Source organism: Coregonus clupeaformis, chromosome 18 (genome assembly GCF_020615455.1).
Source record: "Coregonus clupeaformis isolate EN_2021a chromosome 18, ASM2061545v1, whole genome shotgun sequence".
In the NCBI taxonomy this organism is placed as follows: domain Eukaryota; kingdom Metazoa; phylum Chordata; class Actinopteri; order Salmoniformes; family Salmonidae; genus Coregonus; species Coregonus clupeaformis.
In genome coordinates this window covers 54,222,495-54,293,578 of record NC_059209.1, presented here as the reverse complement: position 1 = coordinate 54,293,578, position 71,084 = coordinate 54,222,495, and the positions used below count along the sequence as shown (strand labels likewise).

The 71,084-nt window shown below is 44.9% G+C and overlaps 4 protein-coding genes across 4 annotated transcripts; 1 reads left to right on the top strand and 3 right to left on the bottom strand.

The window, feature by feature from the left end:
- Window positions 1-3,558: 3,558 nt before the first annotated feature.
- On the bottom strand, window positions 3,559-15,499 carry LOC123493110 (LETM1 domain-containing protein LETM2, mitochondrial-like). Its single transcript, XM_045227031.1, has 3 exons — window positions 15,267-15,499; window positions 4,637-4,705; window positions 3,559-4,343 (listed from the first exon to the last, which is right to left on the bottom strand). The coding sequence occupies exons 2-3, from the start codon at window positions 4,681-4,683 to the stop codon at window positions 3,848-3,850; spliced, it is 543 nt and encodes a 180-aa protein (XP_045082966.1). The 5' UTR covers window positions 4,684-4,705; window positions 15,267-15,499; the 3' UTR covers window positions 3,559-3,847.
- Window positions 15,500-19,076: 3,577 nt separating this feature from the next.
- On the top strand, window positions 19,077-45,950 carry LOC121562471 (histone-lysine N-methyltransferase NSD3-like). The gene is made up of 25 exons (XM_045226960.1): window positions 19,077-19,419; window positions 21,729-22,101; window positions 22,381-22,840; window positions 23,078-23,237; window positions 25,992-26,146; window positions 30,555-31,196; window positions 31,309-31,453; window positions 31,635-31,735; window positions 31,880-31,925; window positions 32,053-32,183; window positions 32,264-32,389; window positions 32,531-32,657; window positions 33,551-33,754; window positions 33,888-34,067; window positions 34,915-35,061; window positions 38,210-38,366; window positions 38,691-38,893; window positions 39,075-39,187; window positions 39,517-39,663; window positions 39,779-39,901; window positions 40,229-40,345; window positions 40,568-40,709; window positions 40,836-40,942; window positions 41,186-41,390; window positions 41,477-45,950. The coding sequence occupies exons 2-25, from the start codon at window positions 21,773-21,775 to the stop codon at window positions 41,749-41,751; spliced, it is 4,542 nt and encodes a 1,513-aa protein (XP_045082895.1). The 5' UTR covers window positions 19,077-19,419; window positions 21,729-21,772; the 3' UTR covers window positions 41,752-45,950.
- Window positions 45,951-50,100: 4,150 nt separating this feature from the next.
- dhx37 (DEAH (Asp-Glu-Ala-His) box polypeptide 37) lies at window positions 50,101-60,297 on the bottom strand. Its single transcript, XM_041885096.2, is given in 27 exon segments — window positions 50,101-50,586; window positions 50,688-50,785; window positions 50,870-50,943; window positions 51,112-51,206; window positions 51,438-51,575; window positions 51,669-51,783; window positions 52,084-52,256; window positions 52,331-52,447; window positions 52,545-52,669; window positions 52,887-53,075; window positions 53,259-53,365; window positions 53,830-53,941; window positions 54,058-54,290; window positions 54,442-54,515; window positions 56,502-56,631; window positions 56,732-56,805; window positions 56,883-57,198; window positions 57,437-57,550; window positions 57,845-57,941; window positions 58,041-58,133; window positions 58,286-58,434; window positions 58,589-58,778; window positions 58,781-58,933; window positions 59,096-59,208; window positions 59,352-59,524; window positions 59,768-59,902; window positions 60,121-60,297. Coding segments are annotated over 26 exon segments (3,438 nt in total). The 5' UTR covers window positions 59,877-59,902; window positions 60,121-60,297; the 3' UTR covers window positions 50,101-50,509.
- Window positions 60,298-64,717: 4,420 nt separating this feature from the next.
- gp1bb (glycoprotein Ib platelet subunit beta) lies at window positions 64,718-70,778 on the bottom strand. Its single transcript, XM_041885107.1, has 2 exons — window positions 70,600-70,778; window positions 64,718-65,675 (listed from the first exon to the last, which is right to left on the bottom strand). The coding sequence occupies exon 2, from the start codon at window positions 65,662-65,664 to the stop codon at window positions 65,041-65,043; it is 624 nt and encodes a 207-aa protein (XP_041741041.1). The 5' UTR covers window positions 65,665-65,675; window positions 70,600-70,778; the 3' UTR covers window positions 64,718-65,040.
- Window positions 70,779-71,084: the final 306 nt, after the last annotated feature.

The window sequence follows — 71,084 nt, the reverse complement described above, 5'->3', positions numbered from 1 at the left end:
GAGAGAGGAGCGCGAGAGAGAGAGGAGAGTGAGAGAGAGAGAGGAGAGCGACAGAGAGGAGAGCGAGAGAGAGAGGAGAGCGACAGAGAGAGGAGAGCGACAGAGAGAGGAGAGCGACAGAGAGAGGAGAGCAACAGAGAGAGAGAGCGACAGAGAGAGGAGAGCGACAGAGAGAGGAGAGCGAGAGAAGAGCGAGAGGAGAGCGAGAGGAGAGAGAGAAGAGAGACAGAGAGAGGAGAGCGAGAGGAGAGCGAGAGGGAGAGCAATAGAGAGCGAGAGAGCGATAGCGAGCGAGAGAGAGGAGAGCGAGAGGAGAGCGACAGAGAGAGAGGAGAGTGAGATAGAGAGGAGAGCGAGAGAGAGAGAGCGAGGAGAGCGAGAGAGCGAGGAGAGAGAGGAGAGCGACAGAGCGAGGAGAGAGAGGAGAGCGACAGAGCGAGGAGAGCGACAGAGAGGAGAGCGACAGAGAGGAGAGCGACAGAGAGGAGAGCGACAGAGAGGAGAGAGAGAGAGAGAGAGAGAGAGAGAGAGAGAGAGAGAGCGAGAGAAGAGCGAGAGAGAGAGAGAGAGAGAGAGAGAGAGAGAGAGAGAGAGAGAGAGAGAAGAGCGCGAGAGAATAACAGGGGTTAGAAGCCAAACATTGCCATATGGTTTATTGGCATTATAGGAGATAAAGTGATGCAATGTCCGTTTTGCAGTGCACAACACCTATGTACAGAGTGGATGCCAAACATTTAGAAATGTGACCGACAAAAACATTTTGAAATGTGACTGACAAAACGTTTTTCTTTGACCTCCCAAGTCACCAAAACGAATGTCTGTGGCCACGTCTTAAGCCATGAGACAAGAAGGAATCCCCTTGACCCAACATGGGCAACACTATGTTAGGATTCTGTCCCTCAGTCTCTGGCAAACTACCAGGACTGCCAGACCCTTGCTAAAATAGACCCGGTGCCGAGTAAAGCTCTACCATGGCATTCACACAGCATGGGTCACACGGCGGGCTGTTTGGATGTGTGTGTTTGTGTGCCTATCCTGTATCATTGAGGCAATAGGCTCAATGCATCCTTTTAAAATCAGCCTTACTGATAAACCTGGAGGCTGAAGTCAGAGGACTTGCGTGTGTATCTATATGCAGGGGGTTTTCTTCATAGAAAAGTATTGGGCGGGCCACCTATGTCCAAACAGTAAAAAAAAAAAAAAGATACATTTTCAGTTTAAACTTAAAGGTAGAAAATGGACCTAAATATATATTGTTATAAGATCCTCTTTGAGAACGAACAATCACCAAATATAAAAGCTAGACAGTCAGGGAGAATCTAAAATTCCAAAGATGATGCATTCAAGAGTATTTGTGTCATAGCATGGGGTCCCCATTGATTTTGTTATAATGTTGGAGTCACTCAGATAGCATAAGCCATGGCAAAATGTGTAGAAATGCAGGAAAGGAGCTTTTGTCACTCTGGTCAACAGGAGAGCCTCTAAAATTGGCTGGGTGTTCAACTAGAATACCTCACGACATGTGGTGGACTCCTTTGGTTGCGTTCAATAGGCACAATGAGAGAAAACAACATGTTCAAACTGAAAGCAAAAATGAGCAGCAGTGTTACTGGTTTAACAAGTTAAAAAAGGTAGCACCTTGCCCTGTTATGTGCCAGACTGCTGAACACCTCCCAGAGATTGAGGCGATCAGCTGATCATTGTATCGTGATTCTCCGGTTCCTGGTACTCCTAAATTACTACACATCAGAGTACATTCCTGTAAATCCTGCCCTCCAATTAACTGAAAGGCACATGCTACATAAGACAGATCTATGAGAATCACATGAGACTACAGTATGCAGAAGCAATTCTGCTTTCTTTGGTAACAGTAGGGCGTACAGTACAGTAAGACCAAGGGTGTGTTCGGAAATTCTGAGTGTTTCGCTCTCTGAGCGTTCAGAGCGCACACTGGACGCTCTGGCCGAGGAGTAGGGTTGATCCGAGTGTTCTGACCTCACAATGGCAGTCAAGCACCCAAGCTAACTGGCTAACGTTGGCTAGCTTGCTAGCTACTTCCAAACACAAATGAGCGAACACCTCACTCTGACCATTTTACTCGCCCTAGCAGAGCTGGTTAGGCTGTTTTTATGTTATCCAGAGCGTTGGTGACTAACTGTGCTGCTGGCAACAATTTAATTACGCTTTTTTAACTACGTTTACTGACACCTGCCATATTCAACGGGTGTTGAGCGTTCGTAAATTCCTCAGTTATTCTGAGCTCTGGCACACTCAGACGAGAGTGCTCTGAAATCGGAGGAGATGGCCAGAGCGAATTTACGAACACACCCCAATTCAGAGCCATAGATTTAGAATTCTAACGGGCATTCTAATTTTGCCACTAAAAGTTTGATAGCTAGAATACAAATCAGGATGTTATTGTCATGGAGCATTGAGCGTCAACATGGAGGGTAGTAGTTAGCAGAGAGAGTGCTGCTCGTCTAGACCGTGAACCCTTCAACCAACTGCAGTCACTGTTTGAAACAACACCCTCTTAATTGGATTCCCCAAGATGGAGCTGTGTCACCACATTAGACGTATCAAATCCGCATCCCAAATGGGACCCAATTCCCTATATAGTGCACTACTTTTCAACAGAGGTCTAGGAGGCCCCAGTCAAAAGTAGTGCACTATATAGGGAATAGGGTGCCATTTGGGACGCAACCAAGATTCTCTCACCCTGCTCTCAGCCATAAAATTATGATTCACCCTGTTATTTACTAGGGTTTGGCGGTATCCCGATTTTCATACCGTCTCTGTACCATACCGTGGGTATATGGTATTACCAGAAGCGCACACAAGGGCCGCAATTTTTTATATTTTTTTTGGGGGGGGATGCACAAAACAATTTAGGCAAAAGGAATCTTGAGCCAGGAGGGGATTGAATGTCTCTTCTGTAACCAAGAAGCTTGATCTTGACATCTAGCCACTTAGCTAGCAAGTTAGTAAACCAAACGCATAGCTGGAGCACTGAGCTGGATATAACTTATTTGACATATCTTAGATTTCTTATAGTTATACGCAGTGGTGTAGCACTCACCCCCAGACCCCGAAAAAACGAACAAAACTCTAAATATACCGTATATCGGGGTATCGCCCAAGCCTTTTATTTACTCCTTCAGGACCATGTTAAACATAGAGCGAGCTCAGCCTACACTTCCTGCATGGTCACATCAATAGTCACAACAATGACAGTCTGACCTACTATGCACGTGCTGGCTGCCGTGAGGGCAATATGCAGGAGACAGTTTAGAGTCAATACAAAACATAGTCACATACAGGTCAAATACAGCTCAGCACTTTCAATCAATTTTTACATGCTGATCATCATCACTAAGTCTAACCATGCTCTAGTCTCATCCAGTGCTGGTCAGAAGGTCGGTGGAAGCCATAGATGGCTTGGTTGTTTAGCAACAAAACCGAAGTGTGCGCAACTATGGGGCAAAACAGATAAAGTTGCACAATGAGTACTCTCAAATACAACATTACAGGTGTTGGTTAGCTAGCTAGCAAATTTGAGCCATATTAGCATAGATGTGACATCAGTCAAAATACCTCAAAACAAGACATGGTATCTAGAACAAGATCAAACGAGCCACTTATGATTCACCACATGGCAGGTTCTTGTCATTGTTGCTAGCTATCTGGTCACCCAGAACCACAACACCACATAGCCTTCTGCCCCTCTGAGGCACACGCATCGTTTTCGTGATATTGTCAGCTAAGCTGTCCATTGGTGGGACGTTATAGGCCATGGTGGCTAACATCTGGGATGGAGCAGCTAGATGAAACATTGGTTTATTGTGTATCACTCCCCCGGCCTTACCCGTCTCCTCTCCCTGCGTGAGAGCAGTTGTCCATGCAGCAGTCTCCACACCATCCTCCCTGCGATCTTGGTATCGATCCCCAACAGCCTGAAACCATTGTAGTAGTGTTTCAGCTCATCCACTACCCTCTGGCCAATAGACTTCCTCACTACCTGGACCGTAGGGGCAGCAGCTGCAGCCGCTACAGAGGGGCCATTCTTGGGGGTCTCTGGGGGGTCATCCTGGGCAGGGGTGGCGGGGGCTTTGGTGTCCTGCTTGGTGTCCTGCAGCCAGACACAGGAGCTGTGCAGAGATCTGGCCAGCAGGGTGGTGCTGTGTGGTCTGGCACCATGGAGCCGAACGCACTGAGGGTAGCCAGACCTAGAGTGCCTGAGGGAGGGTAGGGGCGACAGGCAGCTGGGGGGGTCCAGGTGGTGGTGGACGTAGGTGGAGGGGAGGGGGCAGCAGCTGTGCCTTTTAGACAGCAGGTAGGATCCCCTGGAGACAGAACACAGATACACCTGTATGTCAGTGACTGCCTGGTCATATGTGATGTATCCTTACTTTCACTGCAGCAGTCAGTCATACACACTGCTGTAAAGTAAACAAGACCAATGTATTTACAGTTAGCTTGTTTACATATTCAACTCTTCCAAAAGACTTCCTGAGTGTTAATCAACTGATTTAGCTACTAGGGATCTTGTGGACACAGACAGTGGCCCCACTGTGTGGTAGAGGTTAGTGCAGGTCTAAATGGTTTATAATGTAGAGCAGGTGACCTGGTCTCCTACCTTGATCTTGTTACTGCCAGAAGCACCTGTGGACTGAACACTGCCATTGCACTAGCAGATCGAGGTCTCCTGAAAGGGTGAACAACAAGATCAGTGAAATGGATAAATACTGTTACTTTACCATTTTCTAGTACTGATGGATGTATAGTGTCAAGCTATTCAATTTCCAACCCCATGGCTTTGTAATGAATTTAGTAGGGGTGTGACGTTTAAACGACATTGGGATCGTTAACATTTTGAAAAGATCCCTAACCGAAAAATGTAAAATCACAGCACAGTTATCACAAAACATTATTTATTTGACGTGTTATAGCCTAACTAGACGATAGGCTATAAAAAGGCCTTGGGAAAGTTGTGTAATTTAAATAAAACCAGGGAGAAAGAGGCAAACTTTAAGCTACTTTGATGAAAATGCGAGATACAGATTACCAAGACATATGCGGATGGTTCTTTCTGCCTGCCCCCTCCTCACTCTCCATTGCGCTGGCTCGTCTGATCTTTCTCTTTGTTAATGTGAATGTGTACACAGTCTGTTGTGTGTAGAATATCCTAGCCTATTCATTGATGATAGGCCCTGCTTTACTGAAGTTGCGAGACACATCCAATCCAATAAATTGCAAGATACAGCATTCCATTGCAAGATACAGCTTTTGATTACCGATAGATAGGCCTAGTGAACGGTTCTGACTGTCTGTCTGGTGGAAAACCTGCCTATACTGTGCCCCTCCCCTCTCACTTCCTCGCTATGAAATATGCAAGTATTTGTGTTCTCTGAAGTACTGCAACTAATCAGTCTCCTCTGTTCCAAAAATACTGATTCTTAGGAGTTGATTCCTAGCTGAATCAAATATTGACACTCAGAAGTGGGAGTTGACACCGGGAGTCGACGTGTGTAAGGAGTCGAGGACTCTCTACCACTATGTCCCTTTCCAAATCTGAAAGGGACGCACAGCAAGATCCGGGGATGGAGGGACGGAGTAGCCATGACTGCGGTAGATGGAACTGCATTGCCCCCAAGTGGTTATACGCAGGACCCTTTTGCCTTGTGAATTCACATGCAATTTTAAGATGTGTTTCTTATCGATTAAACTGAAGGAAAAAAATGACTGTTTAAACTTTAAGAAACATTTTCCATTTGTCACATCCATAGGATTTGGCATTATAAGCATATACGTGCTGAAAGGCCGATGACTCAAAGACTGTGTGTAGGCTAGCTAGCAGATTGTAACGGGCTAATGTGATAAGGGTTGGGCAATATTTGGAGAGTCCTCTTCTACGATATGCTACTCGAAATATTGTGATATCCGATATAATCGTTTTGTGCCGATAATGACTAGATCATTCCAATCTGTGCAATTTTTGTGCTTATTTACGATATTCTAGTCACATTCTCATTAAATAATCTTAGTATGTCTAAAAAAAATTTATAAGGCTTAGTTAATTCATTTAGACTTCACTTTCAACATATTGATACAGCCTAACTGATAAAACTGCAGTTGATTTGTAAAGTTCAAATAGAGTATAGTTTTGAACATCACAATATATCTTCTTACACTTCACAATATATCGTCAATGTCAAATATCACGATATTCGATTTATACATATAAATCGGCACAACCCTAAATGTCTTGGCGTAGCACAGAGAATTTGACCAACTTTAACTTGGCAATACTTCAATTCCTGACTTGCAAAACAACCAATGCCTTCTAAACATCCATGTCTAGTTGATGGGGGTTCGTTTGAATTTAGAAAATGCTCCGTTATTAAATTAAAATGTTTTGCTCCATTAAGTAATCCAACATTGTGTATGCCGCCATCTTGTCTATTTCAAATCTTCTCTCATTGATCGAGACAGGTGAGTGTCATCATGACATGCGGCAAGATGGTGGCGTACACATCATTGAATTACTTAATTGAGCAAAACATTTATTTTATTTAATGATGGAGTATTTTCTAAATTCAAAGAAGAATTTGAATTTTAAATCATCTTTAGAGAAGAGAAAAAGTAAAAGCTGTAGTCATTCTGTGGACTAATTATCCATTTGTTCCACATCCCGAAATTGACATCACTTGCTGGCGCCAAGTTTTATTTGAGTGCATGTAGGCCTATGCTGGTACCTGCTGGTAAGTGTGTCAATGGAAACTCCGCCCCTGTATGCTATCCTCTGGATCTTTAACTTCACGACAAGCTATAGAGTACCACAGTATAAGGCAGCCCCCGCACCTCTCTGATTCATAGGGGTTGGGTTAAATGCGGAAGACACATTTCAGTTAAATGCATTCAGTTGTACAACTGACTAGGTATCCCCTTTTCCCTTTCCCTTTACCCATAAAACCTAGCGGTCAAACAAGGAAATGATTTCAATTGTTTTTCCACCATTCATTTTTCCCATAGGGGATTTTAGAAACACTTAAAATAAGGGCTGTGTTTTGTGTAGGCTTATCCAGGCGTGACGATAACCGTGTAAATCTCTCTAGGACAAGGTGACGTTTATCAATATATTCACCTGTATTTACCCCCCAAAAATGAAATCCTAATTAGCTGCTAATGTGGCTATCATAAAGAACTACAAATGCCATGATGACGAGATTGACGAATCTAGGCAAAGGAAAAATCTCTGAACTAATATATGTTAGCTCAATTTAGTAATGAATAAATTGGCTACATTTCATTAAATTGACAATTCTGTGAACTGTCTTGTGCAAGTTTTAAATTTACACAATACCTGTTAGCAAAGGTGTCAGCTAGAAATGACATGCAGGAGCTTGCAGGGATTTGTAGTCATGCATGATGTCTACTTTCATGCTAATTAGCATTTTAGAATCTGAGAGTAAATGGAGCTGAATATATTGATAAAAGTCACCTTGTCTGAGAGAGATTTACATGGTTATCAAAACGTCACGCCAGGGTAAGCCTACAAGAAACACAGCCCTTATTTTATTATTATTATTATTTTAAGTGTTTCTAAAATTCCCTGTGGGAAAAATGAATGGTGAAAAAACGATTGGAACCATTTCCCTGTTTGACCGCTAGGTTTTATGGGTATTATGACACCTCCACTGTGGGGCTCTGAGGGAGAGTATTCAACTGCTCCTATGCAAGAAAAGGCAGCGAACTGAAAACAAGTATGCCATGACAATGAAATGTGTATATTCTGAATTAGGGGAGGATGGAGAACAATCAACATTTTTTATTCGGATTTCAATCTGCCCAAAAAAATCTAATATTAAAATAAAACAAGTGTGGATGGTTCTCCATCCTCCCCTGATTTAGAATATCCAATTTTTATGGCATGTTTTAATTTTAATTTTTAACCCTTATTTAAATAGGCAATTCTTATTTACAATGACGGCCTACACCGGCCAAACCCAGACGACGCTGGGACAATTGTGCGCCGCCCTATGGGACTCCCAATCACGAGAGCGGAGGACAGTTGGTGGAGTTGGTGGTGAAACAGCCGGGCCAATGACGTCGGAAAAAAGAGATGTCCGGAGTATCCATAGTCCTGTGGAGGAAAAACGATGTCTGACAGACAGCTGTGGGATAAGGAGACATATACTTGGATGACGGAGGAGGAATGGAAGGAAAAAGAGAGGCAGAGAAGGTCTAAGAGAGAGAGGGAGGAAGATTGTGAGATTGAGTCTGGAAAAAATGGCGGGAAAAAGGGAGAAGGTTTGGTAAAGAAGAATGGTAGGAAATGTAAGCAAAGTGAGCTGAAGACACTAGGAGAAATGGAAGTGAATGAAGGTGAAGTATCGGAGGTGGTAGGTGTGGTGAAGTACTCGGAGCCAGAGGCTTGCACAGAGGGTCAGGATAAAGATGAGTTGTTTGTGTTTCTGTTGGGCAGAGGGAGAACGCGCTCAGAGTTAAACAAATGGGGTAAAGAATTGTCAATTGTTTCGCTCTCAAGAAAAGGGCGCCATTGAAAGGAGTGATTACTGGGGTAGCAGTAAATGTAAAAGTGGACCAACTGAAGGGGAAGATTCCTGGTGTTTGTGATGTTCGTCGTTTGCAAACAGGGTGGCGAGAGTGGGGAAACAGAAGAGTCATTGTCTGTTCTTTTGAGTTTTGAAGTTGAGTCTTTGCCTGACAAAGTGAAGTTAGGAAATAGAAGTTATCCTGTACGAGCTTATGTGCCGAATACATTACGATGTTACAGGTGTCAAACTTATGGGCATGTGGCAGCAGTATGTAGGAGGGAGGTTCCGAGGTGTGAGAAGTGGGGGGCCAGTATGATATATATATATATATTTTATTATAATAATGTATGCACTCACTAACTGTAAGTCGCTCTGGATAAGAGTGTCTGCTAAATGACTAAATGTAAATGTAAGTGTGCAGAAGGGCATGAGACAACGGAATGTGTAGCATTGGGGAAAGTAGTGGTATGTGCTAATTGTAGGGGTGGCCATGGGGCTGGGGATCAGAAATGTCCCGTGCGAGAGAAGCAGGTTGAGGTTTCCAGGGTAAGAGTAGTGCAGAAGTTGTCATATGCTGAGGCAGTGAAGAAAGTAGAGGAAGATGGGTCAAGGGGGAGGAGTGGTGAGAGTAGTAGATCTGTACCAGTACAGAGGGATAGGCCAACAAGTGATATATGTTTCAGTAAGATTGGATTTTTAGCGTTTATAGCAATGGTTATTAATTGTACTGCTGGGATGGAACGTAAATCGAAGAAAATTGAGATTGTGGTGGCAGCTGCAGAGAGGTATTTGGGTGTGTGGTACTTGACATCAGAAGAGTTACAGGGAGTGTTAAGTGGTGATGTCCCATCATTTCAGGTTGAGGGCATGAGGTAGGAATGAATATATTTAAATAGTGGAGAAGGGTGGTGTTAATTATTAATAATAATTTTGAATTAGTGAGTTAGATGGTAGGGTGTTTTGTCAACGTCGGGAGAGGTCGTGTTTTTCTCTAGCTGGAGGTAAGCAGGAGGTAAGCTTCTCATATGGTGTTGAGTAAAGCTTAACCATGTATTAGATCGTAGGTAGGTAGTTAGCTGTAGTTAGGTATTGTATTTATCATAGGTTAGTATTGTTGTTATTGTAGGTTTCCGTAGGTAATTGTAGGTTAGTATCGAAGCACGAGGCTAGCTAGCTAGCGGGTAGCTACTGGTAGCGATTAGCAACGCTGGAGAGCTGGTTCCAATGTTAATGTAGTGCTAGCCAACGTTTAATTTTTGCTTAACCATGTATTAGATCGTAGGTAGGTAGTTTAGCCGTAGTTAGGTATTGTATTTATTATAGGTTAGTATTGTTGTTATTGTAGGTTTCCGTAGGTAATTGTAGGTTAGTATCGAAGCACGAGGCTAGCTAGCTAAGCGGGTTGCTACTGGTAACGATTAGCAACGCTAGAGAGCTGGTTCCAATGTTAATGTAGTGCTAGCCAACGTTTAATTTTTGCTTAACCATGCATTAGATCGTAGGTAGGTAGTTGGCCGTAAGTTAGGTATTGTATTTATTATAGGTTAGTATTGTTGTTATTGTAGGTTTCCGTAGGTAATTGTAGGTTAGTATCGAAGCACGAGGCTAGCTAGCTAGCGGGTAGCTACTGGTAACGATTAGCAACGCTGGAGAGCTGGTTCCAATGTTAATGTAGTGCTAGCCAACGTTAATTTTTTTGCTGCGTTATGCGTTATGAAAGGAACTAGACACGGACTTGAATTATCTGTTTAGTGTGCTAACACACTCTTGGCAGTTTGTTGTAACCAAGTATTGATGCTAAATTGTGTGTTAATGGATGCTAGCTTGCAAGTTAGCTACGGCGTCATAGCTAGGCATCGTGGGTTGTTGTGTGTAGTTACTGTGTCTTGGCAGTGCCGGCTGTAGCACGGGCTGAGCTACCTAGCGCTTTTCAACAGAGTCAGAGTCAACACAATAGCCATTGTGTGCCGGGTGTAGCACGAAGCTAGCTAGCTAGCCGTTCTTCAAACAAAGTCAACACAGTGGCCATTGCTAACTACCCAACACGACCAGCTAACTGTACGGTAGTAGCTAAATACAATATCTTGTCCTAACTAGCCAACGTCTAATCATTGCTGCGTCATGAAAGGAACTTGACACAGACACAAATGATCTGTTTAGTGTGTTATCACACTATTGGTGGTTTGTTGTGACCAAGTGTTGGTGCTAAACGGTGTGTTATTGTTATTGGATGCTAGCTTGCTAGTTAGCTATGGTGTCATAGTTGGCTAGCTGAATAAAGTGGGTTGAGTCTATTCCTTTAAACATTGAACCGCTGTGGTTCACAACAATTCTGATTTCTAAAGGCGGAAGTTGGGAGAGTTTTTGTTCGGGTGGTTCAGTGAAACAATTTTTAGTTTCTGAGGTAGACGTTTTTGGTGAGGGAGGCCCTGCTCTCTCCGCTCCCAGATGCTTAGCTCATTTCATTCCGATCTCCTCTGCATTTTTGTAGCCATTTGCTACAGCCTGTCAACTATGCCTCTGCCTATCCCTGTTCTCTCCTCTCTGCACAGGCTACACAAACGCACCACACCGCGTGGCTGCTGCCTCTCTAACCTGGTGGTCCCTGCACGCACCACCCACGTGGAGTTCCAGGTCGCAGGCAGCCTCTGGAACTGCCGTTCTGCTGCCAACAAAGCTGACTTCATCCCAGCCTATGCCAACCTCCAGTCCCTCGACTTCCTGGCGCTGACGGAAACATGGATCACCACTGAAAACACTGCTACTCCTACTGCTCTCTCCTCGTCTGACCATGTGTTCTCGCATACCCCGAGAGCATCTGGTCAGAGGGGTGGTGGTACAGGAATCCTCATCTCTCCCAAGTGGACATTCTCAATTTTTCCCCTAACCCATCTGTCTATCTCCTCATTTGAATTCCATGCTGTCACAGTCACTAGCCCATTTAAGCTTAATATCCTTGTCATCTATCGCCCTCCAGGTTCCCTTGGAGAGTTCATCAATGAGCTTGACGCCTTGATAAGTTCCTTCCCTGAGGATGGCTCACCCCTCACAGTTTTGGGGGGATTTCAACCTCCCTATGTCCACATTTGACTCATTTCTCTCTGCCTCCTTCTTTCCACTCCTCTCCTCTTTGACCTCACCCTCTCACCGTCCCCCCCTACTCACAAGGCAGGCAATACGCTTGACCTCATCTTCACTAGATGCTGCTCCTCTACTAATCTCACTGCAACTCCCCTCCATGTCTCCGACCACTACTTTGTTTCCTTTCTCTCTCGCTCTCCTCCCACACTACTCACTCTGCCCCTACACAGATGGTAATGCGCCGCCGCAACCTTCGCTCTCTCTCTCCCACTACTCTCTCCTCTTCCATCCTATCATCTCTTCCCTCTGCTCAATCCCTTCTCCCTCCAATCTCCTGATTCTGCCTCCTCAACCCTCCTCTCCTCCCTTTCTGCATCCTTTGACTCTCTGTGTCCCCTATCCTCCCGGCCGGCTCGGTCCTCCCCTCCAGCTCCGTGGCTTGATGACTCATTGCGAGCTCACAGAACAGAGCTCCGGGCAGCGGAGCGGAAATGGAAGAAAACTAAACTCCCTGCCGACCTGGCATCTTTTCCTCCCTCCTCTCTACATTTTCTTCATCTGTTTCTGCTGCTAAGGCCACCTTCTACCACTCTAAATTCCAAGCATCTGCCTCTAACCCTAGGAAGCTCTTTGCCACATTTTCCTCCCTCCTGAATCCTCCCCCCTTCTCTCTCTGTGGATGACTTCGTCAACCACTTTGAAAAGAAGGTTGACGACATCCGATCCTCGTTTGTTAAGTCTAACGACACTGCTGGTCCTGCTCACACTGCCCTACCCTATGCTTTGACTTCTTTCTCCTCTCTCTCCAGATAAAATCCTGCGACTTGTGACTGCAGGCCGCCCAACAACCTGCCCGCTTGACCCCATCCCCTCCTCCCTTCTCCAGACCATCTCCGGTGACCTTCTCCCCTACCTCACCTCGCTGATCAACTCATCCTTGACCGCTGGCCATGTCCCTTCCGTCTTCAAGAGAGCGAGAGTTGCTCCCCTTCTCAAAACCAACACTCGACCCCACTGATGTCAACAATTACAGACCAGTATCCCTTCTTTCTTTTCTTTCCAAAACTATTGAGCGTGCCGTCTTTAGCCAACTCTCTTGCTATCTCTCTCAGAATGACCTTCTTGATCCAAACCAATCAGGTTTCAGGACTGGTCATTCAACTGAGACTGCTCTTCTCTGTGTCACGGAGACTCTCCGCCACTGCTAAAGCTAACTCTCTCTCCTCTGCTCTTGTCCTTCTAGACCTGTCTGCTGCCTTTGATACTGTGAACCATCAGATCCTCCTCTCCACCCTCTCCGAGCTGGGCATCTCCGGCGCGGCTCACTCCTGGATTGCGTCCTACCTGACCGGTCGCTCCTACCAAGTGGCGTGGCGAGAAGCTGTCTCCGCACCACGTGCTCTCACCACTGGTGTCCCCCAGGGCTCAGTTCTAGGCCCTCTCCTTTTCTCCCTATACACCAAGTCACTTGGCTCTGTCATATCCTCACATGGCCTTTCCTATCATTGCTACGCTGACGATACACAACTAATCTTCTCCTTTCCCCTTCTGATAACCAGGTGGCGAATCGCATCTCTGCATGTCTGGCAGACATATCAGTATGGATGACGGATCACCACCTCAAGCTGAACCCTGGCAAGACGGAGCTGCTCTTCCTCCCGGGGAAGGACTGCCCGTTCCATGATCTCGCCATCACGGTTGACAACTCCGCTGTGTCCTCCTCCAAAGTGCGAAGAGCCTAGGCGTGACCCTGGACAACACCCTGTCGTTCTCCGCCAACATCAAGGCGGTGACCCGCTCCTGCAGGTTCATGCTCTACAACATTCGGAGAGTACGACCCTGCCTTACACAGGAAGCGGCACGGGGTCCTAATCCAGGCACTTGTCATCTCCCCGTCTGGACTACTGCAACTCGCTGTTGGCTGGCCTCCCTGCCTGTGCCATTAAACCCCTACAACTCATCCAGAATGCCGCAGCCCGTCTGGTGTTCAACCTTCCCAAGTTCTCTCACGTCACCCTCCTCCTCGCACACTCCACTGGCTTCCAGTTGAAGCTCGCATCCGCTACAAGACCATGGTGCTTGCCTATGGAGCAGTGAGGGGAACGGCACCTCTGTACCTTCAGGCTCTGATCAGTCCCTACACCCAAACGAGGGCATTGCGTTCATCCACCTCTGGCCTGCTGGCTCCTTCCTCTGCGGAAGCATAGCTCCCGCTCAGCCCAGTCAAAACTGTTCGCTGCTCTGGCACCCCAATGGTGGAACAAGCTCCCTCACGACGCCAGGACAGCGGAGTCACTCACCACCTTCCGGAGACATTTGAAACCCCACCTCTTTAAGGAATACCTGGGATAGGATAAAGTGTTCCTTCTAACCCCCCAAATTGTAAAGTGGTTATCCCACTGGCTATAGGGTGAACGCACCAATTTGTGAGTCGCTCTGGCTAAGAGCGTCTGCTAAATGACGTTAATGTGCCCTTGAGCAAGGCACTTAACCCTAATTGCTCCTGTAAGTCGCTCTGGATAAGAGCGTCTGCTAAATGACTAAAATGTAAATGTAAATGTATTTATTTATTTTATTTTTCAAGCAAAATATAAGGGAGTTGTACTCCAGTCTAGTAGGTGGCGGTAATGCAACAAATTGGATGCCAACCGCCGTTAAACCTCATTCAAGAAGAAGAAGATGAAGACTCCCAATCACGGCCGGTTGTGATACAGCCTGGAATCGACCCAGGGTGTCTGTAGTGACACCTCTAGCACTTAGATGCAGTGCCTTAGACTGCTGCGCCACTCGGTTGCTATTGGCGAGAGAGTACAGAATATCCAAAATAAAATACATTTTACGTTGGTGCAGAACTGAACCATATACCTACCGGCTTTCTAAAAAGTAGGGTAAACAATGCTTTCCTGTAGATATTTTGTCTCAAATTTCGAGCAGCTGAAGGACAAACCGCACAGACAACCTTACAGCCTGATTAATCAACAAAAACTCACCAGAAGCGGGCGTGCGAAGCAAGCAGAGCGAGGCGGGTGGAAAGGACCGGGCAGGCAGAGCAGGACTGTATGCTAGCAGAATATCTTTGCTGATAGCTATGTTGTGTTTCCATAAGTGGATTAATTGGTCTAATAATACAAACATGTTATAACTTGTAATGGTCTGACTAGGCGATATTTTTTTTATAGCTATGAGTAGACCTATGACTATGTCACATGGAGAACGTAAACAGACCATGTCATAGGAACAATTGAGTCTGTCGAGACAAAATAATCATTAGGTACTGCCTGGTAACTTGACTAGCTAAAGGTACAGAGAGTTCTCTATGCCATCGACCAGCTACTCTCGAAAGATGCTTGAACGGGGCAATTTACTAAACTATCAATCTGGCCACAACGCAACCAGTGTCAAGCTCACGCGATAGCTAGCTAGTTAACAACAACATGCTATTGTGGCAAGCTATCTAGTATGTGCAGATTGGCTGAAGACCGTTAATCTAGCTAGCTAAATAGCTAACGTCTGCAGTCTTTTCACAGTTTGACAACGGAACATCTAAAATATCGGATGACCTTAGCAAACATAATAAAAGCTGAAAATATAAGTCAATTGACGATGAGCTTTGCTCGCTTAACTTACCTCGAATGTCAAATGTCCTGCTATGGCTGCCGACTGGGCGTCGTAAAGCTGATCTAAAAGAACAAAATAGTACAATCCATTCACAGTAGTCGGCTGATTGAAGATGTGCGACGAAAATAACGATTGATGTGATAATAAACACATTTACTATGGGTTTATTACTAGTATTCCTCCGAGAAAGGTCCTGTACCCTTTTGGTCAACTTCGCCAATTTTTTGCTGCTGCTCTGAAAAGGTTATTGCAATTCACACAAGCATGATTGTTGTTGACGTACTAGATCAGGCGAGGATGGGCTTGTTTGACCGGGCTGAGAACCAATAGATTAAGTTATTTTTTCCCAGTGGGAACCAATCCACTTAAAGGGCAAACCCACTCATATCTGGGTTTTATTAACGGCATTTGATTGAAAAGAAGCTTACCTTCAAACTTAAATTGCACCATTAATAAAGTAATAATAACTAATAATGTATAATTTCACATTCTAATCTGCATCATAGAGCGGTACCGGAGCGCCAAGTCTAGGTCCAAAAGGCTTCTTAACAGCTTCTAGCCCCAAGCCATAAGACTGCTGAACAGTTAATCAAATGGCTACCCCATACTATTTCGTTGACACCCCCCCACCCTTTTTTTTAATGTCCCTGCTACTCGCTGTTTATTATCTATGTGTAGTCACTTTACCCCTACCTACATACATATTACCTCCGACTAACCTGTACCCCCGCACATTGACTCGGTACCGGTACCCCCTGTATATAGCCTCGTTATTGTTATTTTATTGTTGGTCTTTTATTTTTTACTTTAGTTAATTTATTACATATTTTTCTTAACTCTTGTTTTTCTTAACTGCATTGTTGGTTAAGGGCTTGTAAGTAAGTGTGCCTGTTGTATCTGGCGCATGTGACAAATACATTTTGATTTGATTTGAATAAATGCTATAACTTGACATACAGTGCCTTGCAAAAGTATTCATCCCCCTTGGCGTTTTTCCTATTTTGTTGCATTACAACCTGTAATTTAAATGGATTTTTATTTCGATTTCATGTTATGGACATACACAAAATAGTCCAAATTGGTGAAGTGAAATGAAAAAAACAACTTGTTTCAAAAAATTCAAAACAATAAATAATGGAAAAGTGGTGCGTGCATATGTATTCACCCCCATTGCTATGAAGCCCCTAAATAAGATCTGGTGCAACCAATTACCTTCAGAAGTCACATAATTCGTTTTAAAAAGTCCACCTGTGTGCAATCTAACTGTCACATGATCTGTCACATGATCTCAGTATATATACACCTGTTCTGAAAGCCCCCAGAGTCTGCAAAACCACTAAGCAAGGGGCACCATGAAGACCAAGGAGCTCTCCAAACAGGTCATGTCACGCCCTGGCTCTGGGGACTCTTAAATGTTGAGCCAGGGTGTGGATTTTCTATGTTTTGTTTTTCTATGTTGTTGTTCTAGATCGTTTTGATCTATGTTGGCCAGGGTGGTTCCCAATCAGAGACAGCTGTAGCTCGTTGTCTCTGATTGGGGCCATACTTAGGCAGCCTGTTTTGCACTAGTCTTTGTGGGATCTTGATCCGTAAGGTTTGTTGTTTAACCTAGGACTTCACGTATCGTTTTGGTTCGTGTTGTACATTTAATAAAGTATGTACGCCTATCACGCTGCGCCTTGGTCCGCTTCATCTAACGACGATCGTGACAGGTCAGGGACAAAGTTGTGGAGAAGTACAGATCAGGGTTGGGTTATAAAAAAATATCAGAAACTTTGAACATCCCACGGAGCACCATTAAATCCATTATAAAAAAATGGAAAGAATATGTCACCACAACAAACCTGCCAAGAGAGGGCCGCCCACCAAAACTCACAGACCAGGCCAGGAGGGCATTAATCAGAGAGGCAACAAAGAGACCAAAGATAATCCTGAAGGAGCTGCAAAGCTTCACAGCGGAGATTGGAGTATCTGTCCATAGGACCACTTTAAGCCGTATACTCCACAGAGCTGGGCTTTACGGAAGAGTGGCCTAAAAAAAGCCATTGCTTGAAGAAAAAAAATAAGTGTTCACCAAAAGGCATGTGGAAGAAGGTACTCTGGTCAGATGAGACTAAAATTGAGCTTTTTGGCCATCAAGGAAAACGCTATGTCTGGCGCAAACCCAACACCTCTCATCACCCCGAGAACACCATCCCCACAGTGAAGCATGGTGGTGGCAGCATCATGCTGTGGGGATGTTTTTCATCGGCAGGGACTGGGAAACTGGTCAGAACTGAAGGAATGATGGATGGCACTAAATACAGGGAAATTCTTGAGGGAAACCTGTTTCAGTCTTCCAGAGATTTGAGACTGGGATGGAGGTTCACCTTCCAGCAGGACAATGACCCTAAGCATACTGCTAAAGCAACATTTGAGTGGTTTAAGGGGAAACATTTAAATGTCTTGGAATGGCCTAGTCAAAGCCCAGACCTCAATCCAATTGAGAATCTGGGTATGACTTAAAGATTGCTGTACACCAGTGGAACCCATCCAACTTGAAGGAGCTGGAGCAGTTTTGCCTTGAAGAATGGGCAAAATCCCAGTGGCTAGATGTGCCAAGCTTATAGAGACATACCCCAAGAGACTTGCAGCTGTAATTGCTGCAAAAGATGGCTCTACAAAGTATTGACTTTGGGGGGGGAGAGAAGGGTGAATAGTTATGCACGTTCAAGTTTTCTGTTTTTTTGTCTTATTTCTTGTTTGTTTCACAAAAAAAAATATTTTGCATCTTCGTATGTCGTGTAAATCAAATGATACAAACCCCCAAAAAATCTATTTTAATTCCAGGTTGTAAGGCAATAAAATAGTAAAAATGTCAAGGGGGGTGAATACTTTCGCAAGCCACTGTATGGTCAAACCAAAGTACATAGACATTGAACTCACTGTATGCCTCTCAATTTTCACACAGGCTAGTAGGTTATTATAGTAAGTGTTATATAATACAAGACTAGAAATATATAGCCTGCACACTAGTGCTTTTCTCACATTTCTATGTTGAGGTACAGTAGCCTATGTTTTATTGTCAGGTTTACTAAATCCGCAGAGTGCAGTCAAGGCCTCCTTGGGACATTTTGTCCTCTTATCCTTTCATGCCATAACACATGGCCTGGGCTATCTATCATATCATTTACATTTTAGTCATTTAGCAGACGCTCTTATCCAGAGCGACTTACAGTGTGAATACATTTTTTTTTTTATACTGGCCCCCCGTGGGAATCGAACCCACAACCCTGGCGTTGCAAACGCCATGCTCTATCAACTGAGCTACATCCCTGCCGGCCATTCCCTCCCCTACCCTGGACGACGCTGGGCCAATTGTGCGCCGCCCATGAGTCTCCCGGTCGCGGCCGGCGGCGACAGAGCCTGGATTCGAACCAGGATCTCTAGTGGCACAGTTAGCACTGCGATGCAGTGCCTTAGACCACTGCGCCACTCAGGAGTACTATAATAGTTCCACATTGATTATTTCAGAGAATATCTTATTTCATTTAAGAAAATATCTAAACAGGAATTTATATTTTAACCATCTATTTAGGACATGATGTTTGACATTAGGCCATATGAGTTGGCCCAATTTGTTTCTCTTTACATAGCTTATACCAACGTTATGTAGGCCTAACCTATGCATTCAATATTTATAGCTTTATTTAGCTGTATTTTCTTTTTCATTATTTTCTTCATAGGCCTACATGTATTTTTATTCTGCTGCTGAGATGTTCTTTCAACGATTGGAACTACACATCCCGGTTTGCGCCTGGTTGTGTTACCCCCGCCAATCGGGAGCTTGTGATTTGGCGCTGAGCGAGACAGACAAGGCCCAAAGCAGGGTGCTTTTGTTACAGCTGAAGGAAGAGCGAGCCAGTAAAATGAAAATACATAAGGGGGCGAGATCATTCCCACCAAGATTCCGCAAAATACTAGGCCTTAGGTTCTACAGCAAATAGACAAGACATGGGGACCGAGCAGTGACCGTAAATTGCACCTATTAATGAATTGCGTTAGAAACGGAGAGGCCTGCACTCTAATATTTTCCCAAGATTTTTCATTTTATCACTTTTTGTAAATTGCACAAGGAAGCGCAGATATCTGGTGTATGTGTTTAGAATGGGACACGCTGAAGGTATTGACATTTTATTTTAATACATCTCGCGACTCTCACAGCATCTTTCGTTCTCCGTTCTCTATATATTTCTCATTGATAAACAGCTTGCAGACATTATCTTAACGGTGCATTTAGCAAAGGATTTCGCCGTGTAGATTTAGGTTAATATTTCCAAATTTTCATCAAACGAGTGATGGAGGTGTTATCACGATAGACAATTTGATTTAAAGGGGCAAAGGCAGCCATATTGGCAACAATGTATAGCTTCCTTTGCCATCTTGTTTCTAGTCTTCCGCATCGTATTGAAATGGAAACATACATGTGTAAACATTGCGGACGTGTCAGAATGCAAGAACATCGTCTCGGCTTTAAATACGTGTTTTTATATTGACACGATATTTCATTTGCCAGTGTTCATGAGCGCTAACTACGCTAGCTAGATAAAAACATCGCAGCAGAATAGTGGACAGCACGGCTACTAATGATGCAGTTCAATCACTCAGTACAATGTAACAATATTTCAGTCTGTGTGCGCATCGTTTTCTTCAATAAAATGACCCTGGTGTTACAGTGTATCAACTCGTGTATGCAAAGCTGGACTGCGTGATCTACATTACTTTATATTCTCATCCAGCAGCAGTAGCTGTTATACATATTAATGAGAATACATTTCCCCTTATATCACCTTGTGAATGGCAATAAAGGCTGCTTAATCTCAATCAAATCAAGGTTTAGTCTACACCAAAAAAGGACACCTTGATTCAAGGTTATTTTGTGCATGTAACAACGTTATGCCACTTTATTTAACTGTTCAATTCGGAATCAATGTATTATTACTGTAATTATCACTGTAGTATCCCTGTACTTCTGTCTCACCCAGGTCATGGGGACATGGCCATCTAGGCTACTCTTTCACATCTAGAGCCGTTTGACTGAGTGAAATGTGTAGGGCCTGCCTACACAGTAGTAGTACATTGCATTTATTAATGATGGTTTGAGATCAAACAATAGGACTTCTTTAGAAGTTAAGTGAATGATTTCCCATATTTTGGCAGAGGCAAAAACAAAGGCATTTATTAGGTCCACACAGTCTATTTATACTGCTTGAACTGACCAGGAAAAACTCTGTGCCCTAAACTGTAGGCTATCACTCTGACTGTATAGACAATCATAAGAGGGTTTTTCCTGATCAGGTCAGAAGGTCAGAAAAACTACCGTAACTACAACAGCGGTTAACTTAAATAACCACACATTGCCTACTACTGTGCAATCATTATGAGTCGTTCAGAACTGCTAATTGTGCCTATGCTGTTTGAATGATGAGTTGGATTCTTTGGCACTCAGATGTTGGATCTGATGGCTCCACTACTGGCAGGGATCTCTCATATTAGACAGACATTACACAGAGTTACTGCTGCCCCTGAGATGTCTATGGCAGCCTAGCTCACTCAGTCAGTGTTTCCCAAAACTGCGGCCTCCCCGAGGGGTAAACATGCTAGTTCCATAGGGGTTCTGAAAGATTTTGTAGGCTTGTATGGCTCATGTCGTGTTTATATTAAGGCATTTTTATCTCATAGCGGGAGGATCTTGATCTACATTTGGATCATTTTGGTCATCTATCTGTATGTGAACATTTACCAGTTGAGTATCAGGACACTAATAGTGTTTAGGATTAGGACACTAATAACAACTTTATAACATTAACATTAATGAGAGATGGCCAGCTTTTAAAATGATGGGGGAAAGCGAAGCATTCAGCAGACATATTTTAGTAAATTCAGTGCACACTGTGCAGGGAGCTCTTTGGTCTTATTATGGAAAAGAGATTTCAAGCATGAAAGAATTGAGATCAGTTTTATTATTTGATGCATCAAGAGAATATCGCACTAGTTCTCCTCAGAACATCTACATTTTAGACATTTAGCAGACGCTCTTATCCAGAGCGACTTACAGGAGCAATTAGGGTTAAGTGCCTTGCTCAAGGGCACATCGACAGATTTTTCACCTAGTCGGCTCGGGGATTAGAACCAGCAACCTTTCGGTTACTGGCACTACGCTCTTAACCACTAAGCTACCTGCCGCCCCAGAACAGTCTGTGCCTTTCCTTTCCAGTAGGATTAGATATATAGACAGTTCTGTTGTCGCTTTATAATGTAAGTCACTTTGTTTATCTTACTGTGATGATTGATAAACATTTCTTACCTTTGATTAAAAAAGATAGATGCACAGTTGTAGATCTGATTGTTCTTTCAGTCACATCCTCTCCAACATCATATCAACCCATATCAATATATCAAGCCCTCTCCTATGTGTCTGTCCTCTTCCAGGTCCAGCCAGAGAAAAGGACAGTTAAGGATGCAGGAGCACAACAATGGATTTCTCCTTTTCTTTCATGCAAGGGATCATGGGAAATACAATTCAGCAACCCCCTCAGCTCATTGACTCAGCCAACATCCGTCAGGAGGGCGCCTACGACACCGGTAGCGATGAGGGCGGAGGCCCCTCCTACGACACTGCCCTGGAAGCAGAGTTCTCCTACCCGCCCTCGGCCTCCGAGGACATGCCCCCAGTCTCCAACGGTTACCCTCCTGGGCTGGGGCTGTACGAGCCCCAGGCCAAGTTCTCCATGTACCCCCAGTTTCCCAACGGCTCGGCCAATGGCTACGGGGCCATCCGGGGCTACGGAGAGCACTGCCTCATGCCTGGGGAGGGAACGGTCCTGAGGGCCCCTGTCCTCCAAGAGAGACCCTGCTCCCCTCTGTCTCCTCCTCTACCTTCACACCACCCACACCCCCACCTCCACCTCCATCACCCTCATTACCACCATCCTCATCACTACCACCCTCAACCTCACACACACCCCTACCCTCACCCTCACAGCCCTCTGCCCCTGCCCTCCCAACACCACCTCCCCCCACCACCTCACCTCATGTCCCACGTGCTCCCCCCTCCTCCCCCATTACTCCTGCCCTCCACCAGTCCTCCCCCCTCCCTGTTGGACAGCACCTCCTCCTCACACCCACCTCACACCCCCCCTGCTTCCTCCAGCGGGATCCTGAAGAAGACCAGCTCTCCAGAGATCAAACTAAAGATCATAAAGACGTACCAGAACGGGAGAGAGCTGTTTGAGTCTGCGCTGTGTGGAGACCTGCTGCAGGAGTCCCAGGCCAGCGAGGACTCCCAGACCCACAGCAGACATGAGAGGAAGAAGGAGAAGAGGAAAAATACAGCCAGGCTGCAGGAGCAAGAAGAAGGGCAGGAGCAAGACCAGGAGCAGCCACAGAGGGAAACTATAGGGCAGGCCAGGGACATCCAGACCCAGCCACAGCTCCAGACCTACACCCAGGCCCAGGCCCAGACCCAGCCACGGGAGCTGCCTGTGGGGCAGACTGAGAAGCCACAGAAGACTCCCATCAAAGCGGAGCCCAAGGCACCTAAGGCAAGTGTTGGTTTGCACCTTCTCTGTTGGTTGAGGTCATCCAGTGCGATTAAGTCACTATTCAGTACTCGAAGAGTAACTGTTTCAATAGTTTCAGACATCTGAAAGTAAGGGATTAGTGTACGATTGCTTACACCCATCTGATTCTTTTAAATCTACAGAAAGTGTCTTGGGGGTAGGGCATGACTCCCTGACGTTAATTGAGTGTGTGTGTTTTCTCTCCCTCCTGTACTGTAGGTCCAGAAGCAGTACCCTACAGTGATAACAGGTACAGGTTGCTGTAAGAACCACGAGGTGGGGGACCTGGTGTGGGCCAAAGTGGGTACCTACCCCTGGTGGCCCTGCATGGTCTCCTGTGACCCCCAGATGAACGTCCACACACGCATCAACACCCGAGGTAAACACACACACACTGCTGTCATGGAGCATGTCATGGAGCATACAATGTGTATACATTATTTATTTTTTATTACTCAGCACTTATAGACATAACTGTTTCAAATCAAATCAAATGTTATTTGTCACATGCGCCGAATGCAATGCAAATAGTCCGGGTAGTCATTTGATTAGCTGTTCAGGAGTCTTATGGCCTGGGGGTAGAAGCTGTTAAGAAGCCTTCTGGACCTAGACTTGATGCAGTCTATGACTACAGTCTATGACTAGGGTGGCTGGAGTCTTTGACAATTTTTAGGGCCTTCCTCTGACACCGCCTGGTATAGAGGTCCTGGATGGCAGGAAGCTTGGCCCCAGTGATGTACTGGGCCGTACGCACTACCCTCTGTAGTGCCTTGCGGTCGGAGGCCGAGCAGTTGCCATACCAGACAGTGATGCAACCAGTCAGGATGCTCTCGATGGTGCAGCTGTATAACTTTTTGAGGATCTGAGGACCCATGCCAAATCTTGAGGGGGAATAGGCTTTGTCGTGCCCTCTTCACAACTGTCTTAGTGTGTTTGGACCATGATAGTTTGTTGGTGATATAGACACCAAGGAAATTGAAGCTCTCAAACTGCTCCACTACAGCCCCGTCGATGAGAATGGGGGCGTGCTCGGTCCACTTTTTCCTGTAGTCCACAATCATCTCCTTTGTCTTGATCATGTTGAAGGAGAGGTTGTTATCCTGGCACCACACGGCCAGGTCTCTGACCTCCTCCCTATAGGCTGTCTCATCGTTGTCGATGATCAGGCCTACCACTATTGTGTCGTCGGCAAACTTAATGATGGTGTTGGAGTCATGCCTGGTCATGCAGTCATGGGGGAACAGGGAGTACAGGAGGGGACTGAGCACGCACCCGAGGGGCCCCCGTGTTGAGGATCAGCGTGGCAGATGTGTTGTTACCTACCCTTACCACCCGTCAGGAAGTCCAGGATCCAGTTGCAGAGGGAGGTGTTTAGTCCCAGGGTCCTTAGCTTAGTGATGAGCTTTGAGGGCACTATGGTGTTGAACACTGAGCTGTAGTCAATGAATTGCATTCTCACGTAGGTGTTCCTTTTGTCCAGGTGGGAAAGGGCAGTGTGGAGCGCAATGGAGATTGCATAATCTGTGGATCTGTTGGGGTGGTATGCAAATTTAAGTGGGTCTAGGGTTTCTGGGATAATGTTGTTGATATGAGCCATGACCAGCCTTTCAAAGCACTTCATGGCTACAGACGTGAGTGCTACGGGTCGGTAGTCATTTAGGCAGGTTACCTTAGTGTTCTTGGGCACAGGGACTATGGTGGTCTACTTGAAACATGTTGGTATTACAGACTCAGTCAGGGACAGGTTGAAAATGTCAGCTTGGTCAGCCCATGCTCGGAGTACACGTCCTGGTAATCCGTCTGGCCCTGTGGCCTTGTGAATGTTGACCTGTTTAATGGTCTTACTCACATCGACTACGGAGTGTGTGATCACACAGTCATCCGGAACAGCTGATGCTCTCATGCATGCTTCAGTGTCGCTTGCCTCGAATTGAGCATAGAAGTAATTTAGCTCGTCTGGTAGGCTCGTGTCACTGGGCAGCTCGCGGCTGTGCTTCCCTTTGTAGTCTGTAATAGTTTGCAAGCCCTGCCACATCCGACGAGCGTCGGAGCCAGTGTAGTACGATTCAATCTTAGTCCTGTATTGACGCTTTGCCTGTTTGATGGTTCGTCGGAGGGCATAGCGGGATTTCTTATAAGCGTCTGGGTTAGAGTCCCGCTCCTTGAAAGCGGCAGCTCTACCCTTTAGCTCAGTGCGGATGTTGCACATTTAACATGCTGGTAGAAATTATGTAAAACGGATTTAAGTTTCCCTACGTCAAAGTCCCCAGCCACTAGGAGTGCCGCCTCTGGATGAGCTTTTTTCTGTTTGCTTATGGCCTTATACAGCTCATTGAGTGTGGTCTTAGTGCCAGCATCGGTTTGTGCTGGTAAATAAACAGCTACGAATAATATAGATTAAAACTCTCTTGGTAAATAGTGTGGTCTACAGCTTATCATGAGATACTCTACCTCAGGCGAGCAAAACCTAGAGACTTCCTTAATATTAGATTTCGTGCACCAGCTGCACCAGCTGTTGTTTCAAATATACACAGACCGCCACTCCTTGTCTTACCGGAGGCAGCTGTTCTATCTTGCCGATGCAGCGTATATCCCGCCATCTGTATGTTATCCATGTCGTCGTTCAGCCACGACTCGGTGAAACATAAGATATTACCGTTTTTAATGTCCCGTTGGTAGGATATCCGTGATTGTAGTTTGTCTATTTTGTTATCCAATGATTGTACGTTGGCTAATAGGACTGATGGTTGAGGCAGATTACCCACTCGCCGTCAGATCCTTACAAGGCACCCCGACCTACATCCCCGATATCTCAGTCTCTTTCTCATGCGAATGACAGGGATTTGGGCCTTGTCGGGTGTCTGAAGAAAATCCTTCGCGTCCGTCTCATTAAATAAATAATATTCGTCCATTACGAGGTGTGTAATCACGGTCCTGCTATCCAGAAGCTCTTTTCGGTCATAAGAGACGGTGGCAGAAACATTATGTTCAAAATCATTTACAAATAATGCGAAAAAACACACACAATAGCACAATTGGTTAGGAGCCCGTAAAACGTCAGCCATCTCCTCCGGCGCCATTCAATTTAAAAGCCTCTAACTGCTCTCTACCTGTGTCCCTCCTGGCCCTCCAGGTCACAGAGAGTACCATGTGCAGTTCTTTGGCAGCGTGGCAGAGCGGGCCTGGGTCCATGAGAAGAGAGTGGTCATGTACCAGGGAGAACACCAGTTTGATGAGCTGCAGGCTGAGACTCTACGCAAGACCACCAAGACAGCAGAGAGACACAAGGTAGAGACACAGCACTGCATGGCCTGACAAGTATACCCTCCTCACACTCTGGACACTGGTTTAAAGAGTAACTTTCATGAAGAAAAAATATATATTCGAAAACCAGATGTTTTAGACTTAGTTATAATTAAACACGTCAAATCTGGTCTTCATTTTGACAGTTAGTTGCAAAAGTGATATTTTGGTATTTTAGTAGTAAATCTAGCTCTTTTTGCTCCTAGCGGTTCAACTCTACCATTGGAATCATGACGTAGAGGCACCTTGAGAAGGTGCCTCTACGTCAGGGATCATCAACTAGATTCAGCCATGGGCCAATCTTTTCTTGAGCGGATAAAACATAATAATTTCAAACCTTGCTTGCATTTGTACAAGATCACATACAGTTGAAGTCGGAAGATTACATATACCTTAGCCAAATACATTTAAACTCAGTTTTTCACAATTCCTGACATTTAATCCTTGTAAAAATTCCCTGTTTTAGGTCAGTTAGGATCATCACTTTATTTTAAGAATGTGAAATGTCAGAATAATAGTAGAGAGAATTATTTATTTAAGCTTTTATTTATTTAATCACATTCCCAGTGGGTCAGAAGTTTACATACACTCAATTAGTATTTGGTAGCATTGCCTTTAAATTGTTTAACTTGGGTCAAACATTTCGGGTAGCCTTCCACAAGCTTCCCACAATAAGTTGGGTGAATTTTGTACCTGTTTCCTCCGGCATCTTCACAAGGTCCTTTGCTGTTGTTCTGGGATTTATTTGCACTTTTAGCACCAAAGTACGTTCGTCTCTAGGAGACAGAACGCGTCTCCTTCCTGAGCGGTATGACGGCTGCGTGGTCCCATGGTGTTATACTTGCGTACTATTGTTTGTACAGATGAGTGTGGTACCTTCAGGCGTTTGGAAATTGCTCCCAAGGATGAACCAGACTTGTGGAGGTCTACAATGATTTTTATGAGGTCTTGGCTAATTTCTTTTGATTTTCCCATGATGTCAAGCAAAGAGGCACTGAGTTTGAAGGTAGGCCATGAAATACATCCACAGGTGCACCTCCAATTGACTAACATGATGTCAATTAGCCTATCAGAAGCTTCTAAAGCCATGACATCATTTTCTGGAATTTTCCAAGCTGTTTAAAGGCACAGTCAACTTAGTGTATGTAAACTTCTGACCCACTGGAATTGTGATACAGTGAATTATAAGTGAAATAATCTGTCTGTAAACAATTGTTGGAAAGATTACTTGTGTCATGCACAAAGTAGATGTCCTATCCGACTTGCCAAAACTATAGTTTGTTAACAAGAAATTTGTGGAGTGTTTGAAAAACGAGTTTGAATGACTCCAACCTAAGTGTATGTAAACTTCCGACTTCAACTGTATATCTCTATGCGTGGGAATACTTTGGAACAGATTTCCAAAATTAAAATCACTTGGAGCTGATTTGCTGGTGTTTTTACAGTATTTTGTGTCCGGCAATAAAAATTTTTACAAAGCAGGTGACAAGACATCTTATTTGGCCATGGTCTTGTTAAGTGGAGTGTGCCAATATACAGTACATTCAGAAAGTATTCAGATCCTTGACTTTTTCCACATTTTGTTACGTTACGGTCTTATTTTAACATGGGTTGAATAAATGTTTTTCCTCATCAATCTTCACAAAATACCCCATAATGATGAAGCGAAAACAGGTTTTTAGAAATGTTTGTAAATGTATAAAAAACAACAGAAGTACCTTATTTACATAAGTATTCAGACCCTTTGCTATGAGGCTCGAAATTGAGCTCATGTACATCCTGTTTCCATTGATCATCCTTGAGATGTTTGTACAACTTGATTGGAGTCCACCTGTGGTAAATTCAATTGATTGGACATGATTTGGAAAGGCACACACCTGTCTATATAAGGTCCCACAGTTGACAGTGCATGTCAGAGCAAAAACCAAGCCATGAGGTGGATGGAATTGTCCGTAGAGCTCCGAGACAGGATTGTGTTGAGGTACAGATCTGGGGAAGGGTACCAAAACAATTCTGCAGCACTGACGGTCCCCTAGAACACAGTGGCCTCCGTCATTCTTAAACAGAAGAAGTTTGGAATCACCAAGACTCTTCCTAGACCTGTCCGCCTGGCAAAACTGAGCAATCGGGGGAGAAGGGCCTTGGTCAGGGAGGTGACCAAGAACCCGATGGTCACTCTGACAGAGATCCAGAGTTCCTCTGTGCAGATGGAAGAACCTTCTAGAAGGACAACCATCTCTGCAGCACTCCACCAATCAGGCCTTTATGGTAGAGTGGTCAGACAGAAGCCACTCCTCAGTAAAAGGCACATGACAGCCCGCTTGGAGTTTGCCAAAAGGCACCTAAAGGACTCAGACCATGAGAAACAAGATTCTCTGGTCTGATGAAACCAAGATTGAACTCTTTGGCCTGAATGCCAAGCATCACGTCTGGAGGAAACCTGGCACCATCCCTATGTTGAAGCATGGTGGTGGCAGCATCATGCTGTGGGGATGTTTTCAGCGGCAGGGACTGGGAGACTAGTCAGGATCGAGGGAAAGATGAATGGAGCAAAGTACAGAGAGATCCTTGATGAAAACCTGCTCCAGAGCGCTCAGGACCTCAGACTGGGGCGAAGGTTCACCTTCCAACAGGACAATGACCCTAAACACACAGCCAAGACAACGCAGGAGTGGCTTCGGGACAAGTCTCTGAATGTCCTTGAGTGGGCCAGCCAGAGCCCGGACTTGAACCCGATCGAACATCTCTGGATAGACCTGAAAATAGCTGGGCAGCGACACTCCCCATCCAACCTGACAGAGCTTGAGAGGATCTGCAGATAAGAATGGGAGAAACTCCCAAAATACAGGTGTGCCAAGCTTGTAGCGTCATACCCAAGAAGACTTGAGGCTGTAACCGCTGCCAAAGGTGCTTCAACAACGTACTGAGTGAAGGGTCTGAATACTTCAGTTTTTAATTTTTAATACATTTGCAGAAATGTCTAAAAACCTGTTTTTGCTTTGACATTATGGGGTATTGTGTGTAGATTGATGAGGGAAAAAAACTATTTAATACATTTTTGAATAAGGCTGTAATGTAACAAAATGTGGAAAAAGTGAAGGGGTCTGAATACCTTCCGAATGCACTGTAAATGTAAATCTCCATAGACAAACATTGGCAGTAGAATGACCTTACTGAAGAGCTGAGTGACTTTCAATGTGGCACCGTCATAGGATGTCACCTTTCCAACAAGTCAGTTTGTCAAATTTCTGCTCTGCTAGAGCTGCCCTGGTCAACTGTAGGTGCTGTTATTGTGAAGTGGAAACATCTAGAAGCATCAACGGCTCAGCCGCGAAGTGGTAGGCCACACAAGCTCACAGAACGGGACCGCCGAGTGCTGAAGCGCGTAAAAATGGTCTGTCCTCGGTTGCAACACTCACTACCGAGTTCCAAACTGCCTCTGGAAGAAACGTCAACACAATAACTGTTCGTCGGGAGCTTCATGAAATGGGTTTCCATAGCTGAGCAGCTGCAACCAAGCCTAAGATCACCATGCGCAATGTCAAGCGTCAGCTGGAGTGGTGAAAAGCTCGCCACCATTGAACTCTGAAGCAGTAGAAACGCTTTCTCAGGAGTGATGAATCACGCTTCACCGTCTGGCAGTCCAACGGACGACCTGGGTTTGGCGGATGCCAGGAGAACGCTACCTTCCCGAATGCATCGTGCCAACTGTTAAGTTTGGTGGAGAACAAATAATGTTCTGGGGCTGTTTTTCATGTTTCGGGCTAGGCCCCTTAGTTCCAGTGAAGGGAAATCTTATACGCTACAGCACACAATTACATTCTAGACGATTCTGTGCTTCCAACTTTGTGGCAACAGTTTGGGGAAGGCCCTTTCCTGTTTCAGCATGACAATGCCCCGTGCACAAAGCGAGGTCCATACAGAAATGGTTTGTCGAGATCGGTGTGGAAGAGCTTGACTGGCCTGCATTGACCCCTGTCCTCAACTCCATCGAACACCTTTGGTATGAATTGGAAACCCTGACTGCGAGCCAGGCCTAATCGCCCAACATCAGTGCCCAACCTCACTAATGCTCTTGTGACTGAATGGAAGCAAGTCCCCGCAGCAATGTTCCAACATCTAGTGGAACGCCTTCAGAAGAGTGCAGGCTGTTATAGCAGAAAAGGGGGGACCAACTCCATATTAATGCCCATGATTTTGGAATGAGATGTTCGACGAGAAGGTGTCCATATACTTTTGGTCTTGTAGTGTATTTCGAAGAAGAGTCTACTTGCAATAACTGTGATATATGGTTGTTTTTTCCTACAAAACTTAGTTGAATGCACTGACTGGATAAGAGTGTCTTCCAAATGATTAAAATGTAATGTAAATTGTATGTGTGTGTGTGTGTCAGCTGATGAAGCCCTTCCCTCAGAGAGAGCGTGCTCAGTGGGAGGTGGGCGTCGGCCATGCAGAGGACGCCTTCCTGATGACGCAGCAGGAACGCATCGACAACTATACCTTCATCTACGTCGACCCCGACCCCAACGCCCCCCCGCCCACCAAGAAGACCCCTGCCAGGGCCGCCAACCGCACCCAAAGCTCCTCCAGCTCAACCAGTAAGAAAGAAGAAGGAGCAGTGACATCACCGGACCGGGTGGAGCCAGCCAGAAGACAGCCTCGTAGGCAGTGTAGTGTTCCTAATGCAGACATCCCAGCCGACCCCCAAACCTCGGAGGGAGAAAAGGACCAGAGCGGGGACCCTGTACAGCCCAGCCCCCCAGCCCGGAAGACCCTGTCTGAAGCAGGGGGAACCCAGGAGTCCCCTGCCCCGGTACGGGCCTGGAAGACAGCCGCTGCCAGGAAGCTGCTGCCTCTCTCCATCACCATGAAGAAACTGAATGTAAAGATCACCAAATGTGACCAAATGTGCCCTCTGCTGCAGAGGAAGGCCCTGCCCTCACCACAGAGAGAGAGAGAGGTGGAGAGAGAGGTGGAGGTGGAGAGGGAGGAGGGAGAGGGCCGGCAGGCCGACCTGGGATATTTTTCACCTGAGGTGGGTGCTCTCGATTTGTCTAGATATCCTAGTTGACAATGGTGATAAATGTTGTTGTTGCTCTAAACTGAATTGAAGCATTTATTTCTAAGTGGAGGTTTTTTTTCTCCAGCAGGGCTGTGGAGTTAAACCAGAACCCAGTCCAGAGGAAGAGGGTGATGGGGGAGAGGAGAGAAAGGAGAAGGAGGAGAGGGGAAGTGACCAGGAAGCAGCACAGCACACCTCCTCTCCTGGGTCTCAGCACACCACCCCACCAGGTACAAAACACTTCTACAGAAGTGTTTGTGTGTGTGTGTGTGTATGCACGTGTGTTTGGACGTTTTCTGGGTCCTCTGGTGATGGCTGTTGGAATATGTAAATATTGTGTTGGTGTGAATATGTTCCCCACAGATCAGACCTTTTTAACCAGGTGTTTAACCAGGTGTCTCCTTCCTGTAGGTTCTCAGGAGCGTAAGCAGCAGCGCAGGTCAGTGAGGAGTAGATCAGAGTCAGAGAAAGGCTGTGAGGCCATTCCCAAGAAGAAAACCAAAAAGGAACAGGTACAAACCTGCTACTACCACCTACTGTTCTGTTCCCCTCTGTAGTGTAGCATGTTGTTCTTTCACTCTGTTCTCTAGTGGAGGATTACAATACAACATAAAGATCTGAAACATCCCTCTCTCGCTTTCTCTGTCTCCCTGCAGGCTGAGATGGCTCCTGAGACCACTCTGAGAACAGGCTCACAGAAAGGTAGACACTCCAGCTCTGTCCTATGACTCTCTCTTTCCCATCCTGCTCTAAGCATACTGGCTTTGTTTAAGGTGTTGGGGGAAGCAGTGTTGTGGAGGTGTGTGTTAACGTGTGGTGTGGTGTGTAGGAGCCAGTGAGATCTCAGATGCCTGTAAGCCTCTGAAGAAACGCAGCAGAGCCTCCACAGACGTAGAGATGGCCTCCTCTCAATACAGAGACACATCCGACTCTGACTCTAGAGGCTTCAACGACCCCCAGGTAAACAGACACACACAAACACACACACACACACACACACTCACTCACTCACTCACTCACTCATTCTCTCTCCTATGTAGAGTCTGTTTGGGAAGAGTTTGGACAGCCCAGCAGCAGTAGATGCCGACGCGTCAGACAGCCAGTCAGTGGACTCTAGTCTGTCCAGACTAGGAAGCAGCACAGCCAAGAGAGACACTGTCTGCCAGGTAGGCTCCTTTCCCATCCCCTTGTCCTATCTTCTGTCTTTTTTCCTACTTTTCTCTCTCTGATCTCTGTGTCTTTTTAAATAGCTGATACAAAAAAATGGTTTTATACCCCATTGGTGATAACTCTTCCTCTGTGTGTAGATCTGTGAGGTGTATGGAGAGGGTCTGGTGTCGTGTGAGGGGGACTGCTGTCGGCTGTTCCATCTGGAGTGCCTGGGCCTCACCTCCCTACCTGAAGGCAAATTTACCTGTCTGGAATGTAGAAACGGTGAGACATGGCACGATGTCACAACGCATACACTATGCATTTACATCCTAATCATTACTTGACCTGCACAACCATTAGACAAGTTCTCTTTGATGGTTCCTTTGATCTTTACAGTATCATTTTGGCTGAAATGGCTGAAAGAATTATTCAAGTTATTCAAAGACACATCCTTCTACTTTGTGAATGCTAATGAAGCTATGAGTGTGAACAGAGAAAATACTACTCAAGCCCTGATTATGCAAATGACCTTACAGACAAATATCTCTGTGTGATTTCAACCCAGCAGCCTAATGCAGACATTGAGAGATTTCTCTGATGGAGGAATGAAAAGTCGACTGGCACTCACCTCTATCTCACCCCTTTGTCTCTGACACACACTCCCTCCCTCTCTCTCTGCCCCCTCCCTCCCTCTCTCTCTGCCCCCTCCCTCCTTCTCTCTCTCTGCCCCCTCCCTCCTTCTCTCTCTCTGCCCCCTCCCTCCCTCTCTCTCTCTGCCCCCTCCCTCCCTCTCTCTCTCTGCCCCCTCCCTCCTTCTCTCTCTCTGCCCCCCTCCCTCCCTCTCTCTCTCTGCCCCCCTCCCTCCTTCTCTCTCTCTGCCCCCTCCCTCCTTCTCTCTCTCTGCCCCCTCCCTCCTTCTCTCTCTCTGCCCCCTCCCTCCCTCTCTCTCTCTGCCCCCTCCCTCCCTCTCTCTCTCTGCCCCCTCCCTCCCTCTCTCTCTCTGCCCCCTCCCTCCTTCTCTCTCTCTGCCCCCTCCCTCCTTCTCTCTCTCTGCCCCCTCCCTCCTTCTCTCTCTCTGCCCCCTCCCTCCCTCTCTCTCTCTGCCCCCTCCCTCCTTCTCTCTCTCTGCCCCCTCCCTCCCTCTCTCTCTCTGCCCCCTCCCTCCTTCTCTCTAGGCTCTCACTCGTGTTTCAGCTGTAAGGCGGGGGGAGGGGAGGTGTTACGCTGCTCGGTGGTTGGATGCGGGCAGTATTACCATGACGACTGCGTGCACAAACTCCCTGGCACTGTGGGGGGTGGTACGGGCGGGGGGTTCCGCTGCCCCCAGCATACCTGCTCTACCTGCTGCCTGGAGAGAGACCTTCACCAAGCTGCCAAAGGTAGGGGGCAGAACACTAGTCTAGATGAAGGAGAGGAAGGGAAGCCACTTTAGGCTTTTAAAATGCTCCCTCAAATACTGTAGGTGTTAAAGTCTCTCTCCTCTCTCTCCCTCCCTTCCTCCCCCCTCCCCAGGACGTATGATGCGTTGTCTGCGCTGCCCGGTGGCGTACCACACAGGGGACAGCTGCGTGGCAGCGGGCAGTGTGGTCCTCACCCACCACATCATGATCTGCAGCAGCCATGGCATCACCAAGAGGAATGGCCTCCTCTCCTCACCCGTCAACGTGACCTGGTGCTTCCTCTGTGCCCGAGGTAAGATCTATCTCCCACTTTAGACCTCCTGTAGGGACCCACCCTGACTCACTCACCCTTTCTGTGTCCCAAATGGCACCCTATTCGCTATATAGTCCACTACTATTGACTAAGGCCCCTGACCCACTGTCTCCTTAAGGGAAGCTTCCAGATTCAGCCCCGTGGCTTCGCAGTGCTTGGCTCTGGAGGACAGCAGGGGAGAGGGAGGTTGCTTTGTCTGGCCCCTGAGGCAAGTGTTTGAGTGAATAGAGCCATAGCTACAACTTAACCAACTCCTTCTGTTCCTCTCAGGGTTAGCCAGAGCTTCCATTCATGTTGGTTCCTGTGACCATGGCTTGCCAATTGTGACCCCCTCTCTCTCTTTCTGACTCTGATCCCCTCTAATCCAGTCTTCTCTAAACATTCAACTCCATTACACTTTATTTATCCCCATAGAGATAATTGCTGTGTGATGCTCTTGCTGAGACCACAGAGGCTTAGCTGAGCTCAGATATCATAGCAGCAGCAGCAGGAGAAGGATGAGACTACTGGTTCACTGAGCTCTGTCTGTGTTTGGAAAAAATGCCATTGAGCCTTCACTTATTATGCATTTGCCTGTTTGTGAATGTATTTGTGACATTTGTCCCCATGGTTACTAAAAGCAGTTGATTCTCAATTTCGTAAAAAGCGAAGTGCACTGTATATCTACAGTATTCTGTTGGGACGACTCTTTCATTTGACTTTTTACTCAGTTTTTCTCTCTCGTTTATGTGTTCTAACAGCGTATGTGTTCTTTCTCTCCTGTGGAATCATGGGTACTGTAGTCTGATTGCGGCTCACCCCATCTCTTCCTGTGTGTCTTGTGTAGGACTGTTAGTGCAGGACCTTACTGACATCATATTAAGTTCATATGCCTATAAGTCCCACTACCTTCTGACTGAGTCAAATCGTGCTGAGTTGAAATTACCTATGATTCCCTCTTCTTGGACAGCTACCAAAAAGAATATTGGGAAAGGTAACAGAACTGTTTTACTCTCTCTCCCTTTTCCTACTGGTGCGTGTGTATGTATGTTAGTATGTGTGTTTGAATGTGTCTAGACTTCCCACATTTGATTTGTTCCTCTTTATTGCTTGGTTCTGCCTCTAACGTGTGAACAGACAATCTGCTTCTATTAATGCTACAGCAGGGCCTAAAATAACCTGTCAGGGACCTTGACATGCACAGGTTCAACCAGGAACCACGTTAACAAAGTGTTACAGAAGTTTAATAATGAGCAAAGTTCATCTCTGTGAAATGGTGGAATGGGACACTTTACACAAACACAAAAGAGAATTTGTACAAGAGGACCATAGCACACTGTAATATAACATAATCCGATTTCATCATCAACATTGGGAAAGGAAGATGAAAAGAGTGATGACCTGTCTCACTGGGTTATTGAATGCCCTGCAGGGGGCTTCTTGCTGCTGAAGTCACACACGGTTATTTTACGCCCTGTCTGTCTGAGGGCTTGTTGCTGCTGGAGTCACACATGGTTATTTTACGCCCTGTCTGTCTGAGGGCTTGTTGCTGCTGGAGGAACACAACTTCTCTGCTTTAGCACTTTGAGCCTGTCTTCATTTGAAAGACTGATTCTAATGCTGTTATTTTGATGACTGCTAAGTTCTGTTTTTGAATGAAAATAATTGTCCCTCATTTATCTGCTGCTCTCACTTTACTGCGATCTGTCTTGGATGTTTGCTGTCTCGTTTTGAGGTTTTGCTTTGTTAAGGAGTTAATTATTCCAAGAATATTGATTTGTGATAGGTTATAGCTCATAGCAGTTATAATATTCCTCACATGCACATCAATTCGATGAATAATTCAATGTTTGAATAAAATGCTTCCTTTAGTTGACATCATGTGATTTCTACTCATCAACGATATTACCCATTTTACATTTAAAACACATTCACAACCACATGCTGTTTAAATTAGATTCCATCCAAGACTATGTGGAGTACAGTGGTGCAGGGAAGTGGAACGTCCCCCTTTACAAGCAGGAGTGCATGGCAGCTTTGTGCCGTTTCTGTTGTTTTGGTAATGGTTTTTTTGTGATTTATGGTTTATTTACAGATGTATTATTATCATTGGTGCTATGGCATGTGTTGTAATTGTACAATGGGCCTTGTACTCTAAACCTGCCTGTCAGACATTCCATTACACCATCAGTGACTGACTGCTGAGGTAAAAGCAGAGGACCTCAGCAATGTCAAGACTACTCTCTCTTATCAAAATGTTGTCCACAACAGCATAGTTTTCATATACACTACCAGTCAAAAGTTTGGACACACCTACTCATTCAAGGGTTTTTCTTGAAGGGTTTTATTTTTACTATTTTTTACATTGTAGAATAATAGTGAAGACATCAAAACTATGAAATAACATGTGGAATCATGTAGTAAACAAAAAAGTGTTATATTTGAGATTCTTCAAATATCCATCCTTTGCCTTGATGACATCTTTGCAAACTCTTGGCATTCTCTCAACCAGCTTTACCTGGAAGGCTTTTCCAACAGTCTTAAAGGAGTTCCCACATATGCTGAGCACTTGTTGGCTGCTTTTCCTTCACTCTGCGGTCCGACTCATCCCAAACCATCTCAATTGGGATGAGGTCAGGGGATTGTGGAGGCCAGGTCATCTGATGCAGCACTCCATCACTCTCCTTCTTGGTAAAATAGCACTTACACAGCCTGGAGGTGTGTTGGGTCATTGTCCTGTTGAAAAACAAATTATATTCCCACTAAGCCCAAACCAGATGGGATGGCGTATCGCTACAGAATGCTGTGGTAGCCATGCTGGTTAAGTGTGCCTTGAATTCTAAATAAATCACAGACATTGTCACCAGAAAAGCACCCCCACACCATAACACCCCCTCCTCCATGCTTTACGTCGGGAAATAAACATGCAGAGATCATCTGTTCACCCACACCGCGTCTCACAAAGACACAGCGGTTGGAACCAAAAATCTCAAATTTGGACTCTTTCATTCTTATTGGTGTCCTTAAGTAGTGGTTTCTTTGCAGCAATTCGACCATGAATGCCTGATTTACACAGTCCCCTCTGAACAATTGATGTTGAGATGTGTCTGTTACTTGAACTCTGTGAAGCATTTATTTGGGCTGCAATTTCTGAGGCTGGTAACTCTAATGAACTTGTCCTCTGCAGCAGAGGTAACTCTGGGTCTTTCATTCCTATGGTGGTCCTCATGAGAGCCAGTTTCATCATAGCGCTTGATGGTTTTTGCGACTGCGCTTGAAGAAACGTTCAAAGTTCTTGAAATGTTCCGTATTGACTGACCTTCATGTCTTAAAGTAATGATGGACTGTCGTTTCTCTTTGCTTATTTGAGCTGTTCTTGCCATAATATGGACTTGGTCTTTTACCAAATAGGGCTATCTTCTGTATACCTTGTCACAACACAACTGATTGGCTCAAATGCATTAAGAAGGAAAGAAATTACACAAATTAACTTTTAAGAAGGAACACCTGTTAAATGAAATGCATTCCAGGTGACTACCTCATGAAGCTGGTTGAGAGAATGCCAAGAGTGTGCAAAGGCAAAGGGTGGCTATTTGAAGAATCTCAAATATAAAATATATTTTGATTTGTTTAACACTTTTTTGGTTACTACATGATTCCATATGTGTTATTTCATAGTTTTGATGTCTCCACTATTATTCTTCAATGTAGAAAATAGTAAAAATAAAGAAAAACCCTTGTATGAGTAGGTGTGTCCAAACTTTTTACTGGTAGTGTACATAAAGCAAATGTTATTATCTTGTGGGAGTTACAAATTATTCCAACATTGTGAATCGTTTGGGAAAGACTCACTTCACGCCCTAATGATTGTCCGGTCCAAAAGAGATATCTATCCTTAGCCACTTCTCATATACACGAAACGAGCGGCTGCAATGTCACAATGGCTCCACCTAGCTCTCTGGAAGACTATATTACTTACTTGGGCAAAGCATTGCTCACAGTGTAAAGTGAAGTGGTTGAATGATTGGCATGCCTAAGGTTGAGGCTTAGAGTGTGGTGGCCCCTAGTGTCCAGGTGTGGAAGTACGTTCTCTAACCCTGTGCTGCTCTTTTCTCTCTACACACACACACACACCCCTGCAGGAGAGAAGCTGCTGTGCTGTGCGTTGTGCCCGGCATCATTCCACCCAGAGTGTTTGGAGATGGAGATGCCAGAGGGGGCGTGGTCCTGCAGGGAGTGTAGGACAGGAAAGAAACCCCACTACAAACAGATCGTCTGGGTCAAACTGGGAAACTACAGGTTAGCAGCATGAGTTGACGCACACCCAAAAGATGTTGGAGAGGTGCTGACTAATGGTATAGTAAACGTAATGAAAAAAATTATGAAGATATGCTCCCAAAAATGTAATGGATAAACACCAAATGTTCCCATTTCTGACTTGTCCTCTCTGTCCCAACTGACGCCGGAACTTCTACAGACGTGTAAGCTGGAGCATTGGTACATTGTGGGAGGCAACCCGTCTGTCTAGGAAAAAGACAACACTTATAGCTAGCTGTATCTTATGGACTGGTAGCGTTCTTTCTTTCCTGATGTTTCATGTTATCCCCTGTCTGTCACCATCAGGTGGTGGCCAGCGGAGATCTGTAACCCTCGCCTGGTGCCCCCCAACATCCAGACGCTCCGTCACGACATCGGAGAATTTCCCGTCTTCTTCTTTGGTTCCCATGACTACTACTGGATCAACCAGGGCCGTGTGTTCCCCTACGTGGAGAACGATAAGACCCCTGTCACGGGCCAAATCAACATCAACAAGACCTTCAAGAAAGGTGAGGCCACCTTGGGCTCTGTACTCTACTCTGTACTCTGTGCCCTGTGCTACAATAGATTGGGAATCGTGAAGGGAAACTATGAAATGGACTATTCGTTCTTGAGTGAAATTATAGTGCCTTGGCCCTGAGTGTGTGAGACAGGCACAGTCTAATTCCATCCCTTCCGTGTGTGTGTCAGCTCTGGAGGAGGCTGCTCGCAGGTTCCAGGAGCTCAAGGCTCAGAGGGAGAGCAGGGAGGCCCTGGAGCAGGAACGCAACTCACGCAAACCCCCACCATACAAGTTCATGAAGGTAATACATCCAGTCATAATATATACACCCCAGTGGAGGTTGCTGAGGGGAGGACGGCTCATAATAATGGCTGGAACGGAGCAAATGGAATGGCATCAAACCATGTGTTTGTTTGATGTATTTGATACCATTCCACTGATTCCGCTCCGGCCATTACCACGAGCTCGTCCTCCCCAATTAAGGTGCCACCAACCTCCTGTGAGACACCCCTACCCTACAAACACATACCCTGCCCTACAAATCTTCTGCCATATAAACAAAGCAAGACTTGAGCTCTCTTAGCTGAATGAGACCTCTTTTATATCTCATTGTTGTCATGTCTCTCTCAGTCCAACAAGCCGGTGGGGAAGGTGCAGGTGCACATAGCCGACCTGTCGGAAATCCTACGATGCAACTGTAAGCCCACAGACCGACACCCCTGCAGCCTGGACTCCCAATGTCTCAACCGCATGCTGCAGTACGAGTGTCACCCACAGGTTGGTGTGTGTGTGTGTGTGTGTGTGTGTGTGTGTGTGTGTGTGTGTTTGTGCGCCCGCGTGTGTGCATCTGTTTGCGTGTGCAGCCCGATTCAGCCCTGTTCTCCTGTCCTAGGTGTGTCCGGCAGGTGATAGCTGTGAGAACCAATGCTTCTCGAAGCGTCTGTACTCTGAGACAGAGGTCATCAAGACAGAGGGTTGCGGCTGGGGCCTCAAGACCAACCAGGCCCTCAGGAAGGTGAGTGAGGGCCGCTGGGGTGGACGTAGTCTGGGGCCTGGTTCTATTTCTATCCCTAGCCCCTAACCCTTTAGGTGTTCTCTGAAATTGATTGGGATTAGCAACATTGTGAGGGCTCCACCTAGCCTGTCATATTATTTGTACCTATCCAAACCTTTCAGATCAGTGAACTGGCTGAGGGCTTAGGGAACGGGGCTAAAGACCAAAATGGAACCGAGCCTGTGTTGTTTGTAGATCAGAGGTGATTGTTAATAACACCACAGGTATGCTTTGTTGTAAGTAATGATGTGTATTGTGTGTCGTATGTGCTCTGTGTCTCTTCCGCAGGGAGATTTTGTGACAGAGTATGTGGGAGAGGTGATAGATTCAGAGGAGTGCCAGCAGCGAATCAAACGCGCTCATGAGAACCATGTGACCGACTTCTACATGCTCACCCTCACCAAGGTAATGACATTATAGGCTGTGTCCCAACAGTCTGAAATGTCTTTAATTGACACCTCCACCTCATGACCAGTAATACATAGTATGTGTATGAATCTGTTAAGCTATTTGTCTCTCTCTCTATGCAGTAGTGTGCGTCTCTTGGCTGTGTGTGGGGGGGTCTAACTGCGTGCGTGCAAATGTGTATATGTCTAACTGCCTGTGTGTGTGTGTGTGTGTGTTCAGGACCGGGTGATAGACGCAGGGCCCAAAGGGAACTCCTCTCGCTTCATTAACCACAGCTGCAGCCCCAACTGTGAGACACAGAAATGGACCGTCAACGGAGACATACGCATAGGCCTCTTCACCCTGTGTGACATAGAGGCTGGTGAGGAGAGCAGCACACACACGTTCTGTATCTTTGTTGATTGATCTCTCTGATCGATCTCCTCTCTCCTGCAGACAATGAGCTGACATTTAACTATAATCGTCTGTGTGTGTGCATGTTCTGCAGGCACTGAGCTGACGTTTAACTATAACCTGGACCTTGTTGGGAACAGAAGGTCGTCGTGTCACTGTGGAGCTGAGAACTGCTCTGGCTTCCTGGGGGTGCGGCCTATGGTACAGACACGCCCACATTCTCATTATGACAGCATCATGTAGGAATCAAGTAACATGTTACTGATGTCTCACCTTAGCAGATCACTTCTCTCCATGGTTTGTCTGCCATGTTGTCTAGTGCTATAGAAGCTGGCCTAACAGGGCTGATAACTCCTCTCTCTCTCAGCTTTAACAAGGTAAATTGTCAGAATGTGACCTCTGAGCAGATTGTTTAACGACGTTGTTTTTCTGTCTGTCCGTCAGAGTGCAGTGGTGATGGAGAAGGAGGAGAAGGCGAGGAACGCTAAACTGAAGCCCAAGAAGCGTAAGCTGCGACCGGAGGGGAAGCACACACATGAGTACATCTGCTTCTGCTGTGGAGAGGGAGGGGAGCTGGTCATGTGTGACAAGAAGGACTGCCCTAAAGCTTACCACCTGCTGTGTCTCAACCTCACCAAACCTCCATACGGTACGCACTGTCTGTGTGTGTGTGTGTGTGTTTGTGTGTGTGTGTGTCTATAAGTCAGTAGTAACCTTTTCTCTGTGTGTGTTTAGGCCGTTGGGAGTGCCCGTGGCATGATTGCAGTGTGTGTGGTGTCCTAGCCTCGTCCCTCTGTGACTTCTGCCCTCGCTCCTTCTGCCGGGAACATGAGGGAGGGACTCTCACCCCCTCTACCCTGGAGGGCCGCCCCTGCTGCTCCAACCACGACCCCCACAGCCCCCTGAGCTCCAACACCAACCCTGCACACACTCACACACACCCCCCTGGCACGGTCAGTGTCAAAGAGGAGCCAGAGGATCCTGAGGAGGAGCCCAGCCAGCAGGACTGAGAGTGAAGCTGTCTCAAATAGCACCCTATTCCCTATATAGTGCACTAGAAATTGAGCACTATACCTTTACGGAATAGGGTGTGATTAGAGTGCCCTCAGGTGAGAGAGACCAGAACTGCAGCCACCAGTTACACCTGAGAATCCCATGGGCTGGACAGACTGACAGACACACAGACAGACAGTATTGGTGTGAGCGGTGAGAGTTGTCCTATATCAGAGAGCGGAACAGAGCTCCTCTGTGTCTAAGGGCAGGGGGAGTGGAGGAGAGGTCAAGTGGAGATGGAGAGGTGTGCCCCAAGCCCTGCCTTTCTCTCTGACATCATCCCAAACACCCAGTGTTTCTGTTTCAAAACTTCATGATTCTGTCATTTCTACAGGCGTGGAAACTCAGTTAGTGTTCTTATGTTCTTGGTTAATCAGCACTTTGAAGAACTCAGTGAGGGGGAAGGAGAGGGGGTGTAAACCTCTCTCCACCATGCTGCTTTTCTCTTTGTTTACTTCCTGTGAGCTGGGGTTGCTAGGGGCCTGTTGCCAGGGTCCAGGTGCCGCTTCACTCCCCTAGAAAGCTTTGCTGTGTTGATGAGCCAGCAGAGCCAGGCCCAACACTCCTCTGCCACCCTCATCACTCCAAACATGATCTATTATCCCTATCTAGCTCTCCTTTCACAATGAGAAGAAAAACAGATTTGTGCAATTTTCAGGACTACACACTACATTCCGACATTCCTTATACCTGTTTTTTTATATACTTATGAGTATAGATGAATATAAATATATATATATATATATATATATATGTATATGTTTGTTAATGTTTACAGACAGATTCTCTCACTTAATCTCGGTGAGTGGTGTATTATTGTTTGTTTGTTTAGGTGTTTAGCAATGCGCAGATCTCCTTGTGAATATAGTCCTTCTAATAAGGTGAATTATAATGGCATATAGTGTAATGGTATGACATCACATCATCATTACATGTAAGTTCCGTTCCCCAGTCTCACTCTCCATTGTGTACATAATTGGCTCCTATTGTAAACCACCGAAGAAGAGGGGAGGCATCAGTGTTATCCACAGCCCCCTTCACTGTATATCCATGGAAACAGACATAGAAAGGCAGTTTTGGAGAGGAGGTTGCATTTCATTAAAATTGAGAGGTTGAGCAGAATACGTTTGGTGATTATTTCCTCTTAGGAGTTATTGCTACACTTCACTAGATGAGTATTATACAGATATGGTCCCAGTCTGTTTGTACACAGTACTGCAGCCAGCCGAGAGGGACTCTCATTTCCAATACATTGACCTGACAGATAGGTGGCTGTTCATTGGTCCTGTGTGCAGTAATGTAAGTGATGGTGTGTGTGTACTGTACTGTGCGCTCAAATGTTTTGTTTTAAATTGTTCTGCTAAACCTTTTTAAAGCACTTTCACCATTTATTGCTACATACCTTAGGTAGGTCATAACATACATGTATATAGTAGAACATATGACATTGTACATGCTTGAAATGGATACCTCTTTTCTGTAGTAATGTTGGAATTTTAAACTGTATTGTAACTTCTGCTATAGGTCCAACGACATGATCCAAATATCTTTGTGAGATTGAAAACGTTCTCTGACACAAGTTACTGCCGACCAAACTTTCTGTTCTTTGCGATAGTAGGAAGACTAACGCCCTCATCTTAATTCAAGGTATTAAGTACATACGAGTGTTTTACCTTGGGAGGTATTTATTTTCACTTTTTGTATAACTGTGTGCATCTCCACAAATTGATTTTATATCAACATTAAGTTAACTTCAGTACAATGCAAAGATCATTTTCTACAAACATACATGTATTATGTACAGTGTTTTGAATCTCTCATCCTCGTATGACAGATTTTTACAATTATATCACACCCTTTTTATACTAGTTGATTTATGTATCAAAAAAACCTATTGGAAAATCGCTCCCTCCCAAAGTTTTAAGTAACATATACTATAAATGAATAGGGAGCTTTACAATTGATGATTCTGTATGTAGTTGTCTTACACATTTAATATGTTTTCTATTAGTGTAATGATTCCACTATGTTTGATAACAGCTGCTCATATGCCAGGCTGGCTGTGTTGTGACTCACTTTACTGATGTTGAAGCAGTTAAAAGCAAGTGAAAATTGTGATGTGAAGTAACCGAGCACTTCATTCAGCCTAAACTGGCATTATCATGATGAAACTACAAGATTAGTCTGCTAATCTTGTCTGAGCCTGTGCTTTCTCTTCTCTGGTACGTTACCGACTGAATATAATTATGCCCGTAAAATGATAGCTCACCCAAAAAGTTTGTCAAACGTTTCTATACCTCTGTTGTTTAGTGTCAAGTTGTCCACATTCAGCATCTGTCTTAACAAAATATAATTAGATTGTGCCAATATCTTCTATTCATTTTGGATTGAAGCCTGCTGATTTCTCCTAATGCATAAACCAGGGTAAACTCTACGGAATGGAATATGGACTCAGTATGAAAATGTCTATCAAATTAGATTTTAGAGTAAACTAACACTTTGATAGACACTGCTCCCAAACCTGCCAAATTATAGTTTTTTTCAGATAGGTGTTAGATTTAGATCATTTCAGTACTGGTCCACACAGCGCAGTATGGGGTGCATCAATGCACTTTTTCATATTTTTAACACATTTTAAAAACTTGAAATATATTTATTTCTTTACATTCTTTCTTTTTTTATTTGTTCATGTTTTGTACTACAGAGCAATGTGTTCACGAACTTCATGAGTATGTTGCTGATAACTGATTTGACAAGGTAGATAATAGATATTAGGCCTATTCATTCTGAGCCAAATCTCAGATCCTGTACAGGAGTCACTAGTCTCTAACCATCACTAAGTAAACATGTAAACCAGACCATTGTACGCTCACCCCAACACACACGAGCAATTTGTGTAGAACTGTATAATTTTCACCTAAGACTATTGAAGCACCCTTCCATTCTGAAAGAAGCGCAAATCTGTTCTGAATCTGTTCTTTTATCTGTTGGGGATATATTTTGTATGTATTTTTGAAGCTACTTTATTATGTTAAAAACAACCACATGTTAATTCTCTTTTATGTCATTGTATTATCTTTTTATCCATTTGGTATCACACAGAGATTATCAAGGCCAAACCAAATAGCCTTTATTTTTTGCACCTCCTTTTGAACTTACTCACTTTATGCCAGTTGAACTTGAACACAACCTTCAGCCTGTACAATGCAGCATAGTCTGAGTGTGTGTTGCAGGTTGTCATTCTGTTTGCCAACGACATTATAGATTTGACCCATGTTTATACATTATCATATAGTGGCCATACTTTAGGAAAGACAGTTGGTTCTCACTGAAAGGGATGTGAAACAGTAGGGTTACGAAGACTAAGTTATAATAATAATAATATGCCATTTAGCATCAAATATTATCTTCCAACACACTTTGAAAGTGGCCCTCTCTGAGTCATATGTTTCTGTTCTACACCTTTCAGTTATTGTTTATTTTGTGCAATACTAGTTGTTATTTCTGTCATTACATGTGATTGACATGCTCTCCCAGACATTAGGAGGAACAATGATTTCAGAGGAACTCATTTCACCACAGTCATGTAGTGAAACTGCTCTGGTGATTCTGCTGTGGTCCTACCCAGAGCCATATATTTTAGAGAGTTCAGCCAACTTTTAAAATGTTTAATATTGTTCTAATTCGAGACATTCAGTTACATAGCATTGTTTATGGCTGCCATAGAATGTTGTTGTGTCATGTAAAATGCATCATAATGCAGAAACCTCAGTGTCCCATCTCCTAAATATATGGCTCTGGTCGTACCTATCTCTGAATGTTGCTTCAATGAAAAATTGGATGAACAAAAAGTTACCATATTATTTTTGCTGTTCAGCAGCCGGTGTTATATTGCATAATGTTTAGACTTGTACATAGATTGCATTGAACTTGCATAGGATCATGTTACTGTGGCGTGCTATTGCCTGTAAAATGTTGCTTCTAAATGTGTGTGACTGTGAGGATGACACTCTTTTTGTACATGACTGTCTTTTTATTTCAAACGATTGATTCTGTCTTTTCATTCTAAAGGAGGTTGAGAGGTTGAGTTGGAGCCGAGGAGTTCAGACATGCCTGAAGTTTGACTTAAATAAAGCTGTACTGTGTCTCAGTGGAACTCATTTGACCCTATCTTCATGGAAAATACAATATCATACTTTCAATTTTTAGTAATTGGATTTTTATTTTGCTGTGCTTTTCGGTCCTAGTAATCAAATGTGTTATTCTACCATTTGTCCACTAGAGATCGCCCCGTTAACGTGACGTGGCATTGCATTTTCTTCAACACAACGGACGAAAAGCTTTCTCCGGGTCTCCCGGTGACGAGTATGATGATGAGTAGGCCACGGTAGCTATCAGTGAGAATCTCAATATGCGGAGAAAGACGTAAACACCGAGTTTAAAGGTTGGTTCTGCTAATTTCGCTAGCAAAAATTATAGATCTGAGATTTTCACCGGGAAATGCTCCTACAAGTTTTCAGAAGTTATCAGTTCCCAGATGTGTAGAGGCGTAAAATGTTGCTATGCTCCTAGCAAGATAATAGAGGTGTAGCCAGCAATATGGGGGCAGGGCACTACATTTAAGATGAATAAATTGTGAATAAATTGGATGTTCACGATATGCACTAGCTAACGTTAGCTAATTAAGTTGGCAGTTTTAAACATGGAACAAGAAAGACTAGCATGACTTCTCTACTGTTGCTAAATGTACCTGTCATTGCGCATATCAATCTAACAAATCAGCCCCTTTCATTTGGTCCACACTCAGCCATGTGTCACCAGTCAGACTTAATTCGTTATTATAAATTGTGTTATATTTGTTAAAACATGTTTTGTAATAAATTAATCATTTTGAACCAATTTTCTTTCTTTCCCCCTTCCAATTTAGGAGAGGATGCCAATGAATTTGCCAAGTGATCTGTCTGGAAACTAAACTGAGAAACAAGATGAGGGGACTGCTGCTTCTGGTTGTCTTCCTGTGAGTAAGTTTTGTATGGTTTCCAATATCATGTAATAACATGTGTTAATAACAAACATCCAAACATGTAATAACATTGACAAATGGGTTCCATATTGACTTGTTTGGTCCTCTATAGCTCAATTGGTAGAGCATGGCGCTTGTAACGCCAGGGTAGTGGGTTCGATCCCCGGGACCACCCATACATAAAAATGTATGCACACATGACTGTAAGTCGCTTTGGATAAAAGCGTCTGCTAAATGGCATATTAATATTAATTATTTAAATGATCTTAACTGTGTGTGTGTGAGAGAGATCTCCCTCAGTGTGACAACAGCTTCCCCCCTTTATTCGTGAGATCCAGGCAGAGGAGATGTGGCTGTATACGTTTCACAGTGGAGAATGTCCCCACCTCTCATGTTTGCGAGTACTGGTGTGTGCCAGGGGGAGGCACTGAATTCAATAAAATCATGGAACATTGAATTGGAATATTTTTTTGGTAACATTTTAATTGAAGGGAGTAGTCATGAAGCAACATCTTTATGAAACTAGTCATGACATTTTCATGATTGTATACTCCCCAGAAGTAAAGTGTTACCATTTGGCCTGCCTTACTTATTCTATTCCTATGGTACTGACCATGTCCCTCGTATCAGTGTGGAATGTTTTACTCCATTCCTGGTGATCCTGCTGCTTACCTTCCTGAAGAGAACAGAGGGGGAGGCCTCGCTAGGTAAGGCCTGACTGTAGATGAGTGGCGCAGTGGTCTAAGGCACTGCATCGCAGTGCTAACTGTGCCACTAGAGATCCTGGTTCGAATCCAGGCTCTGTCGCAGCCGGCCGCGACCGGGAGACTCATGGGCGGCGCATAATTGGCCCAGCGTCGTCTAGGGTAGGGGAGGGAATGGCCGGCAGGGATGTAGCTCAGTTGATAGAGCATGGCGTTTGCAACGCCAGGGTTGTGGGTTCGATTCCCACGGGGGGCCAGTATAAAAAAAATATGTAATCACTAACTGTAAGTCGCTCTGGATAAGAGCGTCTGCTAAATGACTAAAATGTAACTACACATGCTGTTTGGCATCAGAACAGCTGCGTGCGTGCGAGAGAGATACTGATCCAGTTCTTTGCCTCTGTTCCTCAGCGGTGACTCTGGCTCAGGTACTGAACAGAGTTTTCACCAATGTCATCAAGCTGGTTGTGGGCCAGTGAGTACTAGTCTGAAGTGCTACTACAGTGCATTCGGAAAGTAGTCAGACCCCTTTACTTTTTCCACATTTTGTTACAGCCTTATTCTAAAATTGATGAAATAGTTTTTTCCCCTCATCAGTCTACACACAATACCCCATAATGACAAAGCAAAAACAGGTTTTTAGACATGTAAAAAAAAATGAAATATTACATTTACATAAGTATTCAGACCCTTTACTCAGTACTTTGTTTAAGTACCTTTTGCAGCGATTACAGCCTCAAGTCTTCTTGGGTATGACGCTACAAGCTTGGCACACCTGTATTTGGGGAGTTTCTTCCATTCTTCTCTGCAGATCCTCAAGCTCTGTCAGGTTGGATGGGGAGCGTCGCTGCACAGCTATTTTCAGGTCTCTCCAGAGAAGTTCAATCGGGTTCAAGTCCGAGCTCTGGCTTGTCCACACAAGGACATTCAGAGACTTGTCCCGAAGCCAATCCTGCGTTGTCTTGGCTGTGTGCTTAGGGTCATTGTCCTGTTGGAAGGTGAACCTTCGCTCCAGTCTAAGGTCCTTGGTCAGGGAGGTAACCAAGAACCCGATGGTCACTCTGACAGAGCTCCAGAGTTCCTCTGTGGAGATGGGAGAACCTTCCAGAAGGACAACCATCTCTGCGGCACTCCACCAATCAGGCCTTTATGGTAGTGGCCAGACGGAAGCTACTCCTCAGTAAAAGGCACATGACAGCCTGCTTGGAATTTGCTAAAAAGCACCTAAAGGACTCAGACCATGAGAAACAAGATTCTCTGGTCTGATGAAAGCAAGATTGAACTCCTTGGCCTGAATGCCAAGTGTCACATCTGGAGAAAACCTGGCACCATCCCTACGATGAAGCATGGTGGTGACAGCATCACGCTGTGGGGATCTTTTTCAGCAGCAGGGACTGGGAGACTAGTCAGGGTCGAGGGAAAGTTGAACGGAGCAAAGTACAAAGAGATCCTTGATGAAAACATGCTCCAGAGCGCTCAGGACCTCAGACTGGGGCAAAGGTTCACCTTCCAACAAGACAACGCCCCTAAGCACACAGCCAGGACAATGCAGGAGTGGGTTCGGGACAAGTCTCTGAATGTCCTTGTGTGGCCCAGCCAGAGCCCGGATTTGAACCTGATCTAACATCTCTGGAGAGACCTGAAAATAGCTGTGCAACGACGCTCCCCATCCAACCTGACAGAGCTTGAGGATCTGCTGAAAAGAATGGGAGAAACTCCCCAAATACAGGTGTGCCAAGCTTGTAGCATCATACCCAAGTAAGCTTGAGGCTGTAATCACAGCCAAAGGTGCTTCAACAAGGTACTGAGTAAAGGGTCTGAATACTTATGTAAATGTGATATTTCTGGGGGGTTTTATTTCTAAAATCCTGTTTTTGCTTTGTCATTATGGGGTATGTGTGTGTAGATTGATGAGGGAAAAAAACTAAATATGGAAAAGTAAAGAGGTCTAAATACTTTCCGAATGCACTGTACCAGTGTTAGAACATTTGAAGTTAGGATAGCCTGAACATTTTAAAGTTTGTTTTGTAGCTACCACTGTATTCTTATGGTTCTCATTAAAACATGTTAATTTATGCTAATTTAAAATTGTTATAGTTCAAAAAGTATAAGGGCTCTATTCCATCCTCCATGTTCCCACTTTAGCGGCGACTGCATTTACAGTAAACACTGCATATGTTAGCTCAATTGGAAATTACCTTTTCTTTTCTATCGCGCAATCTGTAACACTTCAGCGATATAGATTGAATAGAGCCCTAAATAGTATTAAAAAAAACCTTTGACAAGCAATCTAAGTAGGGTCAGTCTGAACATCTCAACATTGGTTTGGAGTCGATAGTCTATGGACCTTTTTCTGCCATTGAAATGCATTGGAGAAAATTTTACATATTGTTGTAGTTAAAGTATAAATGCTTTCAAAAAGATTTTCTCAAGCAATCAAAGTTGGGGCGGTCTGCACCTCTGGAAGTTAGTTTCGTGTTCTTAGCTTAAATCGTTTTAAGCGCTAGAGCGAGGGAAATAAATATAATAGTAAGACTATGCAAGAAACTTCAGCAAGCACAATAATAAATGTACTTACATTAAAAAAAAATTAAGCCTTTATTTTCACAGTGTCAACTGTGTGGCGAGAGTCAGGCTTCATCTTCAAAAAGAGGTCCACATCGAATTTTGATTTTCATTCTGTCCAACACTGATCAAATCTCATTCTAAATCATCAGATTCAGACCAGCACAAAGAAGTACCGTAGTCTTAAAAATCCATCAAAGCACAACCAGAGAAGGACATATGGTCCAAGTGAAAGAATTGTCCTTCCCCTGAACAGTTCTGTACAGAACAGCCAAAAGGTCCTGTGTGTTGTGGCTGGCTGAGGTATGGGTAACTGGCTCCATGCTATGGGTTATGGGGTTGTGTTAACGGCACTGTGTTGGTATGGCTGGTTTGGCCTAGGGTGCTTGGCAGGCAGCAGAGCTGGTATCAGTGTCCTCTGTGTTAGATGGGAGGCCAGCTCTTGGCCACATCTTCGTGCTTAGCTTCAGGGATCCACTGGCAGTACGCAGACAAGAGGACTGGACGGAGAGAAGGAGAAAATTAGAATAGAGAACAAAATAATGTTCAACAATTTCACACATTTGACAGTCTCTCTCATTGAAATGACACAGATGCGTACATTTGTCGTTGTTCTTCCAGGATGAGAGCAGTACGTCTCTGCAGTCCACTCTCTCTGACACCAGAGCTCCCAGCAGAGCCTCAGTCCTGGGCTGGAGTCTTACAGACAGAGGAACAACAACATTAAGTATTAACACAGACAGACCCTCCTATGTGCTGTAGTGTAAGGAACGCTTGGCTTACTTTGCCCAGGTCTTCATCATGATGGAAGGGTTTGAGAGAAGATAACTGCTGTGCTGCTTCAATTTAGGGCAGACCTGAAACACACAAATGAAAAGGTTCCACTTGAGTGCAGTCAACCTGTTTTACACCATCTAAACCAAGTTTGTCCCAGAGATCTGTACTGTACTGCCTGATCTGACACTATATAGTACACTTTATAGGGAAAAGGGTTCCCTTTGGGATGCAGCCATTGCATTCAGTACCTGTCCTTCCAGAAGGAACCTGGCAAACAGTTTGTATCGCTCCAGGCCATCTGGGTAATCCATCTCTATAGCAGGAAGCTGCCAGCCACATCGGACTAGAGCGAGATACAGGGAATAGAGTGTTAGGCTCAATCTGTCTTTCCGTGATTCTCCTCACCTCCTTTTCTACTGTATTAGAGAAGGTCCAAGGTCCCTCCCCTCAGACCTTCCCCAATGCGTTTTGAGGAGGCAACGAGAGAGGATGCAGGGAATTTAGGAAAGATTGAGGTCAGAGAGACACTATTACTGAACGTGACAAAGACAGGCGTGGTGTAGAGCAGACTCACAAAAGGTGCTGGTACAGCGGCATTTGACCCTGCCTGTAGATGCACAGAGCCATGGTGATGGAGTCTCCAGAGGAGATCCAAAGTGGCAGTACTGGGTGAGGAGCTGGGGAACCCACTCTGGTTCTACCGCTGACACACCTGAGAGACAAGTCTCCCTAGTTAACAGCTGTTGGAATAATGGAATACTGATGACAATAAACTGTACTATATCAGTGGAAGTGTTTCACCTACCTCTCATATACATCTTGGTGGTCTCCAAGACCTCCTGATAGACCACAAACTGAGGTAGGGTTTTAAACAGGGCTGAGGAGGGGTGGAGGTAGACAGGCTCATCTAGGAGTGGGGTCTGAAACAGAGAAAGAGACAACACAACTCAAAAACACTATCAACAAGCAGGATCACAAATGAGACTAAGAAACACACAAAGATAAAAAATAAACCTCTTAGATCAGTGAGGATCTGTGGTCCTCTGTAGCTCAGCTGGTAGAGCACGGCGCTTGTAACGCCAAGGTAGTGGGTTCGATCCCCGGGACCACCCATACACAAAAATGTATGCACGCATGACTGTAAGTCGCTTTGGATAAAAGCGTCTGCTAAATGGCATATTATTATTATTATTATTATCTAATGTTATAGGAGAACTCACCTTGTATCCATTCCTCCATTTTGGGTCTAGTAGTTCCTCTTGCTGTACCCGTCTGGCCAGGTGGTCTCCCAGTCCCGCCAGCACTATCTGACGTAAACACACTACCTGGCTCTCAGTGGGCGGCGCCATCTTACAGTCCACAAACACACCTACCTCTGGACACACCGAGTTCACTAGGGAAGGAGAGGACAGAGTGTGAGTGTGTGTCGCTCTGTGTCTCTGTGTGTGTGTGTGTGTGTGTGTGTACCTGCATTGGTGAGCTGTCCTCTAAGTCGTCTGATCTCCAGCATGGCTTTATACCTCAGTCCATTCTCCTCACAGAATTTAAGAGTGCAGCCGGCAAACTCACACGCACCCACAGCACCTGAGGTAACCCATAATACTTTAACACAGACACATGTAGTACAGAACACACACAAAGAAAAACACAACACCCTCATACGCTCACACTCCAGCCTTACCCAGCAGGACCATGAGGTCCCCCAGCAGTAGAGAGGCTCCCTGCCCAGCCCACAGCCTCCTCATCTGGGCCAGCCGGGCTCGACGCTGGGCCAGCCTGGAGCTCTCATCCTCACTACCAGCAGGTCTGGACCAGGGGACAATGGTGGAGAGGATACCAATAGAGATGGTGGAGAGAGAATGTAGAGATGCAAACACATTAGGATCTTCTTTAAATATGCATTTCAAAATAAGTAATGGAACCAAAACCCTGTGTTTGATCAGAAACACATGCTAGTCTAATGTCTATGTATTTCAGAATAATCCTATAAGCACACATTTCCTCTACTCTCTCTGCCCCCCACCTGTCCAGATCCTCAAAGATCTCCCGGACCGTCATCGCGGCCACCACAGCGATGACGTAAGGCAGACAGTCCTGCTGCTTCCCTAGCGCTAGCATCTTAGCGTAGCGCGGTGACACAGGGAATGACGCCATCGCCCTGCCCAGGGGGCTGATGGGACAGCTCAGACGCGCTCGCTCCATCTCCTTCACCCTACAGCAGATATAGAGAAATGGATTGATTGATTGGTGGGTGGGCTGCAGGAGGGAATAGTGGGGTAGATGATCTGAAGAGGGGACTACAGATATACCTGCTGAGAAGTGAGTTTGTGAGCAGTGAGGTAGGTTGAGCGAAGGGTGAAGTGTGAGGTAAAGTGAGTCAGGTTTAACCGCTTACCGTCCGGTGCGTGGCGGCTCCTCTAGTGCTCCCAGTGAAACCAGTAACTGTTCTGCTGCCACCAGTGCCTCAGCCGAGGGAGTTGTGGGGAATGGGAAGTTTACAACCTGAACACATTTACATTTTAGTCATTTAGCAGACGCTCTTATCCAGAGCGACTTACAGTTACTTAGTGAGTGCATACATACATTATATATATATTTTTTTCCATACTGGCCCCCCGTGGGAAACAAACCCACAACCCTGGCGTTGCAAACGCCATGCTCTACCAACTGAGCTACATCCCTGGCGGCCATTCCCTCCCCTACCCTGGACGACACTGGGCCAATTGTGCGCCGCCCCATGGGTCTCCCGGTCGCGGCCGGCTACGACAGAGCCTGGATTCGAACCAGGATCTCTAGTGGCACAGCTAGCACTGCGATGCAGTGCCTTAGACCACTGCGCCACTCAGGAGTTGGCACAGTGGAACACACCATTAGGAACACACCATTAGCTAGTGTCTGACTAAATTCACAGGAAGACTTTCTTCCTATCTTTAAAGCATCAATCAATAATGTGTTACTTCTCTGACCTTGTCTATGTTAAGGTCCTTCATCTGTAGTACCAGGTCCTCAACTGGCCTGCGGGTTATCTCTGCCTCAGAGAACAGACTGAAGTCTCCAAACACCGCTGATGAGTACAGCCTGGCACACACAGTCATTGCACATTCCATTTTATCCGTTAGAAATGACTGAAGAGGTTAAAAATGAGGTGAGAAAGCATTTACTTTAACAATTAAACACCCCTTTCCAGGTCTGACCTATAGCAGTGTCCAGGTTCGGTACGGCCTGCCCGGCCTGCCCTCTGATTGGCTGATGCCTGTGAGGTCCAGGAGACCTTGAAGGAGGAGACCCCTGTGACGCGGTCGTAGAAGCGCTTCTTGACCCGACCGCAGTCGACCACATACTTTATCCCCGGGATGGTTAGAGAGGTTTCTGCTACGTTGGTAGCTACGACACACAGACGTGCACCAGGGGGAGGGGGCCGGAACACCTGGACACACAAAGATTAGAAACACACAATAAGCATGAGCACAAGGACAAGCTCACATGCAAGCTTGCACAGACAGACACAGATCCATGTATTAATGCAATGATATCACTTCATCTAGTGTAGGTTTGTTGTGCCAAGTGGCCCGTCTTACCTTGGCCTGCTGCTCTGGAGCCAGGAGAGAGTAGAGGGGGAGGACATAGAGAGGGAGGGACGGGTCTGCCTTCTCTACAGACACAGAAAGAAAGAGAGAACATATGAATCAAGGATACACACCTGAGAGCTCTTGTTGTCTGGTCCTCACTACATATTCGTCGCCAAACCCACTGGCTCCAGGTCATCTATAAATCACTGCTAGGCAAATCCCCGCCTTATCTTAGCTCATTGGTCACCATAGCAACACCCACCCATAGTCTGCGCTCCAGCAGGTATATCTCACTGGTCACCCCCAAAGCCAACACCTCCTTTGGCCGCCATTCCTTCCAGTTCTCTGCTGCCAATGACTGGAACGAACTGCAAAAATCTCTGAAGCTGGAGACTTATCTCCCTCACTAACTTTAAGCATCAGTTGTCAGAGCACCTTACCGATCACCAGGGGCGGTGTGTTCAATAGGGCGATATGGGCGACGCACTGCCAAACGGGAAAAGGAAGGGATTTTTTTCCTAATCAATTATATCACGGCAACAGTAGTTATCAGTGTTGTAATCTAGACGTCTGATCTGCCACAGTGCCACTAAATGTCCAATCAGGCTAAAGTCGTGCTTCAAATGGCCCCCCCTTTTTGGGGCGATTTCAGTCAGGTTGAAAATCGCCCAGAAGTCTGTCATAGACTCCCATGTAAAATCTATTTTTTCAAATATCAGAGCTTTCAATACAATCTCTATGGGTTTCTGAGGGCTTGCACTTACGCTTTCGTCATACGTAACATAACCATGAACGTAACTAAGAAAAGAGCGGGTAGCCTCATCAATCAATTCACGTACTACTATCAAGATGGCTATAGCGTTCAGTGCAACTCGATTGTCTCTTTGAAATAAGTTACTTTTTGTCGGCGAACAAATGAAGATAAATTGGCAACGAAACAATTAGGACCTCCCAGACCAAATTTAATAATTCAACAGGTTTCTACTAAAGGGGGGAAGTCCTACACCCGAGGATTTTCCAAAAATTGGTACGAACGAAAAACCTGGCTAGCAGGCTGCGATGTAGCTAATGCAGTCTTCTGCTACCCCCTGCTTACTCTTTCACCCTGAAGGCGGCACGGCAGACAGCACCGCTTGGACAGCGACTGGTGTGTAACGGACATGCACCATCTTTCAGGAAAGATTAAGAAACATGAGCTGTCAAAGACCCACATGGATAGCTGTTTGAGATTGTCTGCTTTGGGGAGAGTGAACATTCCCACTCAACTGGATGAGGGATACAGGCTAGCTGTCCGCCGCCACAACGATGAGGTTAGTGTTGATAATCACAAGTTTACTGGAGAACTGAAACTGACAAGGCTGACAAGATAGGACCCTTTTGTCCATTGTTATTGGATAGGAACAGAACTTATAACCAGCTCCTGACCTAAATAGATCTTAGCACAACATTTTACTCAACATATCATATTCCATATTCACTATAACAAATATATTTACTACGACATTAGCAAGAACCGCCACATCCTCAGCCGGCTAATCCAGTGTGTGAAGTTTTGCGGAGTGTTTGAGTTAGCTTTGCGAGGCAAAGATGAAACTGAGGGCTCCACCAACCCTGGTAAGCCAACACTTTTGAGATCAGTCAATAAATGCTTCTGGTATTGACTTATATGCTGCCCCTGTCTTCATGTTGTTGCTGGACATATCTTTTTTAAAATGTGTGTAGGTCACCTAAATCATCAGAAAAATTGCCCCCCCTGAGAATTTTTTCAGGAGCCGCCACTGCCGATCACTGCACCTGTACACAGCCCATCTGTAATTAGCCCACTCAACTACCTCATCCCCATATTGTTATTTATTTTGCTCATTTGCACCCCAGTATGTTTTGTTTTACCCCATATGTAACTGTGTTGTTGTTTTTTTTAAATCGCACTGCTTTGCTTTATCTTGGCCAGGTTGCAGATGTAAATGAGAACTTGTTCTCAACTGGCTTACCTGGTTAAATAAAGGTGAGAAAGAAAAAAAAAGGAAAAAGAGCTCTAAGGCAACACACACCTAGCCCTTTTCTCTTACCGGTGTCTGCAGCGTCGTCTCCTAGTTCCAGGTCTGACCCCTGCTCATCATCTATCCCCGCCAGACGGTCCTCATCCCCCTCATCCACCGGCAACGCTGAGTAGTTATCCAGGTCAATACGGGGCAGGGACTACTCACACACAGAAACAAAACACACACACACGGCGTTGAAACATTCACTCACACACTTCACACCTGTTCAACAGTGACAGTAAGTAAGTAGTACGTACCACAGTTTTCTTATGTTTGGCTTTCTTAAACTTCTTCATCTCATCTGAGGTGTCTGTTGTCACCTCTCCCTCACCTTATCAGAACACATAGTCATACATTTTACACTGTGTAAAGACAATGTGTGTGTGTGTGTGTGTGTGTAAAACTTACCAGTAGCTGGGTTGCCCCTCCTGAAAGGGAAGGCCCTCCTCAGTCTCCGGCAGACAGAGTGGACCTCAGCCTGGCCCGTTAGGAACACCAGGATACCCCCAGGGGGCAACATGCGGTGGATCTTACAGGTCTTGTGGAACACCTCTCCAGTGTAGTCCTCCAGAGGAGTACGTTTGTTAAAGTGGACGCTTACAGGGAACTGACGGGCCTCCACCTTGATGACAGGAGGAGGAGTAGGAAACAGCTTCCTGTTTTCTGTGAAGTCCTCCACACGCAGAGTAGCTGACATCACTATCAGCTTCATGGGGAGGCCTTTCTGTGTGACACACACAGGAAACAACAGGGTAAGGAAAAATAAGGACAACAGCAAGTTGGGTAGAGAAGTCTGCTTATAAATTATTATTAAATGTAGAGTTTCCATTAAGTAAATAGTTTATAAATCTTTACATAACAGTTGTGCATGTATTAAATAACATGCTCAAGGAGTCAGGAACCCTGAGTCATGTCAATGTTTTTTTTAAATAACAACAAAAAATTAACCCTGTCTGTCTGACCTTGTTTCTGAGTGGTACGATGCGTGACAGCAGGCCTATCAGGATGTCTGTGTACACACTCCTCTCATGGGCCTCATCTATGATGATCACACTGTACCTCTGGAGCAGGAAGTCCTACATCAGAGAGAGACAGACTTAGGCTCCGTCTCAAATGGCACCCTATACAGTAGTGCACTATGGGTCCTGGTCAAAAGTAGTGCACTATATAGGGAAGAGGGGAATAATAGTGCACTACTTAAGGCTCTGGTCAAAAGTAGTGCAATAAAGGAAATGGGGTGACTGGGGCAAATAGACTGATATAATGGAGTCATACAATAAAGATGGAAAAACATGGGGGGAGGGCAGATAGGTAGGGAGGGGGACGGACAGAAAATGGGAAGGGAAGGCTGGAGAGTAAGGAGAGATTACCTTCTGAATCTCCTTCAGCAGGACTCCGTCTGTCATGAACTTGATCTTGGTGTCACTAGTCACGTTCCCCTCATAACGGATCTGGTACGACACCACCCTAACAACAGACACAATCAAACACACACAGAGCCTCAGTAGACACAACCAAACACAAATGGAAATGTAACCATTGTGTGTGTGTGTGTGTGTGTGGTACCGTGTGGACAGGTTCATCTCTTTGGCCACTCTGTGGGACATACTGACAGCTGCCACTCTCCTAGGCTCTGTCACACCAATGATTCCAGTGCCACTGGATAGAAACAGGAGGGAAATGGATAAAGAGAGATATTATGATGTATTAGTGGAGTGAAAGGAGGCTTCCAAATAAATATACAAAAAGATAAGTGGTGGATAAGATGGAGTGAAGCTGAGAAAAAGAAGAGCAGGGAGTGTGTGTGTTACCTGGCGTATCCAGCCTCGTACAGGAACTGGGGTACCTGGGTGGTTTTACCACTTCCTGTCTCTCCACACAGAACCACAAAACTGTTCTCTCTCACCGCCTCCATGATCACCTGCTCCTCAGCCAGCACTGGCAGCCTCAGACGGGCCTCCTACACACACATTGCAGGACAAAAACACATGCACACACACAGCAGGAGAAATAAAAACAAACGCACATGGAGTGAGAAAAACACAAAGATAGAATGTGCATGAAAAATATACACACCTCACGAGAAACAAACACACAACACAAGAAACACACACCTGTATCTCTGGCAGTCTGTCCACGGAGATGAAGATTGCCGGCTCGGATGGCGTTTTACTGGCAGCCTGGGCTAGGCCTGACTCCTTTTTCTTTTCCTTTTTCATCTCCTCCACCTCTTTCTCCTGACAGGAGGAGGCTGGCTCTTTACATTCTGAGACATTAGTGGCCTCCACCCCTCCTTTCCCTATCCCTCCATCATCCATCTCTTCATCAGATGATGAGTCCAAACCACTACTCTCCTCCTCTCTCCTCCTCCTCGTGCTCTTTGTTTCCTCTTCCTGTTGGCTCCACTCAGGCTGCTGATCCTGGGCCCTGAGGCTCCATCATCAACCTCATCAGGAGTCCTGAGAGAGAGACAACACCACAGAGGATCACACACAAGCCTACAGTAGACCAGGCCACTATCACTCCAACTGAATATCATTGTTCATCAGTCAACCTGAGCTTATGGAAAGCATCACTAAACCAAATGCAGCTACAATGGCGTGACAGTCCCACTGCCTTACTGTTTTGTCTGGTACTGCTTGTCTCCTGTGCCCAGTTTGGAGGTGGTGTAGAGCAGCTTCAGTTCAGAGTCAGGCAGCTGCACTTCGGCCAGTTTGGCCAGGATGTCTACTCTCTGGAAGTCAAAGGAGGAAGATGATGATGAATAGTGTAGTTTCATGTTTTTGTGCAGAACTATTTCAAATGACACAGTTCACAGTTTAAACTTGACTGAAACTGACCTGGTCTGGCTCAGAGAAGGCAGATTGAGCATGTTACCTTGGCTTTCTTCTCTTTGACCTCCAATACTTTTTGTAGATGTTTCCTCTGTTTCTTGGTAAGGGGCTGTTTCTTAGTAAGGGCCTTCTCGATGCCCCTCGTCTTCTTCTTGGCTTTAGTGGATGGGAGGACCAGGGCATTGCTCTCGTCCACCCCCTTTAGGTTGGCCCCATCTGTGGGACAGGGAACATTAGGAACAGAGTATTATGAGTTCACACGAATCGCACCCCTTACAACACCAACCTCACGAACAGTAGTTTTACATTTTAGTAATTTAGCAGATGCTCTTATCCAGCGCGACTTACAGTAGTGAGTGCATACATTTTCATACTTAGTTACCGTGTATCTCTTCCCTACTCTCGTGTGTAGCTACATATTTTGAGAGCCATAGGGCCACAGGCGCTTGAGTGTTGTACCTTTGAGTTCCACTACAACAGTCCTCCCCTCCTCCTTGGCCGCTGGAGGTGGATGTGTCTCGTCCTGCTTCCGTCCCTTCCAGTTGTGCCTCTTCCTCAGTCGCCCCATCTTACAGCACGTAACAGACAGGAGCTCTATGGATCGCACGAAGAGAGCATCGCATTGACAGGGATGGGAGTGCTACAAGTTCCCATTTAAATATGTCGGTACTAATACGTTGTTAAGCTGGTTTGAAAACAAATGTAGGAAGAGCGTAAATAGCTAGCTTGATGATAGCAAGCTGGACAAACGATTCTTGTGAAACGCTAACTCCATTGGCTAGCTAATACAAAACATGAAAAACAACACTTACCGTTTCAATACGTAGAAATTATGGTAGTGTCTGGCGTATAAACGTTAAAGACAAAATGCCGTCCAGCTCGCTCGTCAAACTTTTCCAGGATCTCACGTGTATACAACATGAAGCCTTGGTCCGTCACACATTGTGTTCCGACACCGACTCGGTATGTAAGTTCCGCCCTCTTTTTATTTATGGATTTCAATATCTTTAAATGATCCAGTGAATATTGCATTGTTATGCGATGAAACAGACGTACAATAGCTAATATGACACAGCTATACTATGTATGTGTATGATGGTGTGCTAAACTGTGCACTGTGTGGAAGTGTATGGATTAGACTAGGTCTAAATTAGCCTAGTTAGCCGATAGTGGGCGCCAGATCTGCACTATCGTCTAGGCTTGATGTGCCTAGCAGTAATCCCAAAAACAGTACAAACTGTGTCGCCCGTGGACGGGTCCTACATACAGTGAGGGAAAAACGTATTTGATCCCCTGCTGATTTTGTACGTTTGCCCACTGACAAAGAAAAGATCAGTCTATAATTCTAATGCTAGGTTTATTTGAACAGTGAGAGACAGAATAACAACAAAAAAAGCCAGAAAAACGCATGTCAAAATTTTTTATAAATTGATTTGCATTTTAATGAGGGAAATAAGTATTTGACCCCTCTGCAAAACATGACTTAGTACTTGGTGGCAAAACCCTTCTTGGCAATCACAGAGGTCAGACATTTCTTGTAGTTTGCCACCAGGTTTGCTAACATCTCAGGAGGGATTTCTCCCAATCCTCTTTGCAGATCTTCTCCAAGTCATTAAGGTTTTGAGGCTGACGTTTGGCAACTCGAACCTTCAGCTCCCTCCACAGATTTTCTATGGGATTAAGGTCTGGAGACTGGCTAGGCCACTCCAGGACCTTAATGTGCTTCTTCTTGAGCCACTCCTTTGTTGCCTTGGCCGTGTGTTTTGGGTCATTGTCATGCTGGAATACCCATCCACGACCCATTTTCAATGCCCTGGCTGAGGGAAGGAGGTTCTCACCCAAGATTTGACGGTACATGGCCCCGTCCATCGTCCCTTTGAAGCGGTGAAGTTGTCCTGTCCCTTAGCAGAAAAACACCCCCAAAGCATAATGTTTCCACCTCCATGTTTGATGGTGGGGATGGTGTTCTTGGGGTCATAGGCAGCATTCCTTCTCCTCCAAACACGGCGAGTTGAGTTGATGCCAAAGAGCTCCATTTTGGTCTCATCTGACCACAACACTTTCACCCAGTTCTCCTCTGAATCATTCAGATGTTCATTGACAAACTTCAGACGGGCCTGTATATGTGCTTTCTTGAGCAGGGGGACCTTGCAGGCGCTGCAGGATTTCAGTCCTTCACGGCGTAGTGTGTTACCAATTGTTTTCTTGGTGACTATGGTCCCAGCTGCCTTGAGATCATTGACAAGATCCTCCCGTGTAGTTCTGGGCTGATTCCTCACCGTTCTCATGATCATTGCAACTCCACGAGGTGAGATCTTGCATGGAGCCCCAGGCCGAGGGAGATTGACAGTTATTTTGTGTTTCTTCCATTTGCGAATAATCACACCAACTGTTGTCACCTTCTCACCAAGCTGCTTGGCGATGGTCTTGTAGCCCATTCCAGCCTTGTGTAGGTCTACAATCTTGTCCCTGACATCCTTGGAGAGCTCTTTGGTCTTGGCAATGGTGGAGAGTTTGGAATCTGATTGATTGATTGCTTCTGTGGACAGGTGTCGTTTATACAGGTAACAAGCTGAGATTAGGAGCACTCCCTTTAAGAGTGTGCTCCTAATCTCAGCTCGTTACCTGTATAAAAGACACCTGGGAGCCAGAAATCTTTCTGATTGAGAGGGGGTCAAATACTTATTTCCCTCATTAAAATGCAAATAAATTTATAACATTTTTGACATGCGTTTTTCTGGCTTTTTTTGTTGTTATTCTGTCTCTCACTGTTCAAATAAACCTACCATTAAAATTATAGACTGATCATTTCTTTGTCAGGTGAGCAAATGTACAAAATCAGCAGGGGATCAAATACTTTTTTCCCTCACTGTAAAGCATCCTCCATTCAGGCTGAAAAGGCATCATTTTACTCTTTAACTAGCTTTAATGGTGGGCCGTCGGGAAAAATATGTGTACTTAATAAAACATAATTTTCCACTGTTGATTTTTATTAAGACAATATACATATTTTCCCAGTTCCCTAAAATACAACGGACTGGAATGAAAATGCACGAACATATCTAATATTTCCAATTTAATCTGTAATGGGTTGGATTAGGAATGTGATTTATGAATCCCGGGACCACCCTTACCTACAAATGTATGCATGCATGTGTCACGCCCTGGCTCTGGGCACTCTTTAATGTTGAGCCAGGATGTTAGTGTCTATGTTTAGTTTTCTAGGTTTCTGTTCTAGATCGTTGTTTTCTATGTTGGCCAGGGTGGTTCCCAATCAGAGGCAGCTGATTCTCGTTGTCTCTGATTGGGAACCATACTTAGGCAGCCTTTTGGCACTAGTTTATTGTGGGATCTTGATCCGTAAGGTTTGTGTTTAACCCTAGGACTTCACGTATCGTTTATTGTTTTGTTCGTGTGTACTCATTAAAAGAATGTACGCTTATCACGCTGCGCCTTGGTCCGCTTCTTATGACGACCGTGACAGCATGACTGTAAATCGCTTTGGATAAAAGCGTCTGCTAAATGGCATATATTATTTATTATTATTATTTTATGAGAACCTCTTAAGAAAATATAGAAAATAGCCAACAACGTGCTGTATCAAAAATGTATTACATACAAACATGTATTACAAAGACATTGTGCTGATTCCTAATCACATTTTAATGATATACCGTTGAAGTCGGAAGTTTACATACACTTAGGTTGGAGTCATTAAAACTCGTTTTTCAACCACTCCACAAATTTCTTTTTAGCAAACTATAGTTTTGGCAAGTTGATTAGGACATTTACTTTGTGCATGACACAAGTCATTTTTCCAACAATTGTTTACAGACAGATTATTTCACTTATAATTCACTGTATCACAATTCCAGTGGATCAGAAGTTTACATACACTAAGTTGACTGTGCCTTTAAACAGCTTGGAAAATTCCAGAAAATGATGTCATGGCTTTAGAAGCTTCTGATAGGCTAATTGACATCATTTTAGTCAATTGGAGGTGTACCTGTGGATGTATTTCAAGGCCTACCTTCAAACTCAGTGCCTCCTTGCTTGACATCATGGGAAAATCAAAAGAAATCAGCCAAGACCTCAGAAAACAAAATTGTAGACCTCCACAAGTCTGGTTCATCCTTGGGAGCAATTTCCAAACGCCTGAAGGTACCACGTTCATCTGTACAAACAATAGTACACAAGTATAAACACCATGGGACCATGCAGCCGTCATACCGCTCAGGAAGGAGACGCGTTCTGTCTCCTAGAGATGAACGTACTTAGGTGCGAAAAGTGCAAATCAATCCCAGAACAACAGCAAAGGACCTTGTGAAGATGCCGGAGGAAACAGGTACAAAAGTATCTATATTCACCATAAAACGAGTCCTATATCGACATAACCTGAAAGGCCGCTCAGCAAGGAAGAAGCCACTGCTCCAAAACCGACATAAAAAAGCCAGACTACGGTTTGCAACTGCACATGGGGACAAAGATCGTACTTTTTGGAGAAATGTCCTCTGTTCTGATGAATCAAAAATAGAACTGTTTCGCCATAATGACCATCGTTATGTTTGGAGGAAAAAGGGGTAGGCTTGCAAGCCGAAGAACACCATCCCAACCGTGAAGCAGCATCATGCTGTGGGGGTGCTTTGCTGCAGGAGGGACTGGTGCACTTCACAAAATAGATGGCATCATGAGGAAGGAAAATTATGTGGATATATTGAAGCAACATCTCAAGACATCAGTCAGGAAGTTAAAGCTTGGTCGCAAATGGGTCTTCCAAATGGACAATGACCCCAAGCATACTTCCAAGGTTGTGGCAAAATTGCTTAAGGACAACAAAGTCAAGGTATTGGAGTGGCCATCACAAAGCCCTGACCTCAATCCTATAGAAAATGTGTGGGCAGAACTGAAAAAGCGTGTGCGAGCAAGGAGGCCTACAAACCTGACTCAGTTACACCAGCTCTGTTAGGAGGAATGGGCCAAAATTCACCCAACTAATTGTGGGAAGCTTGTGGAAGGCTACCCAAAATGTTTGACCCAAGTTAAACAATTTAAAGGTAATGCTACCAAATACTAATTGAGTGTATGTAAACTTCTGACCCACTGGGAATGTGATGAAAGAAATGAAAGCTGAAATAAATCATTCTCTCTGCTATTATTCTGACATTTCACATTCTTAAAATAAAGTGGTGATCCTAACTGACCTAAGACAGGGAATTTGTACTAGGATTAAATGTCAGGAATTGTGAAAAACTGAGTTTAAATGTATTTGGCTAAGGTGTATGTAAACTTCCGACTTCAACTGTACATCCCAAACCTTAAAAAATACACCCATACATTTTTTTATAACACAATAAAGCATTATTGTAAATTAAATCTTATCTCTATCTGCAATTTATTCAAAGCATGATGTATCATTCTAACAGCTTTATTGAGTGATGCAAGCAACGAAACACATTGTAAGAAGCCTCCGAAAATTTTGCAGAACCACTTAGATTTGCCCATGTTTCTTGTCCTGTGAGTCTCTCTGGAATCTCCAGTCTCCAGTGAATCTAACAAGTCCCTTTCTTCCCATCCTCATTCTTTTGTTACCACAGACCTGAAAGGGCTCACCAGCTTGACCCCTTCAAGTGTCTCTCTCTACTCTGCCTTTCACTGTCTCCTCTCCCTCTTCTCCCTCCTCGCCTACCTGGCCCCTCCCTCCCCTCTTCAGATGCTGCAGGGGCTCATACTCACTAATACTCATAAGCCCCTACCCCCCCAGCGAAGCTCTCCTCTGTGGTCCTCTGAGCCTCACGGGACAGCCTTTCAAACCTCCTCAGGAACACGACCATGGCAGCCAGCAGCCCCACCTGCACCGCCACAAACACAAGCAGACAGACCTGGGAGGCCAGTGCCAGGTCACAGTACCAGTAGTGACAGGACTCCAGCACCTCCTCCTCAGCCAGGTAGACCACCAGCCTTCCCCGCAGGCCGGGAGGGGAACTGCAGGTGACGTTGCTGTGTCCGGCGTAGTCGGCAGGTTGTCTGAGCAGCCAGGAACGCAGGTAGAGCACGCCGCAATCACATGCCCAGGGGTTGCCATGGAGAGAGACAGAGCGGAGGGAGGAAAGGGAGTCCAGCAGGCCATTGGGGAGCGTGGTCAGCTGGTTGTCGTGGAGACGGAGCTCGATGCTGGCAGGAGGGAAGTGGGAGGGTAAGGAGGAGGTGGTGAGGGTGCGGCTGCTGCAGTCTACCTGACCACCATGACAGGAGCAGGACAGGGGACAGCCTGATGACCCTTGACCCCTCCCTGGGGTCAGCAAGAGGAGGAGCAGACCCAGGAGTGGGGTCACACATGGCAGGAACCCCCTCATCATCACTGCCAACTCTGGAGAGGGAGGGAGGGAGGATGGAGAGAGAGAGAGAGAGAGAGAGAGAGAGAAAGAGACAGAGAGGTGGCCACATGACATACTGGAAGGGTGGAGGGGAAACAATACCAACTCATGTCTGTGGATGTCTCTGCCATGTGAGGGATGCAGATATAATTTTAGTGTGAGAAATTAGTCATTAAAAGAGAATAGCAAGGGAGATAGCAACTCAAAAGGCCTTTTCACACTGCATTGTTCTTAGCACCAGGCTAGACTGGCCCTGGGCTGGGTCATTCCAACACTCCGGTGCCTTTTCTGTCTACAGGAAATATAACTTCTTATTTAGTGTTAAATGTGGATTACAAAATGCTTTAAATATAAGGTCAGGTGTCCTTTACCTTAAAAACACAAAAATATGGATCTTGATCACTTTTTTTTCAATGGATGTAGGCGTTTTTGCCATGTCCCTGAGTGTTATTCATCAACTTCCACAAGAAATATAAGCCTTAAAATAATAACATATTTACAAGCTTTCTTCATTATTTTATAGTCCTAGTTAAATTCTCTCTGATTAATAACGTTTTTTTTTCATGATTATTGTATTTATTATTATTTTATTCAAGATTTTCTGTGTGTCCCTGATATCACTTTCCACCCTGTTAGTTTGTTGTAATTCTCCATTTAAGAAAACAGCCCCTTTCTAAAATGACACCATATTCAGGAAGTGTCATTGTTTCTTTGGTGGGAAAACAATGGTACATAAATATAAACACTCAGTTTTATCTATTTTTCCATGTTTCATGTTTTTAGTCTGTATGTCCCACTCATAAATGTCCATCCTTATAGAGAAGTTAAAATCCTGTTCAAGTGTTCACCATTATGCTAGCTCAATCTTGCTCACTCACAGAGCTATGGCTAATTTGGCCTTCAAATGTCCACCCTGTTAGGATTATGCACCTAACAAGTTGGAAAAAGGCACCCCCACAGAAAAAAAAATAAGTGCCTTTTTTTCCTGAAGTTATGAGGTCCAAAATGCACCTGGCTAGATTAGCCAGTGTTCACACAAGCGTTTGTTAACCTGGGCTAATCGTTAGCCCTGGGCTAAGGATTCCAGTGGTATAAAGTACCTAAGTAAAAATACTTTATTGTACCACATAAGTCGTTTTTTGAGGTATCTGTACTTTACTTTACTATTTATATTTTTGACTACTTTTACTTTTACCTCATTACATTCCTTAAGAAAATAATGTACTTTGTATTCCATACAGTGTACATTTTCCCTGACACCCAAAAGTACTCCTTACATTTTGAATGCTTAACAGGACAGGAAAATGGTCCAATTCACACACTTATCAAGAGAACATCCCTGGTCAACTCTACTGCCTCTGATCTGGCGGACTCACTAAACACAAATGCTTCGTTTGTAAATTATGTCTTGAGTGTTGGAGTGTGGCCCGGGCTATCCGTAAAAATAAAAAACGCGAAAATTGTTTTATACTTTTTTATACTTTTACTTTTACTTTTGATACTTAAGTATTTTTTTGCCATTACATTTACTTTTGATACTTGAGTAAAAGTAAAGATACCTTAATAGAAAATGACTCAAGTAAAAGTGAAAGTCACCCAGTAAAATACTACTTGAGTAAAAGTCTAAAAGTATTTGGTTTTAAATATACTTAAGTATGACGATTGGGTACTTTTTCCACCTCCAAAGCCCTGGGCTAACGGACAATTTGGACTAACATTCTATCTCTGACATGCGCCCAATGTTATAAACGATAAGACATTTATTAACACATTTTTCCTCTTGCTTCTGGCCTAGCATTTCCAATAGTGATGGTTTGTATAAACCTTGCTGTCTGCCTGTCCGACATCAAGAAACAATGTTTCACTTTTGAAATTCGATCTCGCTGCTGTACAGAGAATGCTGTCAAAGAACGAGACATCAACTTTTCTGATCCAGGCGAAATCATGCAACAATATTATTATTATGGATATATGCAATTAAATGTCAATAGAAAAGCTATGAAAAAGAGCAAAATGTAGCGTTTGGTGCCGTTCCAGCTGTAGAGTTCGTAGCTTCAGTTGGCTAAGTGAGAAGATTTTAGCCTGCATAGCAACCATTTTTGTTTGGCATAGCAACCAATGTATTTGCCCGGATGAAAGTATTTTGGGTTTTGTTCTCGGATAGAAGGATTAAATAGTATGAATTTACTTATCAAAATAACGTGCAGAACGCATTACAGGCATCACGAGCATATGTAAATGAAGTTAAAGTTCCGCTTTTGTGATCGGAAAGTGAGCATTCTAGGCATTGTTCTTGACCCCCCTTTCACACTGGCTATTTTGGCGCCATGTTTCTAGGGCGAACCCGAAAAGTCGGTGCTAACCCTGCTCCGGAGCAGGGCCAGCTAGCCATGGGCTAAGGTTGGTGCTAGCCAACTTTAGAATGTGCAAGTGTGAACACTCCCTTAGCTAAAGGGATACATATTTGCGGAGAGTTGGTGCTAGAGAGGCTAGTTTGGGAGGCTAGAATGCTTGAAAGATAGTGACACTAATATTCCCCTTGTTAAATAAAATAAGTGAGAAAATGTAGAGAAGATAGGGACATTGAGTATTCACAACTTGGGACAGTGTTACAGGGTCAGGCAGATCACCTTGCCTCTCTCCATAGCAGTTAGAATCGGAGTTAGAGTGTTAACCTAATATCATAAGTAAGGAATAATCAACAAGGGGCTATGGAAAATAATGAAAGATGTGGAAGGTGTGTTCCATGACGCGCTAACTGAGTGGAACTGACCTTCCACGGAATTGCATTATTTTCCAGAGAATGCATAGAGCCCCGAGTTGATTATCCCTTTTATACCATGGCTATAATTTAACACATTTGCAGCTGTAAATGTGTTCATTTGCTGATAGAAATGTGTTCAACATCCACTGAAGTAGCTAGCAAGCAAGTTTACTAGCTAGATAGATACAGTAGTTGCTGTGGTAACGAAATAAACAGGCTTGCTAGTATAGCTAACCAAACCATCAGTCCTAGCTTGCCATTATGAAAATCGAATTCAACAATGCCGATAATGTTTTCAATTCAACTTTTGCTTTCAAAAGCAGCTCAAACATATAGAACATGTAAGAATGAACTATAGCTATTGGATTCTACCGTGCAAATATACTGTGTGTTATAGGGAAACATAAATAACATCTAACCATCCACAGAGGAATGAGATACTACTGTGTAATGTACATTATATATACGAAAGTATGTGGAATCCCCTTCAAATTAGTGGAATCAGCTATTTCAGCCATGCAATCTCCATAGACAAACATTGGCAGTAGAATTGGCTTACTGAAGAGCTCAGTGACATTCAACATGGCACCGTTATAGGATGCCACCTTTCCGACAAGTCAGTTAGTCAAATTTCTGCCCTGCTAGAGCTGCCCCTGTCAACTGTAAATACTGTTATTATGAAGTGTAAACTTCTAGGAGCAACAACAGCTCAGCCGCGAAGTGGTAGGCCACACAAGCTAACAGAATGGGACAGCCGAGTGCTGAAGCGCATAGCGCGTAAAAATCGTCTGTACTCGGTTGTAACACTTACTACCGAGTTCCAAACTGTCTCTGGAAGCAACGTCAGCACAAGAACAGTTCGCCAGGAGCTTCATGAAATGGGTTTCCATGGCCTAGCAGCCGCACACAAGCCTAAGATCACCATGTGCAATGCTGGAGTGGTGTAAAGCTCGCCGCCATTGGACTCTGGAGCATGGAAACGCGCTCTCTGGAGTGATGAATCACGCTTCACCATCTGGCAGTCCGACGGACAAATCTGGGTTTGGCAGGTGCCAGGAGAACGCTACCTGCCCGAATGCATAGTGCCAACTGTAAAGTTTGGTGGAGGAGGAATAATGGCCTGGGGCTGTTTTTCATGGTTCGGGCTAGGCCCCTTAGTTCCGGTGAAGGCAAATATAAACGCTACAGCATACAATGACATTCTAGACGATTCTGTGCTTCCAACTTTGTGGCAATATTTTGGGGAAGGCCCATTCCTGTTTCAGCATGACAATGCCCCTGTGCACAAAGCGAGGTCCATACAGAAATGATTTGTCGAGATCGGTGGGGAAGAACTTGACTGGCCTGCACAGAGGCCTGACCTCAACCCCATCGAACACCTTTGGGATGAATTGGAACGCCGACTGCGAGCCAGGCCTAATCGCCCAACATCAATGCCCGACCTCACAAATGCTCTTGTTGTTGAATGGAAGCAAGTCCCCGCAGCAATGTTCCAACATCTAGTGGAAAGCCTTCCCAGAAGAGTGGAGGCTGTTATAGCAGCAAATGGGGGACCAACTCCATATTAATGCCGATCATTTTGGAATGAGATGTTCGATGAGCAGGTGTCCACATACTTTTGGTCATGTAGTGTATATGAGGATTAGAAAATTACATCTAACCTTTGATCTTAATAACAATTCAGTTATACACCACAGTAGTTGTTCTCTAAAGAGGAGAAATGTTGTCAGAAATGTTTTATAACTACCACTGGAAGACAAATGCACAGAGTCACTCACCACCTTCCGGAGACACTTGAAACCCCACCTCTTTAAGGAATACCTGGGATAGGATAAAGTAATCCTTCTACCCCCCTTACCCCACCCCACCACCCCCCCAAAAAAAATAATAATTGTAAAGTGGTTGTCCCACTGGCTATCATAAGGTGAATGCACCAATTTGTAAGTCGCTCTGGATAAGAGCGTCTGCTAAATGACGAAAATGTAAATGTAAATGTATCTTTGACAGGTTTTTCTGACATCTGAGACCATTTTCCAATCAAATCAAATTTGATTGGTCGCAAACACATATTTATCATGCTTGTGATATCATACACGGAGAAAGCCTAATAAAACAGTTAATTTATGGTCATAATGAAAGGTGTAATGCCTTACCTTCCCTGTTGCGTGTGTTCGTAGCAGGAGTGTGTGGTTGTAGCTGTTGCGTGTGTTCGTAGCAGGAGTGTGTGGTCGTAGCTGTTGCTTGTGTTCGTAGCTGTTGCGTGTTCGTAGCAGGAGTGTGTGGTCGTAGCTGTTCCGTGTGTTCATAGCAGGAGTGGTTGGCTACTCGTCACTCAGAGGCATGAGAGTGTATAAAAGTCAAAGCTGGCCTGTACTGATAAAGCACCCTGACACTCACGTATGGTCAACACACACACCACTGATTGGACACAGGAAGAACATATGTATTTAATGTCAGCAGCATTTTACTCCTTAACGCTGCCCATAGAGGTTCCTATCAGTGAAGCCTTATTTAAGCTTCAGGGGGGTGTATGGATTCAGTTAATACTAACACTACTGGCCCCTATTGATACATCTCTGCAAACTATCCACACATCAGTAGTATTTTACCATACTGTATGTGACAGACCACGGTGCAC

Excerpts from the sequence above, each read along its gene's own strand:
- LOC123493110 (XM_045227031.1), bottom strand. The coding sequence starts at position 4,683 with ATGGCAGTGTTCAGTCCACAGGTGCTTCTGGCAGTAACAAGATCAAG. Across the intron at positions 4,344-4,636 it reads CTGGCAGTAACAAGATCAAG|GGGATCCTACCTGCTGTCTA; the intron begins GTAGGAGACCAG and ends TTCTGTCTCCAG.
- LOC121562471 (XM_045226960.1), top strand. The coding sequence starts at position 21,773 with ATGGATTTCTCCTTTTCTTTCATGCAAGGGATCATGGGAAATACAATT. Across the intron at positions 31,197-31,308 it reads TGGGATATTTTTCACCTGAG|CAGGGCTGTGGAGTTAAACC; the intron begins GTGGGTGCTCTC and ends TTTTTTCTCCAG. Across the intron at positions 33,755-33,887 it reads CCTTCACCAAGCTGCCAAAG|GACGTATGATGCGTTGTCTG; the intron begins GTAGGGGGCAGA and ends CCCCCTCCCCAG.
- gp1bb (XM_041885107.1), bottom strand. The coding sequence starts at position 65,664 with ATGATGAGGGGGTTCCTGCCATGTGTGACCCCACTCCTGGGTCTGCTC.